The 72,089-nt window shown below is 36.9% G+C and overlaps 1 protein-coding gene across 1 annotated transcript; it reads left to right on the forward strand.

Annotated features, from left to right (window-relative positions):
* The first annotated feature begins 6,422 nt into the window (after positions 1–6,422).
* LOC117291943 lies at positions 6,423–44,121 on the forward strand. The gene is made up of 3 exons (XM_033773964.1): positions 6,423–6,840; positions 35,355–35,440; positions 43,008–44,121. Exons 1-3 carry the CDS (start codon positions 6,542–6,544, stop codon positions 43,106–43,108), a joined length of 486 nt encoding a protein of 161 aa, XP_033629855.1. The 5' UTR covers positions 6,423–6,541; the 3' UTR covers positions 43,109–44,121.
* The last annotated feature ends 27,968 nt before the right edge of the window (positions 44,122–72,089 follow it).

Below are 72,089 nucleotides of genomic sequence, written 5' to 3' on the forward strand. Positions count from 1 at the left end.
GCCATTTTGCTTTACGAACGTGACACAAGAGTGGAAATTCACATAATGTGTGGGATTCATTGACTCGCTAACTGATTCCTCGGGCGAGTAATAAAAATAGCAAAAATCATTGCTCGTTCTAAGAACTGTATTTATAGTAATAGACCAAATAGCAACAATAACATGAAACCAGGAAATAGATTTATAGCTATTGCAAACTTTTAAAAGGACATAATATGATATAAATAATAAAAATAGATAACGGACTGACGTCTCAACCCTAGCAGGGGTCTTTCTCGAAACAAGGTTAAAAATACTCTCCTATAATTAGGGCCAAAACGCCAGGCATATCTGTATGCAATAAAATTAAAATAAAACTGAGTACATGTGTTAGCATTTTCTAAAATTGGTGAATGCTGGTTCACAAGGCGAGCTCACTCAGCCCATCATACCGAAAGATATGTCCGGAGAATATCGACGTTTAAGGGTGGATAGTGTTCAACAATGTGTATAAGTGTCACTGTCAATGATAACTACTGGACATATCGACTCAGAGTTTGGCAAGGAGGTCTCGTTTTTGCCTGTAGTGCCATAGTGACATATGCTTCCCTTCCACCCTCTGTCATTCATTTCTTTATTAGTCTTTTATAATCACACAATGTCAGCTTTCTGAAGGCTTGTTATTGCTTCGCGATGCTCAAAAGAAATAGCCTTTTGAAAATGATGAGGTTTTTTTGTGATTTTGTGTCAGTTTAGACGTGATTCAAGTTGTCAAGTGTCTTCAAGTAGTCCCAATCGCTTCGATTTGAGCTTAAAGTTCGCTTCTATTGTATGAAGTGATGAAATAATATGCTGGTCTGCCTGGAGTCATTTAGAACACAGCATGGAAATAATATGGGGGGAACAAAAATCGGAACTGGCCAGTGCGTGGATTATGACTTACAGACGCACGCAATAATTATATTAGCACTGCTGCGTAATACACGTGTAGCCGCACAAATTAGTGGAACCTGTCCCTGGTTTATTCTATGGAGGACAAAATTAAGTCTCAGTTTCTGGACTAAATGTCAGCATCAGATTTACCCCTGCAGGCTAATCTATTGACCCTGCATATAGCATGCATCTCATAAGCAAGTCACTACTATAACTGCTATCAAACTATATCTTACGCTATTGACCCTGCATATGACATGCATCTCATAAGCAAGTCACTACTATTATAACTACCACAAACTATATCTTACGCTATTGACCCTGCATATAACATACATCTCATAAGCAAGTCACTACTATTATAACTAATATCAAACTATATCTTACGCTATTGACCCTGCATATAACATGCATCTCATAAGCAAGTCACTACTATTATAACTACCACAAACTATATCTTACGCTATTGACCCTGCATATAACATACATCTCATAAGCAAGTCACTACTATTATAACTACCACAAACTATATCTTACGCTATTGACCCTGCATATAACATACATCTCATAAGCAAGTCACTACTATTATAACTAATATCAAACTATATCTTACGCTATTGACCCTGCATATGACATGCATCTCATAAGCAAGTCACTACTATTATAACTACCACAAACTATATCTTACGCTATTGACCCTGCATATAACATACATCTCATAAGCAAGTCACTACTATTATAACTACCACAAACTATATCTTACGCTATTGACCCTGCATATAACATACATCTCATAAGCAAGTCACTACTATTATAACTAATATCAAACTATATCTTACGCTATTGACCCTGCATATGACATGCATCTCATAAGCAAGTCACTACTATTATAACTACCACAAACTATATCTTACGCTATTGACCCTGCATATAACATACATCTCATAAGCAAGTCACTACTATTATAACTAATATCAAACTATAACTTACGCTATTGACCCTGCATATGCACTACTATAACTGCTATCAAACTATATATTACGCTATTGACCCTACATATCACATGCATCTCATAAGCAAGTCACTATATTATAACTAATATCAAACTATATCTTACGCTATTGGCCCTGCATATGACATACATCTCATAAGCAAGTCACTACTATTATAACTACCACAAACTATATCCTACGCTATTGACCCTGCATATAACATACATCTCATAAGCAAGTCACTACTATTATAACTACCACAAACTAAATCTTACGCTATTGACCCTGCATATGACATGCATCTCATAAGCAAGTCACTTCTATTATAACTACCACAAACTATATCTTACGCTATTGACCCTGCATATAACATACATCTCATAAGCAAGTCACTACTATTATAACTAATATCAAACTATATCTTACGCTATTGACCCTGCATATGACATGCATCTCATAAGAAAGTCACTACTATAACTGCTATCAAACTATATCTTACGCTATTGACCCTACATATCTCATGCATCTCATAAGCAAGTCACTATATTATAACTACTATCAAACTAAATCTTACGCTATTGGCCCTGCATATGACATACATCTCATAAGCAAGTCACTACTATTATAACTACCACAAACTATATATTACGCTATTGACCCTGCATATAACATACATCTCATAAGCAAGTCACTACTATTATAACTAATATCAAACTATATCTTACGCTAATGACCCTGCATATAACATGCATCTCATAAGCAAGTCACTACTATTATAACTACCACAAACTATATCTTACGCTATTGACCCTGCATATAACATACATCTCATAAGCAAGTCACTACTATTATAACTACTATTAAACTATATCTTACGCTATTGACCCTGCATATAACATGCATCTCATAAGCAAGTCACTACTTTTATAACTGCTATCAAACTATATCTACGCTATTGAACCTGCATATAACATACATTTCATAAGCAAGTCACTATTATAACTATAATCAAACTATATCTTACGTTATTGACCCTGCATATAACACGCTCATGATCAGCAAGTCTCAAATATTTATGACTACTATCAAACCTTACGCTATTGACCCTGTAAGTAAGTAAGCAAGTCAATACTAATACTATAACTACTATCAAACTATATCTTACGCTATTGGCCCTGCATATGACATGCATCTCATACGCTATATTACCCTGCATATAACATGGATATCGTAAGCAATTCACTACTGTTTATATAACTACTATAACAAACTATTTCTCCCAAACAAACATGCAACATAAACTTAAATATCCTTATTATAGCTCGTATCAGTACAATTTAATTCATTAACAACTTCAGTGAGCAGTTTCTACATTATCAAATAATTTACTACAAAGGAAACTGACAGGGTTTTTGTAAAACTAACTTCTTATAAAAAAAAGTAAAAAATTGACGGGACTTAATAATGACAAAGTCATTCAATACATTGTTATGAAACAATCGTATTTAAACTGTCCAACTGGACAATATGTTTACCAAATAACCTTAAAATAGTATTATGTTAAACAAATCCAGGACAAGTTATTTGCAAGTAGCAAAGTGATATGTTTTTCCTTTTTGAAGATCACTTCACCCCCCCCCCCCCCACCCCCCATCCCTTCAACAAGCACCTCCCTGACTGAACATTCTAAATCCCCTCAAGTAGAGAAGGAGGATCTAATAACATCGACTAAACATTGCGATGATCTTTTTCAACTTCACATCTTGACGGTTATTGACGCGGTCTATCGGTTCTATTTCATTATTGTATTCACATTGAAGTCCGGAATTTTTCAATTTAAACATTTGCTTTGAAAACATTCTCATTTTGAAAAAAGGCTTACTCTCCGTGAAACATGATCGTCATCGTAACCAGAAACGAGTCGAATATAGATTCAGTTGAAATTAAGGGATAAGATTTGTCACGTCGTGTATATACCTATGTCACAAAATGAACGCCTAAATTCCGTATCCGATGAGATAGTCCAAACACTGCCGTCGTTATTGTTGTATCGGGTTCTCACTTAATAATAAGACGAACGTCTTTATATTGCCTTCACTCATAGGTGGGACAAGAATAAGCTAATATTAAAAATGGGATCAATATGTGGTCTAAGCCAGGGCATGTACACGCCAAAGCCTCCCTGTGTTTGTGAGCTATATCCCCGGTGTCTATAGTAGCCACAGCAAAGCATCTATATTGCGAGGGAAATGTGTTGACATAGCTGATTAGGCTTTTCTACTTGGATGGAATATTTATTTATAGGACGAGGATACTTTGAGCCAAGGTTTAACGTGCTCCCGTTTCAACTGATGGGATATTTTATTAATGCTGTTACTATTTGGAGCCAGATGTCTTCACGCTCATGTTTCCTTTCCCCTTTTGAAATTCCCAATTTTAAAGATTGATTTTATATGATGGTTAAGTATACGCCAACTCAAAATCACCAGTTTGCTATGTCATTTTTAGCTAAACACTAGTCTCTGCAGCCTATGGCTATGTTTAAGGCAATACAGGAAGCAATGTTCATGTTTTTTAATCAATAGTCAATTGTCATCATTTTAAAATAAAGAACCACAAAAGCAATCGATGACTTATTTGGAATGTTGTGTTTAAAGCTAAATGCTCACCGCAAGCCTTTCCTTATCAAAACTAATGGTTTGACTTCCTTGTAGACCTATTCAATCATTAGGTGTTGCAAGTAACTCCATGTGCTTATTTTGCACTTCTACATCTGCTGGATACAGACACCCGAATTACTAATTATAGTTCTAATATTGCAAGACCATCATGAACACTTACAGCAAGTTCGCAGTAATATGCGAACCAGATCTAGTTAGACTCCTCTCTCCAGTAATGTGTATTGGTAACAAGGCTTCATTCAGCAATTGCATAAAACTCCATTAGTATCCTGATTTACCCTTTTCTCACCACATCATGAGCTGTTATTGTTGATTTATCTTCATGTCATCAACATACTCATTTATAGTTGTACCCAAAAGGCACTGGACACGTTTGGCAAGTGTCAACTACCAGTATTCTCATGTTGGTGTATCTCAACATAGTATAACAACAAATCTGTGAAAGTCTGGGCTCATTTTGGTCATTGAAGTTGCAAGAAAATAATGAAAGAAAATACACCCTTGTTGCATTACTTTGTGTGCTTTCAGATGCATAATAAAATGTTTTAGTCGATTACTTCGCAGAGGGAGCCGTTTCTTACAATGTTATTTTTAATACTATCAACAGTTCTCTATAGCTCTTTACCAAGTCATTTTTTAGCTGACACATCTTTAATAATAGACCCATTGCACTAGCAGCCATCGGTTGTCAAACGTGCACGAGTGAAGGGATGTTCATTGGCTGAGAGTCGTGTGCATCCAGCGCGTTACACGCATGCACTCGTCTATTGTTTTACATCAATTTATACGGTGGCCAATGACGTCATGTGAAATTCACCCGTAATGAACACAAGCAAGGCATCTATTTATCGCAATGCACTATTGGCGTCGAAACGTCAGACCATACACTATTTGTTGCGTTTATACCATGTCATTTTTGTTGGTAAGCAGTTTGAAACAGCTTTAAAAAAAAATCAAAAAGACGTGGTGCAAAATGCAGACCTCACCTAGTTATAGCCTACTCTTATCTGCACAGTTTCAAATCATATTAAATTAATATTTCATTAAATTTGTTCAACCACGTCGACGGACTTATCTTGTTTATGTATCATTTGGTCTGTGTGTAAACAACGCTAATTTAGAAGTAGATTTCCTGCCAATGGAAACGTTTTGCAACCAACAGGAGATTTTGGCGGTCAAATAGGTCTTTACATACGTACGTAAAAGAAACTATTATACGTCCAAATGTAGATATCATCATATGATACAGGAAGTTTAGAAAATAACATTCTCAAGCGTAAAATCTATGACGTAAATCAAATTCGATTATGTAGTTAACAAAATATATTGCCATGGACTAATAGAGAACTATATCACAGCACAAACCTATACAAAAATATATTACAAATATTTGTGTAGTTCTCATGCAACAATAAGCATCACGATTTCATAAAAAGGTAAATCAGCAAGTACATCTAAATTTGTAGCTGCCACAATACAATTTCCCGGTGAACACAAGTAGGCCTACGTAAATTTGAAATCATTCATGTAAATTCGGAACAGGACGACGTCATTGCCAATCAGACAGAGTCATCTTGGTGCGATTTTAATAACTAAGCGTGGGGTATGACGGCAGATCCTTTCAACAAGGAGGATTGACTGTTGATGTATACTTAAAAAAGACGAAGAAGAAGCCAGCAGTGAGCTATGAGTCTCTAGGGAGAAAAGAAACAATTAATAAAGCCTTGGGATGGTGGGGAGACAAAATATCCACCCCTACACTTGAATTGGTTTGAGCCGCGGATTCGCTGACTGACGTGACGTATCTGGTTTGAGTGTAAGGTGGCGCGCTTCCGCCAGTAAAAGATAGTAACATCATTTCGCCGCACACTGGACGGCAGGGCTGATAGAGTTCTCAAAAAGGGGTATGAATAACCTGCATTATCGGAAACTTTCTTTCTACACAGGAGCTACAGGATGCGGACGACCACTCTTTTCGTAATACAGACAGTAGTTGTTATCGGGTACTTCACCTGTTCGTCGACGGCAGCGGCCAATGCCTGCTGCAGGGGAACGTGTCATGACATCCCACCAGGTTGCAACTGCCCGTATAAGTCTTACTTGTGCGGGGAGTTGAACGCACTTACAATGGGAAAACGAAAAGCAGACGACACTTCTTATCTCCTGACGCAAGAACAGGAGACGCAACAACAAAACCAGCAGCGAAGAACGCAACAGACCCAACCCTGGGTTGACCGGCAACCAGATGACGACCGGTAAGTTAGCACGTTTCCACTCCATTTTCCATCCACAAAGACTTCGACTCAAAAGTTACCATAATTTTCACCTTTTCAGAACAAGCTATTAAAAAGGGGACAAAGTTGCAATAATTGTAGTTAAAGAATCAGCAGTCTTAAATTCACTCTATACAGCATGATTTGTCCAATACAGCATGGACCTGTGGTCAATTTGACAAAGGTAGTCCTTACTTAGAACCAGTCCTATGACTCTTTATGAGTATGTCCTTAAGGCTATGACTCGTCCTGACTCAAGTTAGGACGAGTAACTCGTCCTAACTCGAGACAGGACTACGGTCATAACTCTTTGTGAAACCATCCCAGATCTTCTACAAATTTTGAATGATCCTTGTGGATAGCTGGTTAAGGTACCAACGTGCAGCAATAATGAAAATTCATGCTCAACAATCATCTCGTTTTGACTGAGAATGATTCAATTAGTCAATAATTACACCAGCAATTAGCAATCTGCCGTTTTATCATTAGGCCTGTCCCTGCCAAATAAGCGCGACGAAAGCTACCCGTTTACCACCTGTCGTGCCGATACTCCCATCCAATGTGTAGCGCCACCTCTGGGCTGTACGGTCAAAATGCTCAAACACTATAACTTCTTCGCTAGTTCGCGAGTCTAGCTTTGTTTCCAAATTTCGTCCTCTACGATAAAGTGTTCATTTGTGAGTATAGTCTTATGATACGAAGTGCACTCGCCGGCTACATTTAACTACTGGTTCAGTATGCAAACTTCAACAGCTTCAGTAGCAGAAGACTCTTAATACTGGGTCTTTGTAAAATACTGGTACACATTGTTATCCTCAAAAAGGAGTGTTTGTCATTTTGTTCGCAGAACTAATTTTGGAAAACTGCTGTAATGAATGCACAAAATTAATAGTTTCATTGTAAAATGACGTTTAAATTGCCATACCAAAGTATGTAAAAGTCAGTCTTTGTTATCGATAAATAAGCCGGGTGGAAAACTGACTCGATAAGATTATTTAAAATTTGGGCTGAACAAAGTCAAAACTGACTCCAACTGAACCTGCGACCTCCGGATTAAAATGCCAGCGCTCTCCCGACTATAAGACATCTGTAAAGCTTAATCCGCGGCACACCTTTGAATACCATAATTGTGACAATTAAATTTTGGATTTTGAAACTAGACGTTTGAAGCTTCATTATGGATTTATAAATTTCTGAAAACCACGCACTACTGGTCGAAACTTGAATGAAATTCCCCTTGTATTGCGTAGCTTCGTACCCTGTGTGCCCTCTTTTTTTTTTTTACAGATTTCTAATGCAAGTTAAGAGTCTTTTCTTGAAAAATAAGCCGTCGGATTTTGAATAATATGAGCTGATCTTATGTAAGCTTAGCTGGAATGTTACTCGTTTAGGTGCGCTGTTCAAGTGGTCAGAGACTTTTGCTTTGACTATTGGAAAGGTCACCTTTTGTAATAACAGACGGCAATCGGCTTTTGGTTGAAATCAAATTTCATGTGTGAATGAACCGCAGGATACAATAGTTCAGTGAAATACAAACATTCTGACAATAGTCATAATTGACAATGACACACAAACTATGCAAAGTCAAATGCCAACCGGCGTAATTGATGGAGCACTTCTGAATTGGATATTGTTCGTGAGATGTTTTTTTACGGTGAATCTTTTTGAAAATTTAATATAAAGGTAGTGTCAAATTAAGTTATTTTTTTGTCAAAGATTATCGAGTGCCTACGGCGAAAGATGGGGGAGTGGAGGTATGTCTATTGTTGAAACAGGAATTATGCATGAAAGCCATTTCAGAAAGCAAATTTTTGCTTTTTTTTTACGGCCATTGTCTATCACTCATCTGTTGTTGCATCAAATGGGTTGCTTACTGAAATGAAGTCACAAAGTTAACATTTCACATTTCAGCCCTGCCATAGTTTATCTTCTAAATCTTTGATTGTTCGATCAGCAATCACTTGAAAACATGCAGTACCGGTATGATCCCAAGAAGACAAAATATGCATTATGCAAATGAGAAGTATTATGCTCAAAACCATAAATGAAGAACTAAAAGGGGAAAACAAGCAGCATGGCATTATAGTTGTAATTGTCTTGTTTGTTACACAATCTGATACACTAAATACGATCCAACCAACTCCAACAGTCAGTGATAATAACATATAAGAGTTTTTATACACACAATTCTGTATTAAAATACTATTTCCAAAGTTCTCAAAGTGATATCTATACTAATCTAATTTATGTATTTATGTACGTCATCTCTAACGAGGGTAAACTCCAATCAGCCCAAGCACTGCTTTCCATTGAGGCACTCAGTACCAACAACTTATTAGTATAAAACATTAAAGGCATAGACACTATTGGTAATTGTCAAAGACTAGCCTTCACAGTTGGTGTATCTCAACATATGCATAAAATAACAAACCTGTGAAAATTTGAGCTCAATCGGTCATCGAACTTGCGAGATAATAATGATAAAGAAAAACACCCTTGTCCAACGAAGTTGTGTACGTTTAGATGCTTGATTTCGAGACCTCAAGTTCTAAATCTGAGGTCTCGAAATCAAATTCATGGGAAATAACTTCTTTCTCGAAAACTACGTCACTTCAGAGGGAGCCGTTTTTCACAATGTTTTATACCTATAACCTCTCCCCATAACTCGTCACCAAGAAAGGTTTTATGCCAATAATTATTTTGAGTAATTACCAATAGTGTCCACTGCCTTTAAGGTACGTATTACACCACAAAAATTGTTAAAAAGGAAAGACACCTTGGTCTCCATCCTAAATAGCAAATCGCGCCTCTGTCCATTGGGTTCACAGAATCTCATTCCTGTAGTGTCTGGTAGTGTGTACAATCAATATACATACACTTATTGCAATTAACTGCAATTTCTGATCTGAATGAAGATGATTTCATTTAAGGTTATAAAACAAGAACATCGATTCAAGAGACGCATTGTTTCAACAGCTTGATAAATACAGTACAGCCGAACTACAGACAACTGGTCGCTAAAATTATCGAGCGGTTAACACCATGAGATAAGGCATCGAGCAATCGCCAACAGCCAAACGTAATTATTTCAAAGCCCCATTTCAAAAATGTTTTTCAGATTTTAGGAGCCATGGAGTTTCGAGATTGTGGAATCATTCATATTTTAGTCAGACACGTACAGTGGTAGTACGTGGGAGATGATTTGGGATTTAAGACGGGGCGTTGAAAAATTGATTTTTAATATTTAACTTGTTTTCAACAGATAAATAGTTAAGTGTTTAAAGATTCGTTTATGGCCTTAAGCATGCCCTCAACTGGTTTGGTAATTCATCAACATGCTCATTTATCATTAAGCAAGGCCTGCAACTCAAAATAATACTATAGTTGGAAGACGAAAATATGTGAGTTGGGGCTCGGAGTAGAAGAAATCGAAATTAAAATATTGAACAGTTATCCGGATCGGAAGTTCTTAAATGGATTTGTAAAGTTAAAAACATACCATCATTTCGATTTTGCTAAAAAAGATAATGGGATGGGTAACGATCCTCGAATAAATTTATTTCTTTGTTTTGCAGCTAATTTTCATTTTGAAGATAAAACATATTTTAATGCGTCATAATGTTTTGAGGATATGAAACACATTCTCAAAGACAAAGTATATATTTTTTTTTTTTTTTTTTTTTTACCAATAAATTATGTTAAAGGATTTGGGTACCTTTTCAAAATGTCCATAGATTTACATTAAACTTACAGGGTTTGAAGATAATGATAGTGGAAAGCTTCCCTTTCAAATTTTACTTACTGAGGTGCTGTAGTTTTTGAGAAATGAGTAAAACAATGTCATGAAAATACGTTTGTAAATGATTAAAATAATGCTCGTCTCATTAGACGAAAATTATTTTCATGACATCGTTTTACTCATTTCCCAAAAACTACAACACCTCAGCACGTAATATTTTCAGGGAAGCTTTCTACTATCATTATCTTCAAACTGTGTAAGTGTAGTGTAAATATGTGGACATTGTGTTTTTTGTCCTACAAAAGTTACATAGACCCTTTAATCCAGAGCGAGTATGTCCACGCAGGAACAAAAATCCAAGTAGGAATACACAATCTAAAAAGCGTTTTTAGATTCAAATTTTGGGACAAAAAAGCTGATATCTTTTTACATTACTGAAATAGTTTACAAAACGCCTGACACCATCGAAAGCTTAGGCTTTTACTAACCCACTTTTATTTAAGAGTGATTACCAAAATATATTATACATTCCCTTAAAAAAAAACAAGATCACAGTTACGGTGGCATTAGTTCCACCTCACTGGAAACAGCACCGTCTTTCACAAGAAAACCCAACTTTGATAATTTATTTTTCACTCTTAGAACAAGCTTCATCCCCGAATAAGATATGCTTCAGAATATGTTGTGACTATTCTACACGTATTGGCCAACACCTATCACAACAGAGGACCATGTGTGATGACGTATACAGGGTGATTTCCATCCCCATTTGAAACAACAATATTTTCGACCGGATCTCTCTCGTCGAACTTTTTAAATTCATACAGGCATGAGTTGTGATGGGGATAAATAATGGCTGCATGCGCTATTACCTATTGGACACTGTGGTTGTGAGAACACACAACCTGGATATGTCCAGGAACAAAGTGTAGTGCTATTCACACGACAGCAGTTTAACTGGGGTCCCTTGCTTAATTTTAGCTTTGTTTGTCAAATGTAGCAATGGGGAACAAGATCTTGCAAGACAAAACAAGAATGGTTGTCCTTTCACACGAGGTACATTTTGTAACATTTTTACAACCAAGCTACGAGTTATCAAGGGACCCTTGCTAAATTGCGCTTGTGTGAAAGAGGTTATGTCGTCAACTACCCCTCCACCCTAACACCCCACCCACTCCAGGCATGACACGTTAAGCACTGATGCAACACTGACTTGTATCGACTGTCTTGCTACTGTTATTAGGTTAAGACCTGGATTTGACCATAGATACCCGAGGCAATGTAATGTTTTCCCGTGTATTAGTAATCATTCGGTTTGCTGTCTTTGTAAACTAAGTTTTCAGGCGAAAAGCTTTTCCTTTCTTTCTTTCTTTTGGCGGGAGAAGGGTGGTACTAGGATTAATCATGCGTTGAGTGCCGAAGAAGTGAAGGGAATGATAGAGCAGAGATGGTTTGAATTTTGGGTGATATGATACGGTATTGTAAAGACACTGCGGCTAGAAAAACTTAACTACAACACTGCATAATGATTAAGAAAGGGCATTGTGTGCAAGTTGAGTTTGATGTAATCTTCGTTGTTGTTCATTCTGATACTTTTTATAAGTGGACAAAAACAAAGGAAGATGTTATTTTCTTTAAGGCAAGTTATAATGAAGGGGTTTCTAACATGTTGATGACTTTATTGCACATTAACCGGTTCTCTTCCGAGTCTTAGTAAGTACAAAACATATGTAATTGTTCTAAATGAACGAATCTATATAAGCGGTTTACACATTAATGGTAAATCCCCAACCTACATTTGATTACAACAGTGCTAAAATACAGTACTGTTTTACCGCACACGATATCACTTTGCGGTCACACTAAACTGTGATACTGCGATAAATGATTGATGTATTTCGGTTTTAAAAAAGAGTCCCATATAAATTATTTTGTTGGACTTCAAACGCTCTAGTCCATTTGATATTGACAAGGTGTCAGTATGCTGGACATTGTTCTCCGACCCACAGCATTGTCACATCACAGGCACACTCAGACAGGTATATCTTATTTCACTTCACCGTTTGCAGACGAAACACTTTAGTGGCCCACGAGACTCCCTTTCTCAGAAGATTATGACATTGAATTCGTAATACTTCCTCTCCCACAGAGTGCCTTCGAAATTTGCCATTGGTAAATTTCATCGTGTGAAATGCCCTGTGTGCCCTTCCTAAGGTACATTTGCCGAGAAGCAGGCCGGTTCATTTGTTTTTGCTGAATGAATCCGGTCTTATTTTCACAAAGATGTTTAAAGACTCTAGACACTATTTGGTAATTGTCAAAGACCAGTCTGCTCCCCTTTGGTGTATCTCAACATATGTATGAAACAACAAACCTGTTCAAATTTGAGCTCAATTGGTCATCGAAGTTGCGAGATATTAAAGAAAGAAAAAAAAACCATGTCACACGAAGTTGTGTGCTTTTAGATGGTTGATTTCGAGACCTCCAATTCTAAATCTGAGGTCTCGATATCAAATTCGTTGAAAATTACTTCAGAGGGAGCCGTTTCTCACAAGGTTTTTGTCTATCAACCTCTCCCCATTACTCGTCACCAAGTAAGGTTTTATGCTCGTAATTATTTTGAGTAATAACCAATAGTGTCCACTGCCTTTAACATAAAGTTTTGCGTAGCAACTTCCAATGTTAAGCCAAAATTATAGGTACCAGTCACACCAATGGTAAATGTACGGTATTTTGGCTGGTAACCTATTTTTGGTATAGGCAACCATTTCTATGCTTAGCAAGCTTTTGTTCTTACATGCTCTATGCAATTGGGCCCTAGTTCTCAAGAGTTTCAAGCAAATATTAACATCTCCTGCTTTTTTGTCACGTGCAAACTACCCCAAATTTATTTCTTGATACATATTGAATTGTTAATGGTATTGATTAATGAACACACAATAATTGAGCTGCACCTGTATAAAATGATGGTCTGTTTTGTTTTGCAGGTTAACAAAAAAAAAACACCGCGTTTCAATGTCGTTCCTTTAAGACATGGTCACTTCCTTTAATGTAAACATATTGAACTGCACTGTCTTTTACTGCATGGTAACTGAACAAGCTCAACAATCTGTGATGCAGTGCGAAAAAAAGTGCCCGCTTATCCATCACGTTTCGGCTCGGTCAAGTTAAACCATGTAGAAAGCTACAGTCCAACTGCGTTATGGTAGAAAATTGATTCCCCTTCTATGCACAGAACAGTAATTGTATAAAGGATGGTAAAGAAAGAGGCAGGCAAAACACATAGAGTAACTTTCGGTTAACAAAAGGTGTGGCCTGACCTCGTACAAACAGACATTAGTCCTCGCTGTGTCTGACATCAATTTTGGATGTATATATTTATATATAGGATCAAACATCAACTACTTCTTTCTGATCTTCATTAAGATTGCTGGCTCTTCAAAACAATAGAAGGTCACGAAGTGACATTTCTGGAATTGGTATACATGGAAATAATAGCAATTCTTTGAATGAAAAGACTGGGATGGTCTCCAGTAATGACATTGCTGAATGTGAGTGAAAAACTCTAAAAGGTAAACTAAAAGCTAATTCAACGGTATAGACCGAAACATAACTACTCGTACTGCAGTATTAACTAGGTCTATGCCAATACTTTGTAATCAGAATTGTATATACGCAACAACTGTCTGACAATAATGGCCGAAAAAACTCAAAGAAAAGAAGTTCCGTGTGGTAGAGAAAGTCACACACCATGACATGAATCGTGAGTGGAATGATTTGAAAGTCAACCGTAGCACTTTTGTGGTTGTGGTAAATTCCATATTTAACCGTCATTCTATATTTAAGTATTTGATGGGGGGATTTGTAGGAAGAGCGCGGACTGACAAGACAGTTTTTGAACTGACTGATCTGGGAAAGCATGAATCTAATATGATGACACTATACCTCAACCATCAGACTTCGGCCCCTAATGCATCCCTCAATCGATAATAAAAGACATTTACTACAAAGCCTATCCCACTTGCATGGTAGATATATCGGTCAAGGGAAACAGAGTGAAGTGTACTAAGTGCCTGAATTCTAGCCTTTATATTGTTACTAGCAACATGCATGGACGGCTCCTATCGAGGTATCATCTTCACAGTTACTTAAGGAATGTCTCTTTTGTATTATGATACCTTTCCCTCCGAACATCCTAAATGCATAGGGCATAAAGACTAATCGGATGGGTTCATCGTTAGGTTTTGCTATATTCAATTAAAACAAAAGACGCAATGACTTGAGGTGAAGTTTTGAAGAAAAGAAATACGCATGACGTAGCATCGATCAATCGGTACCTCTGGGTTGCCAACGGAAAGTGATTTTGAAGTTTGACCAGAACGATAGCATGGAGCTAATGGGTTCTAACCGTGCACCCGCATAGACATTATCACTTCGTAGTATAGACAGACTGCAAAAATTCACTTAAACCCCAAACACCCACCAACATCCGTGTGTTACATTCTGATATCTCTAATAGCCACACACACACAAACCTCGGTTGACAATATATAATTGCTTATAAAGCCACTGGACACTATTGGTAATTACTCAAAATAATTTTTAGCATAAAAAAACTTACTTGGTAACGAGCAACGGAGAGCTGTTGATAGTATAAAACATTGTGAGAAACGGCACCCTCTGAAGTAACGTTGTTTTTGAGAAAGAGGTAATTTCTCACTAAAATAATTATTTGAGCTGAATAAGAAACCTCAGCTGAGGTATCGAATTCAAGGCATCTGAAAGCACACAACTTGTGTGACGAGGGTGTTTTTTCTTGCATCATTCTCTCGCAACTTAGACGAGCAATTGAGTCTAAATTTTCACAGATTTGTTATCATATGTATATGTAGGGATACACCAAGTGAAAGTACTAGCCTTTGACAGTTATTGTACGTGTCCAGTGCCTTTCAGGCCTTAAGAAGCCCCCGCTCTAATATCTAAATTTCGCTGATCCGCTGCAGCTCCGTTGAGTATTAAAAAACAGGAGTTATTTTTAAAAGACCCATAAATTAGTTTGGCCTTGACTTATCGAGGTTTTCAATATTGATTTCTGAAAAACCGACCTGGATCTGATAACTTAATTGAAACCACAAGAGAATAATATTAAAAATATACTACAATAAAATCAACGAAAAAGCTTAATATTGACTAGTATTATTTTGAGAAAATAATACAATTTTTTTTATTACAATTAAATTAAATTGCTGTTTTGCTACAAACATTCTATTTTTATACACACAAGTGCTCCATTTCTATAGTAAGATTTGCACACGAGGCACCCTGGGTTCTATTATGGGAACATGCGTCATAGCTAGGATACCAAACAACATTTCGATGATTTGAGACCTAAAATAGACGGTAATTTGCCCTTTCTTGTTTAGATTTGACATTAGCCGAAGGTAAGGAAACCTTTTCACAATTGCATCTTACTTTATTTGTATCTTATAACCGTTTAATTTTTTTTTAATCCTATGTATAATTTAGAACTAACATCGGGAAATTTCATTTCAAAAGGTGGTCGCGTTTTTGACTGATATCGTCGGAAATCCGGGGGTGGATTTCACAAAGGTAGTCCTAACTTAGGACTAGTCCTATGGCAATGCTAAGAGATAGGACTGGTCCTAAGTTAGGACCAGTAACTCATCCTAACTTAGGATTGGTCCTATCTCTTAGCATTGCCTAGGACTGGTCCTAATTTAGGACTACCTTTGTGAAATCCACCCCGGAGCGAATAAAATGTCCACATAGGAAGAATATTCCAAATACAAAATCTGGGAAGCGTTACTCACTAACGCTTGCCTTCCCAGATTTTGGGGGCAAATAGCTGTTATCCGTTAACATATCCACACTGCTTCGAAGTGAAATGTTTCTAAAAAAGCTTTATACTGTTTATTGTTTTTCAAAATGCTATTTAATGTTTCTATAAATGCTTTATACTATTGCCCGTCAACTGTAAGAGTCAGTACCTTTCCTTTAAACCATTCTTTTGTGCGCCCATCCCAATTACCGTTTATAAAAAAAATTATGTTCAGAAGAAGAATGAAAACTAACTGACTACTTTATATGATCTCAGTCTCGTTGATATCTCCTAAGAAAAAAATGATGAAGTATTTCCCCCTCGGGGCATCGAAGTTAAATTATTTACTTTGATAGCCTCATTTCAGTACATCAAACCGGGTGAGTAATGTGAAGGGAGACACTCCCGTAGCAATTTGGAGCTGACCTTCTGTGTCCTGTAACTGGTTCTTCACAGAAGCTAATCATGGTTTATATTATGTTGATATGCCAGGCATCAGTGTTGCTTAGTGTGGATCGAAGTTATTACATCTCAGCATTCGATAAAAGGCCAATTGGATGATAAGAGAATTCGAGTGTGCTCACCCGAACCTGATCAGACAATTTAAATTGCGGAGCGCGCACCACTCACAGAAGGCTGAAAGAACTGGGATACAAGATTAAGGCTTGTGTTAAATGGTAATTGTCGAAGACTAGTCTTCTCACTTAGTGTATCTCAACATTATGTATAAAATAACAAACCTGTGAAAATTTGAGCTCAATCGGTCGTCAAAGTTGCGAGATAGTAATGAAAGAAAAAAACACGCTGGTCACACGAAGTTGTGTGCGTTTAGATGGTTGATTTCGAGACCTCAAGTTCTAAATCTGAGGTCTCGAAATCAAATTCGTGGATAATTACTTCTTTCTCAAAAACTATGGCACTTCAGAGGGAGCCGTTTCTCACAATGTTTTATACCATCAACCTCTCCCCATTACTCGTCACCAAGAAAGGTTTTTTGCTAATAAATATTTTGAGTAATTACCAATAGTGTCCACTGCCTTTAACGTTAAATGTATAAACTATATCCTATTTTAAAAGCCATATTCACAACTTTCGGATGAGGATAATTAATAGCTACATTACTTCACAAGAATCTCAAAAGCTCAGACATTGAACACAAAAATATCCTTTTAACGCGGCATCGGTGTTATTATTACGTTGTTATTGGTCAAGTCAGCAAAGAAAACACCACCATCGGTATCCGGCGATAGGAATTAAGCCTACATATAATTCATTTATATTGCCACAGTTAATTAAATAATGGCGGCGAATAACAAACACAAAGTTCGGCTTCAATGATGTTAGAAATGTACAGGCTTAGTGAATAGTCTACTATATTAGAGTATTTGTCTATCGAGTCTGAAGGATACTGCAGCGATATATATTCCTATAGGAATTGATACTCAATCTGATGACAAGCATAATAATTAATGGTTTCTTTTGTGTTTCTGTTCTGTGTGTAATTCAAATAAACATCTCTGAGGACCCATTCACTTCTGAACCGTAGTCCGTTTTGCTTCCACGTGAGCTATCTGTGTTTTCACTTTTTAGTTGAAGGTGTGTGTTTTTTTTGTTGGTTTCAATGTGTCCGGGTTTAGTAATGACTACTGACGTGGAAACTTTTTCTCACGACATCGGAAAAATCTGCAGTTATTAATTATTTTTTTTTGCAACGTTTGGAGTTGCTTTTATGACCTCACTGACCGATAACAGTTGATGTGGACCCCTTGAGAAAACAGCGCTACTAATAGTGATTTGTTATTTTAAAGCAGCTTGTGTACACAGTAGAATGAATGTAACTGTATTGCGTTTTATTATTGTACAGTCTGGGGATATAAATACAATCAGTCAACTGCATCTTGGTGTTTTTCCTTCTTGTTTGGCTGCAAAATTATCACGTTTTGATGAAAATAATCATTAAGGCTCTAAAAATGTAATGAACGAATCCGTGAAGACCCTCATTTAAGTACAAGCAATACCAAAGGGCAGAAATGTTCAACCAACAACATCGTATAAGGTGACTCTCACTTGGGGTAAATTTCACGTTTACAGTTACACAAGAGATTTATATTTCAAAAGAACTTTACTTCGTGTATATATTATAAGTGTAGTAAATCCCCCCAAAATACGCTTTGGCCCCTAAAGAGAACATTTTGACACAAACTAACAAAAAATTCAAATACAAAAGTTATAAAAAGCACTTCCTGTTTTGTTATATTTACCACAACAAAAAAGATTCCCTATAGCAAACAATCAATTGTTTATCCTTCATAATATAGATATCCAGTTCTATCTCCCTCGAATAGAAGGTATTTTTGCAGTTTCATCAGAGTTTTTTGGAAATTTAGTAAATAGTGTGAAATGATTTCAATAAAGGCGTGCGTGAAACATTAACCGTTGTGTCAACAGCACGCAGTGTTGAGTTTCGCCAGGGTCCTGGACCCATCTCTTCTTCTATTCTGGTGTTTCATAACTCTATTGTCAGATCCACATCTCACGCCGCTCTCCGTGTGTTTGGTAGTTTCTCATTCAATTGGAACATAAAGAACTGCAGGGTTTAAGGTGCTCGCAGACGGAGTTGGGTATCACGATGTTTTCTTTAGGGAGTGTGGATGCAAGGATTTTGAGGTTTTTCAAGCCTTTTTAGGTGGGGTATTGAATTTGTCTCTGCCTGCCTAAAAATGGCAAAACAGTCTCACGTCTCCGGAGACGAACATTATTTTACCACGTAAAACGTACTTACGCGACTCTGTTATTTTCATCGTTTTGTTTTCCTCTAAAAAACTTGACGACAAATGAAGCTGAAACTTCCCCTTAATTATATAACATACATCTTCATTCACAATGAGTATGGATTGATGTCATTGCCTAAAACTTGCAAAGGTACAAAATGTATCAAAACCCTTTAAAAGCTTTAAAATAACAAAGAATATAGACAATACCTCCATTGGTCACAGCCCTTCTCTTCAGGACAGTCACACCCAGATAAAAGTTCGTTTAAGCATACTCTAGGCTTCTAACTCACATAGAAGCAGTTGCCCTTTTCGTGTTGTCTTCAATGAACTGTACGACTCTTTATAATTGCATTGTGGGCCCTGGTTGTTTTGTGATTGAAGCTGAGGGGCAAAATGGTATTGGGCAGACATTAATGCCTCTGGGCAAGTATGGGGGAAATAAATTACATCTTGCTGAATAAATCTGGTGTCATGTGCTATACAATCCATACGAAGGAGCCACTTAATTAGTTGGTTCAAACACAGAAAGATTGTTTTGAAGTTGATCTATCGGCTGCAAAAACTGGGTGTTAAAGCTGACACCCGGGTGTTGTCATTTGTATGGAGATACCCCCAAAATAATCAAAAGTGTGGGTGTTAAAACAACACAGATTTTAAAGTGATATTTTAACACCATATATGTGTTATTTTGGTTATCTCTGCTGTATGTATGTAACAACACCCATGTTATCGATTTTAACAACCCGGTTTTGCAGTGATGACGTCTATATACAAAGAGAGGGTGTTAGTTTTTTACTCGTTTTTTTTTCTTTTTCTTATGGGTTTGATTTCAAATTGTTCTGTCCCTTACTAATTTACAGTTTTTTGTTCTCATGGGTTTATTTCAAATAAGTCTATCCCTTTGCACGTCTCAAACTTACGGGTTTTGTTTCAAATTGGTCTACCCCTTACTTCTCACGCCATTGAGCTATCTAACCTACTGCACTATCATGACATCCTGTGACTCAGAATGTTGTTGGTTCAGTTCCAGCTGACCTTGGAAAACAAAGTTATACAAATTGTTTTAAAGTTATGACGTTTTAGTTTCCCAAAGCACCAGAGCGTGATGGGATACTTTTGTGTTCTGCCGGGTAGGCCTACGACGTTCGTTTATTGAATAAAAAGAAAGCAAGTCTCTTTTGCCTCATGGATTCGCTCCTACACAAACTCTTCAGGGAATGTGTTTAATACAATATGACACCAATGGTCCATACAAACGTCCATACGCCAGAAGCAAATGCATAAAAGTCACAATTAAATGACACGCATCTGTGAATAAAATATAATTATGCAAAACCTGGGACTGTTTAAACTTCGCCCATGGCGTCAATATCGGCAAGTTTGTGTCCCGACGTTTAGAAGTCGTTTCTTTTATTTCTTCAATAAAATGTTATGACTGTTCACACAAAAAAGTAAGTGGATATCGCAATGTAGATATTGCACACTCATTGCAACATTCTGACGGGTGCAATGAATTAGACACACTCAAACCCTCATTCAATATGTTGATTGGAGATTATTTGTTTTCATTTGAAGCTACATCACTAAACTACAGTCATCAAGACAATATTGCTATGTCTAACTGTGTAACCAGACACTTTCATGGGGAGGGGGAGGTGGCGTGGAGCAGGGGAAGACGTTTTAGGGCTATTTCAATTGCGCATTTTTTTGTCTATCTCATTTGCAGGTAAGGGAGGAGAAATTTTTAGCGAGGAAGGGTGGCTCCCCCATCTCAACCCCCCCCCCCCTCCTTCCGTAGATCATTGTGTTCCGCGTCGAGATTTTAGTGGTTTAATCGTTTGTTTGTATACAAAAACAAAATTGCACGGAATGTTTTGTCATGCAGAATTAACAAAAGAAACAGTCGGTGAAAATGAACCAATCCGAATGATTTCAATGATCCCATTGTACACATTTGTTTTCGCTGAGCCTTTTGAGTATAGGGAGGTGTCAAAAAAAAAAATCATTGAATCCTCATTATACGTAGCGTTAATGGAGACTGTCAAGATTCAGTTTGGTGTGAATCGTCACATTCAAAGTGTCTCTAATGCGACTACCATCACAATTTTAATCGCCCCATTTCCAGTCAATAACATTTATGTGTTGGCAAGACAAGTTCTCCGAAGAACATAATCTAACCTGGCAAATAGATAGACACGTGGTGCTACAAAAAAAACCAAACACATATTGATACCTCACCATGCTATGCCTCAAATCCCATTAACAACTTTGTCATCGCAGTAGTTGTCCAGAACACAGCAAACACGTCACAACAAAAGTTTGACGTCACACGTTCAATTTCTACATCCTTCTGGTAAGGTTGGCGTTATTCTATTACAAACCACACTCACAAACCCATCTCACAGAATCTCAGATGCCCAAAAGCAATGCATTGAGAAATTTGTGTTTGTTTTAAGGTAGGAATGAGAAGTTTATAGCTCAGTTATGTCAGTCTCCCTAAACTTGAAAAAAAAAAAAAACAGTTTTTCTTTCTTTAAAGGCAGTGGACACTTTTGGTAATTACTCAAAATAATTATTGGCATAAAACCTTTCTTGGTGACGAGTAATGGGGAAAGGTCGATGGTATAAAACATTGTGTGAAACGGCTCCCTCTGAAGTGACATAGTTTTCGAGAAAGAAGTAGTTTTACACAAATTTGATTTCGAGACCTCAGATTTAGAACTTGAGGTCTCGAAATCAAGCATCTGAAAGCACACATCTTCGTGTGACAAGGGTTATTTTTCTTTCACTCATATCTCGCAACTTGGACGACCAATTGAGCTAAAATTTTGACAGGTTTGTTGTTTTATGCATATGTTTAGATACACCAAGTGAGAAGACTGGTCTTTGACAATTACCAATAGTTTCCAATGCCTTTAATTCTTTCTTATTGTTGATAGTATAAAACATTGGGATAAACGGCTCCCTCTGAAGTAACGTAGTTTCTGAGAAAATTGTAATTTCACACTCAAATATTTCAATGCTTCAGGCCTGAAGCCTTCTAATATACATTTGAAAGCAGAACAATTTGTGCAACAAGGCTGTTTTATGAATTTGTTGGAATACACCAAGTGAAAATAAAGGTCTTTGACAATTACCAAAGGTGTACAGCGCGATAAAATAGTGAAAGGAGCTTGCTGCTAATGTGTTGTGTAAGTTCATTAAGCATTAAGGCGGATGCTATGCACTGTGTACGCAAATGCAACACAATGCAGCAGAGAAAAACAACAACAACTCGGAGCATCAAAGAATGACACAACATTATGGTTGATCAGTGACCGATCATGTTTTCGATCCCGTGGACACAAAAGTGTCCGCTTGTTTAACAAAATTATCGATTTTGTCAGCAGCATGGGAAGCCTGCCGGAACAGAATGATTTAAAGTTACAGTATTGCGCAAAATTACGAGAAACACATAATCTTTTTACAGGAAACACAGAAACATATAAATGAGGGGCAGTCATTCACAAGTTTTTCTTATCCCCCCCCCCCAGTCCCGCACTCGATTGAAAAAATGTACAATTTGTGAGTGTTCTTAAATTATTCTCGTGAGGCGCGTGGTATACGTGCATTCAGATGTACTGCGTCTCGCAACAAGATTGTATAATAGATTTTAAATTTGCATCGGGGATAAAGAATATTAATTTTTTGGGTTTTTACCCATATACACCGATATAACTTTGCTTTTTTTTCTTTTTTTTTCAAATGCATTCAAGCTTATGGATTGTTCTGTGTGCGATTGGGCTTTCTGTTGTCCCATCTTCATAGATCCCGTATGACGCCATTACCGGTACATGAAGTACACATAGTTAAAGGCAGTGGTCACTATTGGTAATTACTCAAAATAATTATAAGCATAAAACCTCACTTGGTAACGAGTAACGGGGAGATGTTGATAGTATAAAACATTGTGAGAAACGGCTCCCTCTGAAGTGACGTAGTTTTTGAGAAATAGGTTTTTTTTCCACGAATTTGATTTCGAGACCTCAAGTTTAGAATTTGAGGTCTCGAAATCAAGCATCTGAAAGCACACAACTTCGTGTGACAAGGGTGTTTTTTACTTTCACAGTTAACTCGCAACTGCGACGACCAATATTGAGCTCAAATTTTCACAGGTAAGTTATTTTATGCGTATGTTGAGATACACCAAGTGAGAAGACTGGTCTTTGACAATTACCAATAGTGTCCAGTGTCTTTAAGGGGGATTGAGAATCTTGGTTCTTCAATCTGAAAACATTGACATTTCACATCTTAACTGTTTCTGCTCAGGGTCATTGTGTGTATGTTTATTGAATTGATTCAATATTTTGTTTTGTATAAACACACACCCACATCCAAACACGCAAAACATGTTTAAAGCACTAGGCATATTATCTACTAAACTACACATTAACTTACAGTAAGAGAAACTATAACTTAAAGTCACCTGGAAATATAATTTTTTTTCTTTCAAACATAAGTGTATATGCTTACGAACAAAAAAACATGTTTTTTAGTAATTGTTTATCACGATTTATATGTTTTAAAAATATATAAAGTTGTTTGGGGGGCTGACTCCGCCTACCCCTTTTGTGACGTCAATCGAGGCAGACTTTGCCTGCAATGCGTATAGTAAACACACATGCAAAGTACATGTACGTCCAAGTCGTGAGTTGGTACATTTCAAAAAGTGTTTTTCTGCATTCAGCAGCAATACACCTGGTCGGCATTGCCGGAAAAAATGTACAAACTCACGACTTGGTCCGTACATGTACTTTACAATTGTGTTTACTCTACGCATTACAGGCAAAGCCTGCCTCGATTGACGTCACGAACAGCGCCCTCTCGGGAAATTTGTAAATAACATAAGAACTGATTGTTTAAAACCTTAGCTAACTGTTTATTCACATTCCACTCATCAAAACACATATATTAGTGACAAAAGCTTTATTTTGAAAAAACACCACTTCCAGGTGACTTTATTTTGTCTCAACATTCAATAGATTCCCACCCAATCGAACAGCAAACTAAAACATCTTCAAAAGTCAATCGCTTCGATAAACATGTCTTTATGTTTCTCTCACAAGGTCGGAAACTTTATAAAGCCATGCGGTAAATTTCTCGATGACAACAAGTTTTCCTTCTTTATATTTAAATTGTTGTATTTATTAACTTGTTTTAAATTTCTTTAACCAGAAGCGAATAACTGCCAACAACACGAGTAATTAAGTTGTTTTATGTACGGAAGCGATCACAATAAATTTTACTTGAAAAACGATTCACAACTATCTGAAATATTATCATCCAAATAAAACGAAAATTAAACCATTCAATCAACCATTCAGACATATATATAGTTTAACCTAAAATTGTGTGTCAAATACGTATCAATAGTAATCAAGAGAAATATGTACCTATTTGCTAAAAACATAAATTTACCAAATTGTCACAATTGAAGCAGTGAGAGCAATTACTCTAAATATTTTGACAGTCACACCACCAAAAATTAAACTCCTGTGCATGTTTTCCAGGACAACGAAGACGAAAGGATGGGTTGGTTCAACTCCAAGTGCAAAACTAAAAATTGCCGAACACAAAAAACACAAAAAGTAACACATGGACTTAAAACATCTTCAACAAATGCTTCATCAATTTAACATTAATTTGTTTAGGAAATGTGCCTTTGATTTACAAGAGCAAAATGACTGTGTAGTTTAAATTGCAGGTTTCACAACCAAAATAAAGTTTACCTATAATATATTTATAGGTCTGAGAATTGGTGTATCAGTTCTAACTGGATGTTTGTTGTCCAGCGCTTTTTGCTGGCGTTATTGGAACAGTGTCGAGCAATTCAAGTCACATTAATGCACATCAAGTATACAATGGTCATCATTCATTGATTCAACAACGTGATGGCTAACCTTGGCATGGTTTTCGTTTGGGCTTATTTTCAAGTTTAAAAATTTACTGTTTGGATTTATCTTGGCGGCACTCTGAATTGAGGATACATTTGTTTTCGTTGTCACTTTTTGTCCACTTTTTTATTAACATAGTCAGCCGTTTTCTTAGAATACACTTTTCATATCGATAGCTGCTTATAGCTTAATAAGCACAAACAAAACTCGTGAATTCTTTTCTGTATTGGAATATTTTGATTGATTTCTTTTTCCCTTGACGTTTCGACCAGAAAAAAAACTCACTCTTGAGACTAACACAACCATCGCCACCTTAGCTTCCACCCGCCCCTCATTTCCATATTGCTTTTCAAGATTCCGTTACATCAATGTCGCATCCTTTTATACCCTCGGGATATTTTGCAAATGTGTCTTGCATTTCCCCGGTGTCAGCGTAAAACTCTGCTAAGTCCGTTTTTATTATCCCTGATTGATCTGCCCTGCGGCGGTACCCGCCATTAGAATCCAACCAACCACTGATAACCGCCCTGGGGGTTTGCCTCGTTCAAATGTATGGAAGCATCCATAACATGCGGCTTAATCAACTTCGACATCGGGAAAAACAGCGATGGCAATCGCGGCTGAGGTACAATTCGAGACCAAGAAAGCAACGAAATCTGGAGGGAAATAAAGACATTGAACAAACGTACCAATCCCCATCTGAAATCTCGGGGCCTTTGTATGGAACCATTATCGAAAAAAAAATGAAAGTTAACAAAAAACATGCTTTTCAATCTGGGAAATGGTCACTTGGCGAGATTTTTTTTTTTATTCATTCAGATCCTTTTTCGTCAAAATCCAATTAATTCTTTTTCCCTGTTCCAACATTGGTAATTGAAGGAAATGTGTAAGTACGTTAAGGTACAAAGGCCTTTATCAACGGGGTCCAATGCGATGACTTTGCCCTTGAGAAGCATTCTTGCTAGGTATCTTGGGCTCTCTGAAGGACCCCAATGCTCCTTCAGAAGACATTCTACCAGTCTTGGAAAACATTGTGTTAAAGGAGTGATGTTTGAAGCTGTGCATGTCTGAAGGAAAGAATAATATAACGTAAACTTGCGGGTACAGCTATAGTTCTCTGAAAACAGCCGATTTGGTCTCGACTTTTTGAACACACTCTGTTCGTCTTTAGGTACAACATGGTTTCAGCAGCAAGTTTACTACATTTGTTGTTTCCTCAAGATTGTCTAAACAAAGAAGGGTGGTGATTGTATCTCTGTTGTGGACGTAAAAGCAAATGGAAACAAATCAATTCTTAACCAAGTAAGATTGAGCTTAAGTATAAACATCTGAAAGCAGAATATAATCACAAGGTTAAATCTTGACACAAGTTATTCTTTTTCAGTACGCGAAATTGAGTAAAAAGGGGAAACCAGATTTCAAAGAATGATATTTTCAGTGACAATGCACCAACGAAATGTATTCAATGTTTGTTTTAAGAGATCCTTATCATTTGAACACAGCTTATTATAGACATGGAAACTCGTCCAAAAACTATGAAATATCCATTCTTAACAACTTTGGGGGTAACTCCGCGCAGACACAAAACCTTACCCACCTTTGGACCTTTCCTCGATTTAGACGAACGGACAGGAATAGGAAACATCGGTAATTAAGGACAGACGCTGCTTGTGCAAAGTCAAAATATCATCCATTTCGGAAATAAAAATTAAATTGTGGGGCGTCACGGCGTTAAACACAATTTCACACAAGACAAAACAGCAATGTCCAAATAATATGTTGTTATATTACGGTGCTATAACTATCAACAGTATCTGACAGTTTTAACAATCAAGATTAATGCGTGACGGTAAAGGTTTAAAGCTTAATGGATAGTTTGAGGAAACGCTTGTGGAGTATTCTGATAATAATCAATCATCGTCGAGGTTGCTTGTAAAAGTGTTGACACAACTAGGAATATCCCGACGTTTGAGGAGAACTCGTTAGAACCGCCTGGAAGATAAATTGCGGTTAACAACGTGTACCGATAAGTGGGATTGTCTCAGGTGTGGAATGATATGGTATCAGAACGAATAACGAGAATACAATGTATCAGAGAGAATATTAAACAGTATATGAAGGGTAACGTGGTATCAGAGAGGATATTTAGGATATCACGGTATGTAAGAGAATTTTGAGGATATCATGGCATCAGCGAGAAAATTTAGGATATCACTTTATCTTAGAGAATATTGAGGATATCATGGTTTCAGAGAGAACTTTAGGGATATCATGGTATCAGAGAGAATATTTAGGATATCATGGCATCAGAAAGAGTATTAAGGATATCACTTTATCTAAGAGAATATTGAGGATATCATGGTTTCAGAGAGAACTTTTGGGATATCATGGTATCAGAGAGAATATTTAGGATATCATGGCATCAGAGAGAGTATTAAGGATATCACGGTATCTAAGAGAATATTGAGGATATCATGGTTTCAGAGAGAACTTTTGGGATATCATGGTATCAGAGAGAATATTTAGGATATCATGGCATCAGAAAGAGTATTTAGGATATCACGGTATCTAAGAGAATATTTAGGATATCATGGCATCAGAGAGAGTATTAAGGGTATCACTTTATCTAAGATAATATTGAGGATATCATGGTTTCAGAGAGAACTTTTGGGATATCATGATATCAGAGAGAATATTAAGGATATCATAGCATCGGAGACAGTATTAAGGATATCACGGTATCTAAGAGAATATTGAGGATCGATATCATGGTTTCAGAGAGAACTTTTGGGATATCATGGTATCATAGAGAATATTTAGGATATCGTGGCATCAGAGAGAGTATTAAGGGTATCACGGTATCTAAGAGAATATTGAGGGTATCGTGGTTTCAGAGAGAACTTTTGGGATATCACTTTATCTAAGAAATTATTGAGGGTGTCATGGTTTAAGAGAGAACTTTTGGGATATCAAGGTATCAGATAAAGTATTAAGGATATCATATGGCATCAGAGAGAGTATTAAGGATATCACGGTATCTAAGAGAATATTGAGGATATCATGGTTTCAGAGAGAACTTTTGGGATATCATGGTATCAGAGAGAATATTTAGGATATCATGGCACCAGAGAGAGTATTAAGGATATCGTGGTATCTGGGAGAGCATTGATGATATCATGGTATCAGATAAAACATTAGTAATAAGTTTATCATGGCATCTGACAGAATATGGACGATGATACCAGAAAGGCTACGGGAATAGCACGGTATTTGGGAGAACTATTGAGAGAATCATGGTATCTGATAGAATATTAAGGATAACACGGTATCAGGAAGAATACTAAGGATATCATGGTTTCTAAGAGAATATTGAGGATAACATGGTATCTGAGAGAATAATGAGGATATAATGGTATCTGAGAGAATATTGAGGATAGAGTGTATCTTGAAGAATACTGAGGATATCATAATGGTATCAGAGAGAATATTGAGGATCGACTGGTTTTTGAGAGAATACTTGGGATCAAATGGTATCTGAGAAAATATAGAGGATATCATGGTATCTGGAAGAACATTCAGTCTTTTGGTTTTTTTTTGGCCAACATTGTAATTCCAAGATTTGAGATGTTTACGTGCATGTAACACATTATCTGTACGGATACTCGTTCAATCAGTTAAATGTTTTTGAAAAACAACAACTCAAGCACTCTGACAACGTGTTTCACTTCGTGCCAGTATTATTCACAGTTTGAGTATCAAAATCGGCAGCTCGTCTTTTGTTTATTTTGTATAAAATTCTAAACCCATGATTTGAGTTGTCTAGGTGAATGCAACAAGTAATCTTCATGGAGAGTCATTTAGTCAATGTCAATGTATTAACAGCACAACTGTGACATCATGTAGTGTGTCAGTACTATTCACAGTTTTGGTATCAATGGACAGCTCGTCTTTTGGTTATTGTGGCCAACATTTTAAACCCAAGATTTCAGACGTTTAAATGAATGCAACATGTAATCCTCGTGGATACCTGTAGTCACGTTTGTCGTGTCGTGTTTAACTACCGTAATGTCATGATCGATAGTCGTTGTGCACATGTTGTAGAGCCCATTGGACCAGTTATTGTCTACGTCAATAATGCACGTTCTCATTCAATGCCAGTGAATTCTGGCTGTGTTATCGATTATTCGCAACAACTTTCTTTTGCTTCCGTAGGCGCGAGGTACAGTCACAATCAATTATTCAATTATTCAATTCAATTCACTTTATTATCCACGATGGGAAATTCATTTCGGCCCTTTAAACAACAATTTATACAAAATTTACGTAAGATTATTTAAAATATTTAAAATATTATATAAAACAGAACAAAAAACACTACAGGCCACAAAAATCTATAGAAATATATACATTTTACATGAAAAACTGGAAGTATAAAAGATTGATTTTACCAACATATTTTTTGCGCCTTTTATAAACCTAAGAAAGTCACAAACCAAACAATGTTGATGACACGTTCTCTACTCAAGACATAGTTGCAGTTAAGGACTCAAGCTTTATTGGGAAAGATACAACCAAATACGATATCGGCGCTATCTCGAGGAAGCCTGGTCCATACTTCCTGCGAATTCGAATACGATACGAATTTTGACGTCACAGGCGTTAGGCATAAGACGACACAACTTCATGTGACAGGGGTGTTTTTTCTTTCATTATTATCTCGCAACTCCGATGACCGATTGAGCTAAAATGTTCACAGGTTTGCCTTATATGCATATGTTGAGATACACCAAGTGAGAAGACTGGTCTTTGACAATTACCAATAGTGTCCAGTGTCTTTAAACTTCATTCTCAAGGCAAAGGACACTGAGTTAGACTAAAGGTTTAATTGTACGGTAAAGGCAGTCAAGATACCATTACAAAACATTGTGTTTATTATATTTGCACTTCAAAACGTGTTTACTGTTTGTCGGCATCGCAGTAACTACAATCCAACACAATATAACGTTTACCAAAGAAAAATGTGGTTTACTTGTGTAAAATCAATTTTAAGCGAATGGTGTTTTTAATGACTGTTAATGCACCCAAACATCAACCTACAAGCAAAACTACTGCGATTGTCCGCAGATTGAGAGCACTTCAAAAGTCATCTTATAATTTCACTCATTCCGCTAAACCCTTTTTAAGTGTTATCTTTTTATGTTTTGAGGTTTGTGTCGGTGTTGTTGTGCGCTTCATACAGGCGCCACACAGTAAAGCTTTAGTCCAGCCTCTGCGCTCTAATACGTACACAGAATTTGAAAGAGATGCTTGCTTGTGATATAAACGCAAACAAGAATGTCAGGTTATGACACCCAGACGAAATCTCCTCTATTTGAATTAAATCACATAAAGGTCAAAGTGAGATCCCCAGCTATCTGTTCGCCCTGGGCACATGGAATCTTACGACTTCTCTTTTTTTATGACATCTTTAGCAGAGTCACATCAGCTTCATAGAAGCGAAGAGAGTTATTTTGATAAGTATCGAGCTGTGTGGCCGGCCTTGTGTCTGTTGCAAAGCTCGGCTCCGGGGCGACGCTGACAAACACTGATGGCAAACATTGCAATATCTGGTGATATGTTTGGAGGGGTGGGGATGATGCAAATGGGTCACATGTCACGCCTAGGGTGACTACGTCAGGCTCTGAATGGTCGATGGGATAAGGAAATTTAGAGTAGGGTCTATTAAAATCACACTTAATACCTATAAGACGTTTATCTTCACAAGTCTGAGTATTGCCACTGCCAGAATTGATGGGGTACAATTATAGGTTCATTGAGTGTGACTTAGGAACCGCATTGTATCCCCCTTCAAAATAACATGACTCTATTGATCTTCAAAAACCTAGTTACAGTGATGTAATTTTTGTGTAATCCTCCTGGGGGATGCTTGGCAACGCGAAATGTCAGTTGATGTTTTGTTTTATTTCTTCTATGAGTGTAATTTGACACGTTCGCTTCACTTTATCTCGAACACCCTCACACAAAGAGACACAATTATTATTAGCTCGGATGAAAAAGAATGTCAAATATGCTTTAAGTTTTTTTTTAAATAATCACCTGTAGGCATATCAGGCTGGAAGCTGAAGTACAACATGATGTCCCACTCAATAAAAAAGGGTTTAGTGGTTTATATTGGATTAAGTCATGCACACCATCAATTTTCTCCACTGTAACATGTTGCACGTCGTCTTTGCTGCCCAGCAACTTTCTAGCCGCAAATGATCAAAGGGGGATTTCTGGAGTATGTTATTGCTTTTATACGTGATTGCAATTGAAATTAATTCATATTACCAGATGGTATTTTCTTTGTTCATGGTTTGAGACTGATATCAATTTAATTAGGTCCAAAATTAGGCATGATGTTTGTTGTGCTAGCTACCATTATGAAAACTGAGGGGATTGATTCTGTGAGATTTTCGATGGGGTTCCCTGTGTGTCCGAATACAGCTCAACGAGGAAACTCCGACAAAAACACAAGTTTGGCTGAATTTAAGTGCAAGACGAGCAGATTCCAATACAGCCCCTTGTCATTTAAACCAATTTTCTGAACACCTAACCCACAATTTTATCTATAAATATTATGTTGTTCTCTAATTCTGATTCTTATTTGTAGATATCCATTCTTAGTCCATTTATGTTATCCCATGCGTCTGTTATGTTTTTTGTTATCCATTCTTAGTCATTTTCTGTTATCCAATGCGTCTGTTCTGTCTTTTTCCTTTTTTATCGTTATATTTTTAACGTTTGCAAATTATCAGCGGTATGCTGCAATGACATTTTCAAACAAATAAACCATTAGCCATAAACCTCACAACTCTGTTTAGTTATTGACCATGTTACATGATTACGAAGGAAGCCTAATAAGCTTTTATTTTCTTGTTAACATAAACATCTTAAAATCCATGAGCCCCATTTTTATGTTGTTGGTGCACATTCTACTCTAATAAATCCTTTACCCTAATATCATCCTTTGTAACACTAGGCTCCATATCTATTTTAGTACCCTTAACATTCTTTCCAATAAAAAACAAAAACAAATTGAGGGTGTTTCGTTAGTCTCTTTTCATTCCACTTCATATTGACGAGTCACTTGCAAAGGAAGAACGTCAGCACATTTTGCCATTTGCGGGAAATCGTGTTTACTGGACACTTCTTATTAAACCTATGAACGGCTTAAGGGCGCTAGGTGAAGAAACCGGAAACAAAAAAGTGCGGGAAAAATGTCTAAATGAGACGGAAACCTGAGCAGCTGCGAGTATGTTTCAAACAGGATACTTGGATACGTGTTTTGTGCACTCTGCCACAAAGAAGCAGGGGAACGTTCTTTGAAGGTGTCATTCTTCAGGATGCAGCCTTTCTCTGCCGTGTATTTAACATCCTGAAAACCTAAGATATACCTTTGCTTTAAAGTCTGTTACCCAATAGGGGCTGTTTAAAAACCGTTGTTCCGTTGTAAGACTTGTCAGTGTTGTTGGTTTAGACATATCGTATTATAAAAAATGTCAGACCGGAAACGCTATTACGGATTCAACAGAGTAGGGCGTGCTATTCTCTGCTCATGATGAATGACATAGTGACAATATTACAGTCATCGAAATAAACATTCATTTCTGAGTCAGAGATGAAAGACGCTAGAGGGAGATGCATCAGTGCGCTTCGAGACCCTTTATCCAATCACGGGGGAAGGAAATCCCCTTTGGATGTAACTAAACACAACAGCTGGTCTACTGGGTAGGCCTACCCTGGAGTCACACTGCCAGATATAACCCGGATTCTTATATTATTCATCGGTAAGAGGGCAATGATTTACAAGAAAAGTTAACTCTGTCTGTAGATTCTAGAGTACAATGCTCTTCAACAATCACGTGCGCGGTGTAGGCTATTTGAATCCCGTGGATTTGGCGCGAAAGTGACTGATATAATTATAGAAGAGTAGCGCGTATACAAACTTGTACACATTCTCAAAACATACATCCTTTTGGAACAACATTTTGAGCTTTCCTTTGTCTCTGCACTTAACAGTTTCCCATAGACTTTGTACACAAAATTCCTTGTGGAGCACCCGGTCTTTAGAATTCCCCTATGGAGTTCGCTTGTTTTCCCTTTTTTGGTTGTCCTTGGTCTCCATAGGGTTTCAAGAAGGAGCACACTTTTCTAACAAAGCGTTGTTAATTTGTCATCATCAATCACTTGCCGTTTCACGATACCTCGATTTTGCAGTTAGTTTAATCCTGTCACCAGAAGCTGTCAACACATTTTGTTGTCCCCTTGTGTTTTGATGTTGAATACGGTAAATGTTTTGATAACGCCTGAATAATAAATTAGATTCACAGATTAATTGCCGCTGAACTGCTTTACCTTATTGCCGTTTTGTGGTGTAAAAAATTCTCGTTCTAAGATCACATTATAATCACACGATAGATATAAATGTGTTATATCGTGTATCGCTACTGTTGTGACACCGTTTATAAATAATTAATTAGTACCCCGTATGTGCCCTTTTAAAGAGCTAAAACACCTTAAAGTTTGCATTTAAAAAAATATAGAAACCGACAAGAATTAAATCTCCCATGAAGAGTTTATAATTTAATTGTCATTTAATCGGTTGCCCTTTCATCAGACGCATCCCATAGGAGGTTAAAAGAGTAAAGACTTCCAAATTATTCTCTGTGAATTTGCCTTAAAGCAATGTCGTCAGAAAGGAGTCGCTTGACTTTCCCTGTAATTAATTATGGGGTCATTAAATACTATCTTGGCGGTAGAAGAATCGGAATAGGATCCGCTGACGAGAAGTGATTTACCTTTAAAGCTTTAACTGTCTAATAAGTTCATGCCCGCCGGGATTTACTGCAATAAAAGCCGCGGAGATACCCTAAACTTGTCCAATTATTATCACTACTACACGCGTGCATTGTTATCATATCGCTACACTCCCGTTACAACTAAATGTTAAAAGTATAGTTTTTACCGTATCAACTGTGGAAGTTTTCCAAGAGGCTATAGAAAGCGCGTGTTGTAATTCAATTAGCTTTGTGCTAACAATTTAGGCCGGAACCGACCTAACAATTACCAATGTATCAATGTTGTGAACACAAGACGCTTCATGCCGGTAGGTAAAGGGCAAAGTGAGAAGGGAGAGGTTGAGAATGAATGGGAGATGTGAATCACATAGGGATAATTTCAATCCCATTAGACGCTCATTAATTGTACTGAAATACCTCACGGTGATTCTAAGTTCTCGGATTTCATTCCAGGCAACTCTCAATTGAAAAATATTTGTCTCCTTGATACAAAACGTTGTCAAAAACTCTGTCATTCTTGCCAAAGGAGTTTCCGCTAAGAATGGTTGGCTTTTATGTATGCATTTGGCGGGATTGAGCTTTAGGAAGAATATTCTTCTTTCGAAACAAACAGAAAGGGTTCAATCGAAATTAGGGTATAGAGATTAAATTACGCATATGCGTCATAAGGAATATCAATATTTTAATAACCTTCTTTAAATGTGTGTCAAGAACATGTTTTCTAGTATGGAGGTTTGAAAATGAACCCACGGTGGGATACAAACCCTAGACCAATACTACGCAGATAGAGCCAAGGTATCTCTACCGGACAGGTGCAGGGGTAACAATATCTTAGTAACAACTAAACCTATACTTTATGTCCCTAGAACAATGGTTTTTGTTTCAAGAAAAGAAGGAAAAAAACTCAATTTATCAAGCCTGCATTATCATCACTTGTTAAATGTAAGTTTTTAGTAATGATGCACAGTACAATGTTTGGCCTAACTTTAATACACTGAAACATTCCCAACTTCTTCCCGAAACAAAACAATGAGTTTCAATAGAGGGCGCTTCAGAATGTAAACATTACCTCACATTGTCTCTAAGGCGTGTCAGGCTTCTGATGACGATTTCTAGATCAACAGAATAATCGCGTTTACTCGTAATTGAAAATGTATAGCCCTATTTCAAAATTAATTGCTTATCGGTTGGTTTTATTGATAAGTTATTGACAGTTTTGTCGTCAGTGATGTACGCATCAGTTTGTAACTCGCGTTGAGATTGAAGGGAAGCGAGTCTGTGAAAATGTCACTTTAAAAGTATTCCTGATAACACAGTCATCACAGTTCTACTTAATAACAATTCGCCAATTTTCTTTTTTTTTGATTGCAGGATCGTAGATGTTTTGAATAATCTTTTGAAACTCTTCAAGGAAACTCATCAAGGGGATCAAGATGGTTTCGATCTCCAAGACCAGAGTAAGTCATTCGTACATTGTTTTTTTTTATTCGACACTGGGCACCTTTAAGGCGGGTTTGCCTTTGGTATAATTGCTCAACAAAAATAATTTATTGCAACTTCACTAGCTCCATTTGAGCCCAAATTTTGATAGATTAGTTATTTTATGCATTTTATGTTGGGATACAAAAGAGGTTTTACGTTATTACACTTTCCAACTAAAACGCGCAAGTTAGTGCAGTAAAAAATAGAACCTTTTCGCCTCAACTAGAGCTTGTTTCTTCAATTGACTGTCATGGTTTTTTAATAATGCTGATTCTGACAAAAGGGCCAAACAAGAACTTTTAGTGGCGACCACACTGCCCTTCACTAGATTATTGCAATTATATACCCCTTTAAAGACTGATCAAATTCCGAAAGACGGTTACCAAAAAAAGAACTGTCAATCTAATTCTTAGGTGTGACGTAATTCCACTGTAAGACACGCCCACTTCATACAAAAAAACAGGCACCCGAGCGATCGAGTTCGTGTGACGCAATGATTTGCCAACAGCAGAGATGCTTTGCATGGAATAGGGTTATGTGTTGACCAAAAACATCTTTCAGCAAACACTGATATAGATACATTTACGCAGTGTTTTGTTTTGCTGTCTGTTCCTGATTTGCTCGTAATTGTTTTTCGTTGGGTTGTTACTTAACACCAACCAATTGAGCTGCTGTGACCTGGACGTTTTGTCGTCTAAAAATCACGTTTTATCCCTTTTAAAAGGTTAAAAGGGGGGTCTGCATTTTGGTAATTACTATTATATAAGAAACAATGACCATACAAACTTACATTATAAGAAGCACTGCAGTTGTTTATAAGCTGTAACATTTTGCGAAACAATTCACTTCAAATGAATGTGGTTTTAGAGAGAAGGATTCAAAACATTTCAATCTGAGAAAGTTTCTCATATTTTGTGTCCCATTTACGGATCATTCTTCCTGCGTGGACAAACGGCTCGGGGATCTTCGGCAATAGGCAACAATGCTAACACCTTTTTAACGAAATTTTCACAGTTCAGTTTAATTGTATAATTAATCTACATTTTTTCACGTTTGATAATCGTCAACGAACAGTATTCTCACTCAGTGTATCTCAACATACGCATACAATAACAAACCTGCGAAAATTTGGGCTCAAATTATTGGTCATCGAATTTGCAAGAGAATATTGAAAGACAAAAAAATACCCTTGTTGACAGAATTTGTGGTTCTTTCAGATGCCTTAAAAGGGCTTCTGCGAAAGTCTTTTATAATTTGAGTGAAAAATTAGCTTTGTTCAAAAACTTCAGAGGAAGCCGTTTCTCACAATGTTTTATATTATCAACAGCTCTAAGTTTGTATGCTAACAAATTAAATTAATTAATTACCATTATATTATCCAGTGCCTTTAAGTGTTTTGTTGTATCAGAAAGCAGACAACAAAATGCATTTTAAGTCTTTTAGTTTGTCAACTAAATAACTGAGACAATGCATTTATTTTAATCAAAGCTTTTTCTAGGCTAAAACCTTTTTTTCTGTTTCGATTTTATTGACGCATTCCCTATTCAAGAGTCCATATCTTTCCTCCATAATGAGTATGTACCTGTGATATTTCAGTAATAAGCAGCGAAAATATACTGTTACTGAAGGTGTCTGTCGTATGCTAAAGAAAAAGCCTAATTGTATCGTGTTACGTAGTGGTACAATTCAATATATTATAATATACAAATGGCATATGCGCCTCTAACAAGAGTGCAACAAAAAAGTTCAACACAAAGTACAATTAACCTCGCATGGTTATCAAAAGTCGATGCTATGGAAACAAAACCAGAATTGGCCAGAAAAAAAGCTGACCAAAACACGTGTGACAATTGCTTGTGGGGTAAGTTCTATTTTCATCTCAAAACATGTCCTGGATTTGGGGCTATAGTTCTATCAAACCATAAACATGCACAATAATATCCAGCCTGGGTTGATTTCACGTGTTAAGCATTGCCTTCTTGGTTAGCCGGCGGGAAGGATGGTGGATGGTGGCCGCATTGCGGGTATAAAGTTAACCCCCCCCCCCCCTACGTCAACAACCAGCCCTGGCCCCTTGGTGATGTTACCAGAACATTGCAAATTACATGCTTGGCAATCATATTAATCGAAAAGTCGAAAGACCTCCAAGATGTTTGACTTTAAGAACCCTATAGCAGTTTTTACTTACGGAATTTTCTTCGAAGGTTGCTCAAAACCAAATTCACCAAGTTGGCACGGTATATAGTTCTAATAGTGTTGTGGCGTATTTGCCTTTTGATCGAGATTTTGCGCTGAAAGTGACATTCAAATACAATTCGAAGTCACAACTGTCAAGAACGAATATCACGCTATCCTACCCTAGATTATAAAATAACGCATTTTGTTGACGAGTTATATTGTCATTTTAACTCAATATCCGCGCTTATAATATACTAACTTACTTTTTTTACTCAAGGAAAGAAAAAATCTCGAAATCTTGTTTTGAAAAGCCTTTTCGCTATTACTGTTTCTGATCAAAACTCTCCACGCCGTTCGGTGTTTTTTTTTCGAGAGCCTAACGGTTGTGAAAAAATACTTTCCAAATTTTAAATGATTAACCACTTAATTAACTATACGGGGAAAATATCCCGAATTATACGTGACGAGGACGTGTTCTGCGCTAACTTGTAAACATTTTACGGAAAACTAAAGGAAATAAACACACCTTGCTGACGTCAGTGTACAAGAGAATAATTTGTCAATTTTTTAATTAAAAGTTGCATTTGTTTTCAGCTGTAAACGATTGATAACAGAGTTCTTAAGAGGGTAGAATACATTAAAAAGTAGGATTTCGAGGCATGTAAACATTACAAAAAATACCCCAGTCTACAGTAAAGAAGGTGCTACAAGTTTAAGTTATTCCAGTTTCCCTGTTATGTTTCGAAAATATATACTTCCCATTAATTATTTCCTGTTCTGTTGCGATTCTAGTTTGACCATTAATCGCCTTCAATACGTCATGAAATAATAACTATACATTCAAGAGGTTGTTTTTTTATTTATTTTTTATTGGAAACATTTCCAATTTTCAATTTTAACTCGAGCAAGCAAGAACAATGTTTTAGGTTGTTGTTTGAGAGAATGACAATGCAGCGGTAGCATTTAGTTTAAAGACAGTGGACACCATGGTAATTGTCAAAGACTTGTCTTCACAGTTGGTGTATCTCAACATATGCATAACATAACAAACCTGTGCAAATTTGAGCTCAATCGGTCATCGAAGATGCGAGGTATTAATGAAAGAAAAGAAAAAATACCTTGTCGCACAATGGTCACACGAAGTTTTGTGCTTTCAGATGCTCGATTTCGAGACCTCAAATTCTAAATCTGAGGTCTCAAAATCAAATTCGTTGAAAATTACTTCTTTCTCCAAAACAACGTCACTTCAGAGGGACCTGTTTCTCGCAATGTTTTATACTATCAACCTCTCCCCATTACTCGTTACCAAGAAAGGTTTATGATAATAATAAAAACTGTGTAATTATCAATAGTGTCCACTGCCTTTAAATTATGGGTTTTGTTTCTGTCACACAGTTTATATCACGTTCATATTATGAGTAACTCAATGTTGCCTCAGCTAGTCATCTGACTTATCATTGCGGCGTAATAACTATTTTGTAGTGCGTGAGCGACTCGACCTACTTCTTAAGCTGTAAAATATAATGTGTAGATTCAGAATAATAAATGAAGAGATTAGTTTGCTTTCATCTCTAAGTAAATTCGCTGGAAAACCGTGCTTCGAAATAGTTGGAATAAACAGGTTGAAAACGTTTATTCTTGAATTTTGTGTCGCTAACGATCCATGCCTCGTCCTTGCGCAAATATTTTCCTTCACTCCGCCCAAACAATGTAATCACCGCCTGAATTGCTTTTCGTGTTGACTCCCTTGAATTCAGACCACTGCTGAACAAGGAGCAAACACATCTTATTGTCCGACTTGACGGAAGACTATATAGCCCTGCCTAAACGACCTCTTCAAACACTTTTATTCTCCGACTTCTGCCCTTCAATTTATCTGAGCTATTTACTCCAAAAGCTTTGTATAGATGTTTTTTTTTTTTTTTTTTAAGAGTGATAACATCACTCTGAGAACGTGGTTACATCTAGACAAGCTGACTGTGGTATATAAAGCTCAATTTTAAGGGGAAATTTAAGATATGGTGTCGAGTATCAGTGTTATATCACATTGGCTTTGAAATATGGCAGTTTATGATTGTGAATCCGAGCACCTTGCATTACGTCGTTTCACTCCGTCTATTGTCATAAGACTGATATAATGATCACGGGTCTCAGTATCATAATGGATGCCTGCCTCCATGAATTGGTACAACTCCAGCTAATATAGCTAATAACTACATTCGACTTATTGACTTCAACTTATAGAAGAAAAGCGAAATGGACGTGCATTGTTTGATCGGTATACTTGTCCAAGAAGTCCACAGGCAAACTATTCGGGTGAAATCGAACCCACGACCACTCTGTGTACTACAGTACAATACAATACAATACAACTTTATTGTCCCTGCATGGGAAATTCCTTTGGCCTTATTGCTCACATAAAAATACAGACAGCAGTAAAAAGGGGATAAACCTTACCACAGAAAAATAGTGGGCCTAATAAATACAGAGTTAAAAAGTGAACCACGGACAGATAAGGGCATTATACGGAAAAGAACACTAAACAACAACATAAGTAAAAATGCACTTACAACAAAGGCGTTTAGATACAGAATGATAGAGCAACTTCAAGCTGGCCATTGTGAGAGTGTATGTCTTAAAAGGCAAAGTCTACCTTTAGTTTTTGGAACCGTTAGATTATTTCAATCACATGAAAGTTTCATTTCAATGGTGGTCGCGTTTTTCAGATAATGCCCGACAATCCGAATCTGTTGTGTCCACGCACAGGATTAATAATCCCCGTATCCAGTTTTAGAAACGTTACTGCGGTAACGCTTTTCATATTCAAAGTTTGGGGCATAAAAACTAATATTTTCTCAAATAACCACATTAGTTTGAAGTGAAATGTTCCTCAAAATACTTTAACATACCGAAAGCTTCTAATTTAGGCCTCTAACAGAAGTGTGTATTGCCATTAATTATTGTGTAATACGTTTTTCGCCATATATCGAGAACAAATCTGAAATGTATTTCCTCTGAAGTTTGTAATAAGTTACTGTCTACGCACTAATGTAGAATAGTCACATTAGAACCACCTTAGAATTGCCAACAAACTCTCACAATCTATCAAGCAGCAACTCACTGTGTACAGACATGGACGGGCATGGCTACGTGGCGTTGATCCTAAGCTGCTACCTATTTACTCAAGTAATGGACCGGTACTAACGAGTCCAAAGCAAAGTTTACCCTTCATCTTGGCTAAAAGTCTCCGTCGTAGAAATTCTGTCTTCATTGTGTATCATCAAGCATTCAAGCAATTTTTTAATACGTTAAGTCGATGTGTTGTAAATGGTGTGTGCAGATATTTTGCGTTAATCGCTCGCAAAATGTGTTGAACCTTTTGCTGTTTGTTTCGTCATAGTGACGTCATTTTTGTTCTTTAAAACCACTGTACACTGTTGGTAATTACTTGAAATTGCTATTAGCGTAAAAAATGTTCATTATAACAAGCAATGGAGAGCTGTTGGTAGTATAACTCATTGAGAGAAACGGCTCCCTCTGAAGTAACATAGTTTTTGAGAAAGAGGTAGTTTCTAACTGACTGAAAGCACGCACAATCTTGTGTGTAACAAGGGTGTTTTTCGTTCATTATTCTCTTGCAACTTCGATGACCGATTGAGTCCAAATTTTCACAGGTTTGTTATTTTATGCCCATGTTGGGATACACCAAGTGGGAATACTGGTCTTTGACAATATTACCAAAGGTGTCCAGTGCCTTCCAGGGTGCCAGCAGTTGGTGGGTGAGCACTTACCCTTCAAGTGCCGATCCAAGTGCATTTTCTCTAAGGTCATGTTCTTTTTTCTTAATCAATACAAATGTAAGTGAGAAAAAAAGGAAGACTGTACGTTTACTAGGTTAATAATATTTGCCTGGTAATATTTGCGCAGAAACCTATTGATCGGTGTTACATATGACTCCGTTTATTGAATTTAAATTATTCAGATTCCTCATCGTGGCGAGGCCTTGACAAACTGTAGACTGATTGCCGGCAACTGAGGTTGAGTTCCAAGTAAAGATCAGATCTGCCGAGCTGTTTATAATTACTCCCAATATGTTCACACTGTTGAACAATAGAGAAATTACAATGAAGGTCAAAATACCTTTTTTATTTTTATTTTATTTAATTTTTCATTATCTGAAAAGAATTATCAAAGCTTAGGATGGGTTGATTTTTTGTTTCATTCTTTTGGTAGATTTTTTGTTTCTATTTGTTCTTTCTTTTTCTTTTGTTTTCTTTTTTTTTTTAGATTGCGTTAATTACGTGCGGTGAGAATTACTTTTTTATGATACACATTTGGTGAATGTTTATAAAACGATGTTTTCAGAATCAATATTCTGTGTCGAGTAATGCCTTTCAAAATTGCCATAAAATCATCGAAATACTTCCGATATTTACATTCATTTCATAATAGCCGGTGTCGTACTTGAAGTGAGAAAAACACAAAAATATCAGTCGTCGATTTCACAAAGAGTTAGGACTCGTCTTATCTCGAGTAAGGACGAGTAACTCGTCCTAACTTAGGATTAATCTTAAGGTCTGCATGCTACAGTGCAGGGTTGGGACTCGTCCTAAGTCCTAAGATTAGTCTTAAGTTAGGAAGAGTTTTGTGAAATCGGCTTTTTATACTCAATCTGGAATATTGAAGAACAAAAGGAAAATATAGTATATTTGTCGAAACCCATATATTTTTAACCATTATATTGTAAGGTGGCAAGCTAGTTGATACACAAATGGTGTCAAGTGTTCTGTCTTATCGCGGTGGCTCATATTATTCGCTAATTACGGAAACAAAATTATGGCGTAATTGCATTATATCAGCGAATGCAACATAAAACTGCACTTTTTTCGCACCAACGGCGATATACATTACGGCGATCTACAACTCAAAAGTGCGGCGATAGATCCCAATAAAATACGGAGATATGACGCAATAGAACGGCGTTATATTGCAACAAAGTACGGAGATATGACGCAATACGGAGAGATATCGCAATAAAATGCGGCAATATATAAACGCAACTGTACAGCGATACTACGCAATAAAATAGACCAACGGCGATATAAACGTATAATCTGCATCTGTTAGCTACTGTACAAACACCTGATGTGGCTATCCCGTGGCTATAATTATAGTATAGCAAAATATCCCAGTACTTCGTCGATAATAACGCCGTGGAACACAGGTTTTCTATAGGAATTGAGTCATTGAACATATCACACCATACAACAAACATTATTAATGTGTAGACTTCTGTCCGTCCCTAAGCTACAGATAACTGTTTATCAATTGACATATTCTTCTCATGCTTTTATCTTACTACAGGTGATGACTGGGAACCAGTGACGTCAAGTCGAAAGCAACAATCCGAGAATGCGCACAACGTGTACCGCCACCAACCGCTTTTCTCAGCGGACATATTGTAGAATAGACGAGCGAAATTTAAATTTTTATTTTCTTTAATCCTGAAAACAAAACTACTTTAAAAAAATTATGCCGTACGTATTTTTGCAGTCTTTTAAGGCTTACTTTTTAAAGTTTATTTCATTGTCAGACATTCCTTCTGTCGACTTCTCCTCAATCTGAAATGCTTTTCAAAACAATTGCATAATTTCATCCATGCTTTTTGCACCACTTCAAATTTCCTGTGAACGTGACGGTTTTCATAATGTTTAAATGGCAACAATAAACTCAAAAATGATTCCGTGGTTTTTGTTTTTGTTTTTTTAATGGCGAGCCACTGCTAACACCCTTCGCCTTATAAGCACAATGACATGACGAAAGTCAACTCTATTGTCTTGATAGCGAAACAATGGTCCTTTATTCAGAACAATCGTAATGTAGAGTATTGTTCAAAACATGAAATTTCAACAATGCATATCGTCAAGGTCTCTTTACCCTTTTTGTTTAGGAATAAGTTCCTTTCAACAACGGAATATCTTACGTCTCACGAATTTTTCATATGTTTATCTTTCCAAGATAAAACATCGAATTTTTGTTTTAAAAACATGCATTTTTGTTTCATACGAGGACCGTCTAGACACAATGACAACATAATCCATCTACATGGACAGTATTTTGATTATAACTTAACCCGTACAGATCGTCATATCATTGTTCATGTCATTCGATGATACTTTTTATTGTCGTTGATCATTTCTTGGAATGTCATTAGATTAAAGCGTAGCTCATGTCCTAGTTATTATTATTATTATTAAAATTATTACTCATAGCTGTTTTTAATTAATTTTAAACAGTTTAATTTTACTGCCTGCCTTGAGGTTAAACAAAACACTGTAAAAAAGAATCCTGAAGGATTCCACAATAAATTGTTAAGTATTAATTGTGAAATACCTGTGGGAAATTAAACAGTTTTTGTTAGTGTGCATTTTGCTCAAGGAAATTACAAGTAAAGGTTTCAAGTTCTTAGAACAGTTTCGATTTGCTTAAATGATAAACTTTATTCTTTATGGCTTGTTGTCCTTCGTTCGATCTTTAGGCCTTTCCAGTCTGCGTTCTGTTTGTTTTTTGTTTTTTGTTTCGGCTTTTTGTTTATGTTACTCTCAAATTAATATCTATGATCTATAGACAACAGTTTAAAGGCAGTGGACACTATTGGTAATTACTCAAAATAATTATCTGCATAAACCCTTTCTTGATTACGAGTAATGGGGAGCGGTTGATAGTATAAAACATTGTGAGAAACAGCTCCCTCTGAATTAATGTAGTTTTCGAGAAAGAAGTAATTTTCAACGAATTTGATTTCGAGACCACAGATTTAGAATTTTAGGTCTCGAAATCAACTTTCGTGTGACCATGGTGCGACAAAGGGTGTTTTTTCTTTCATTAATATCTCGCAACTTCGACGACCGATTAAGCTCAAATTTTCACAAGTCTGTTATTTATTGCATATGTTGAGATACACCAAGTTAGAAGATTGGTTACCAATAGTGTGCACTGTCTTTAAAGTACTTGTTTTATAGTTAAGATTTGTCTGTCCACAAAGGTACTAAGTGATTAATGCATTACGTGTACACAGCTTTGTTAAAGGGTTTACACGCGATCATAGATTTAATAGTAGGGTACACTTTAATAGTTAACAAAAACAAGATGTTTTGAATGAGCGTCTTAAAGACACTGGACACCTTGGGTAATTACTCAAAATATTAGCATTCAAATGTATTTGGTAATGACAGGAGCATTGGTGATGTTTGGATGATTTGAAAATAAAGCAACTATTAAAGAACCAGAAGGGTATCAATATGGACCAAAATTAATCTCCTGTTTCATCTCTGTTTGATTTTGGGCGGGGGTAAATGCCGAGGAAAAGATTTGATGTTAAATAGTCGTTGTTATCCTCTATTTTAAAATCATGCACCAAATAAAATTGTCTTCTAAATCGAATACATCCCCCTTGACCCTTTCTGTCTTGACGATTTTCAATTTATTTGCTAGTCAGTGACTAAATAACGTGTGAATTTTTGTTTTGACCCTTGCCTATAGGGTTACCATGAACCAGCGTTTATAAGACATATTATATGTCTGATGGTATGGACTGTCCGACAACTGTCATAAGAACGCCAAAATTGCTGAATAGAAAGCACTAATGGACTCTATGGGTTTGAATTGACCCGTAATCTGAGACAACTCGACCCAAATATTTCTTGACATTCGAGCTCTTTTTGTGTACAATTTACTATCGCATTTATATTGTGAGCGGCACAGTGACTTTCCAAAAATGCAAATAAACATCTTGATAGAATAAAATATTAAAAGAAAGAAGACTGTTTCCTAATAATTATTTATTTACATATTCACGACATAAGTTAAGATGGCTGACGATGGGGCAAGTTGTTACCGTTTTGTTAGTTTGCCACCATATTATATTTGCTCGACGGTTCAGAATACTTTCTAAATTGCATATAATTATTACAAAACCCAACACGATTGGTCATCTCTAAACATTCTGCGTAATTATCTGCACTGTCGAACTTAATCGCAAGTATTGAGAAATGGGTCGTCATAATATTAAATTAGCCCACGTTTGCACTGTTCAATGGTTGCCCCCCCCCCCCCCCAGATTTTGCATGTTTACGATGTTACTTTTGGTTTTGGGGAGGGGTGGTTCGGAGACGGGCAAATTGTTTTACATTCCTTTATCTTTCATCAGAAGTCCAATCTGGGAATAGTTGCACAATGTAGCCTGTCCCTTTAAGGCAGTGAACACTATTGGTAATTACTCAAAATATTGATTAGCATAAAACCTTTCTTGAGTAATGGGGAGAGGTTGATGGTATAAAACATAGTGAGAAACGGCTCCCTCTGATGTAACGTAGTTTTTGAGAAAGAAGTAGATTTCCACGAATTTTGATTTCGAGACCTCGAGTTTAGAATTTAAGGTCTCGAAATCAAGCATCTGAAAGCACATAACTTGGTGTGACAAGGGTGTTTTTTCTCTCATAGTTATCTTGCAACTCCGACAACCAATCAAGCTCAATGTTTCACAGGTTTGTTTTTTATGCTTATGTTGAGATACACCAAGTGAAAAGACTGGTCTTTGACAATTACCAATAGTATCCAGTGTCTTTAACAAGTAATAGGGAGAGGTTGATAGTATTGTTAGAAACGGCTCCCTCTGAAGTGACGTAGTTTTCGAAAAGAAGTAATTTTCCACGAATTTTGATTATGAGACCTCATAATTAGATTTGTTTTCATTATTATCTCGCAACTTCGACGACCAATTGAGTCCAAATTTTCACAGGTTTGTTATTTTATGCATTTTATACACCAAGTGAGAAGACTTGTCTTTGACAATTACCAAAGGTCTCTTTAGTATCTTTAATTAATTTGACGAACACGATAGGCATTCTGCCCCTACCCTACGGAGGATGGCACGACCTTGGGTGAACACGTTCACTTCCATCATTAATCAAACATTTTGTTTATGAAGTGAGTTCAACACGCTAAAGAAACACATGCTGTTTCACAATCCTTACTTTAAACAGGAAGACAAAATAAACAAAATTCATGGTTGTTTAAAGAGTAATTAGTAATGTAAGATTTTCTCTTTCGAGCAATATAACTAGAAACCAAGAAAGGTTTACCCATGCATCTTGGACATCGCTATATGAGCAGATAAGTTCTAATTAAAGCCTAGATCATTATGTTAGAAATACAACAAATACTGATAGACATGGGTTAAAGTAGACTTGATTCAAGTCGTTCTCGATCGTGCGAGAGGTCCGCCGTCAAAAAATATGGCCAGTTGGTCCCGAGAAAGGGAGTTTTCTGATGTTAGGCGATGGGACTGAAAATAAAAGGACTCTCACGGGATTGGGACTTGAGTCAAGTCTAGGGTTAAAGTTAAAGGCCTGTAAATGATATCGTTTTTTAATAAGATTTAAAACATTGACGTTTGACGTGAAGTGGTATGTATTGAATGACAACTCAAGCAAACTGGCGATGGGGCTGGGTTAAAACGCGTAGGCTTAAGACAGACATTTCATTCTTGTTGTAACGTAATAAGGGCCCAATTTCATAAAGCTATTAAGCAGAAAATACTGCTCAACAAATTTCTTTACTGAGCATAAAATGAGTGTAAACTTTGTGGAGTTTTGGCTGTGTTAACATTCTGTTAAGCAAGATTTTTCTCTGCTTAGCAAATGTGTATGCTTACATGCTTCGGGCAATTGGGCCCAGTAAGTCATCGGTCTTCATGGAGACTCGATTATGTTATCATTGTGTTGAATGCCTACCCAAAGTTGTGTACAATAAAAGATTGGGATTTACTGTTAAAACCGTTTTGACCTGATTGTATGTTGAGTGATGTTGAGTGATGTATAATGATTGCGACATATTGAACGATTGCGTGTATTTAAGACAAGCATTTAGTAAAGCAGGCTTATTACAGCGCACGTATCCACCAATAAGGTAATGAAGTCGTTGGAACAAAGGGAGACACTTTTAAACACAGGTTTTAAAGACTTTACAAGGCCGATTTATAGCACTTCGTGAGCGAACTGCCATTGATGTCTATTTCTGAAACATTTCTTGTAGATTGCCTCAAAGATGTAAGTACAACTCACCTGCTTTGATATGAGTGACACAAATTATGCATTCATGGGAATATTTTGTGGAAAATATCCGGAGGGTAGCGAAGTGTAATGTTAGTTGTGGGTTTTTTTGTGCATGCATAATAAACTGGAACTAATGATTGCGCTTGCAGGCTCAATGTTTGACAGGAATTTCAAGTTCACCGCGAACTATTGATAAATCAATATTTTGTCTCAGAAATTTTACCTGCCCTTTTTTTTCCTCACACGACGAGCATCAATTCAGCAGAACAAATCTATCTTCATCACTTAAGCCGCTTTCCTGTATCTACTGGAAATTGACGTTTTCACTGACATATACCTTTATAATTGATTTAATGTCATATTTACAGACAATGGTTCCACCGCTTGGCCACATGACTTAGCCCCTGGTTTGACTTAAAGCCTTTCCGTAAAATGAGCCACTTAGTAGAAATAACTTTGACTCCATGCACCGCACACAGAATAACAAACACTACAGTCCATTTGCCAATATTCCAAAGTTAAAAATGAACGCTATGTTTTTTTTTATTCCAATTAAATTATTACAACCGTTGTCCACAACAGGCGTTTTTTTAAATTTATTAATCAAGTTATTTAAATGACTGTAGGTTTTTTGATGTGTTCTCTAAACAGCACACGCCCCTAACGATAAACGTTTCCGGGTGCAATTTTTATAAGTGGACATAATGCATCGCTTAATACTATAATAATTGCAGGTATACGCCATCAATTATCCTTCAGTGACTGTGCTTCTCTGTGGCAAAAAAAGTTGTATTTAGAACGGTGTAAGGGGAAATACACAACTACATTTTTGACATTGTCTTAAAGCCATTATACACTTTCGGTACAGATATTTTTTTACAAATAACTTACAGGGTTTACAGAAGGTAATGGTGAAAGACTTATCTTGAAATATTATTCCATGAAATGCTTTACTTTTTGAGAAAACGTTAAAACAATATCAATTCTCGATAGCGAGAATTACGGATTTATTTTAAACACATGTCATGAAACGGCGAAACGTGTGGAAACAAGGGTGGGTTTTCCCGTTATTTTCTCCAGACTCTGATGACCGATTGAGCCTAAATTTTCACAGGTTTGTTATTTTATATATAAGTTGTGGTACACGAAGTGTGGGCCTTGGACAATAATGTTTACCGAAAGTGTCAAATGGCTTTAATTGGCCCTGTTCAATAATATAATACACAATAATATCGAAGTCTTATATAGCGCACGTATCTACAGACAAGGTACTCAAGGCGCTGAGTATATACAAACTTTCAGAAAGATAGGTTATTGCAGTGATGAATTCTGAGACCCAATTAGTTAGCACCTTATAAGGGTTTACAATGAGTACAGCCACAGCCAGGAACAGCGGGGCGAACCCCTTCTCTTTTCGATAAGTCCACTGGGTTCTTTTACATGCGTTACACAACACATGGGACCATGGGACCAACGGCTTTACGACCCATCCGAAGGACGAAGACATGGTTAAGTGTCTTGCTTAAGGACACAAGTGTCACGGCTGGGGATTCGAACCCACACTCTGCTGATCAGAAACACAAGAGTTTGAATTCGGTGATTTTAACCGCTCTGCCACGACACTTCCGTCATCATCACGACAATCTTCGTTGAGCCATTATTGAAGTCAATGTCTTCGTTTGTCATACAGTGTATTGCGCATTTAAAGGGAATGTCTACGCACCATCAAGCTAAAGAAAGTACAAACCATAAAAAACCTGCAGCAGCTTTCGATAGTATAAAGCATTTTGAGAAACATTTCACTTCAAAGTGATGTGGTTTTACATACCGAAATGTCACTATGGGGACAAAGTGGAGGGGGTTGGCATATAGAGGGGGGCCTTAAAGCCTCCTCATCCATACCGCCATACCAATGGGATTCAACTCCCATCTCAGACAGACCAGAGCCTTGCACATGCATTGGGACTTGAGTCGCTATACTGATTGCGTGGGTTTTCCCTATTGGGGGTTTCACCGCCCACAGCTTAAACTGACCATTACTCACTCACTGTGTATCCTATTATTGGCGCTAATTGTGCTGTTGAGGTGCAATAATGAAATTAAACAAATAAACACCTCAGAAACATAGGAGAGCATCGGGGTACCAATTTGTAAATCAATGAAAAGAGGGCGAGGGTGTTTGGACGAGGCACACTTGAATAACCTGATCTTTTTTTAGAGGCCCGCTCTCCCCGATAACTGCGAAATGTTCCCATATCATTCCGCTTAGGAACCTCAATCCGCAAGCAAAATTTGCGGGGTCATTCACAATATTTAATTTAGTTAATAACAACACAGCCAATGTCGACAGGGATATATGGTAATGCCAATCATAATTTATAAGCTTTGACTGTATATTCATGGTATGTAGGTAAGCCACAACACAAATTGATAGCACTTTATTGTTTACTTTTAATTGTAACAAACCACGGTACACATGTCAAAAAACTCTAGAATAATTGACAAACGGCACCCCATAGGCGTCAGATAAGACCAGGGCCCAATTGCATAGAGCTGTTAAGCACAAAAATCTGCTTAGCATGAAATTTCTTCCTTGATCAAAACAGGTTTACCCGAACCAAATTTCCAAGTGATTTTCAGGATAAGCAAACAAAAGCTGAATACCAGTAACAAGCACTATGTAACAAATGGAAATTGGCTGGTAATCCTGTTTTTATCTGGGAAGAAATTTCATGCTTAGCAAATGTTTGTGCTTAGCAGCTCTACCAAATTGGTCCCAGAACTGGGATGCAGTGAATTCAGTAGATTGTGGCAAATTATCATCGAATCTTTTGCTTTCCACAAACAAAAACTGGCGCCCTCGGACAAAGATTGACAAAATAATAGGGCTAGCTAGCTCAGTAAGTATAGAGCGCTGGTATACGTTAATCCGGAGGTCGTTGGTTAGAGTCCCACCCTAGTCAGTTGTCTTTGTTCAATCCCAAATCAAAAACAAAAACAGTATAACAGGTGGCGTGGAATAGCGACGTGACGTCATAAGTAAACTACGAGCGTGTCAGTGACGTATCAATCATTGGCTGGTCAACCTCAACACCTGTTAAGATCTTCAACAACACCGTTACAAAAGGTAGCGGTCGATTTCTCAAAGATCAATTCCGTTCCCAAAAGAATATTATTAGTTTGAGCAAAGTAAAGGAACTGAATAAGCACGTCCAAATCATGTCAAACCTGGATCAACTGAACCAACTGTATTCGATCGTAAGCATTGTTGATATTGTCATAAATCTAACAGGTCAACGACAGATAATGCCAACGACGGTATATTAATGGCCAGAGTCTCGCAAATTAATACATCATAAACCGCAAGTTGTTTTCGACCCCCTCCAACTATAATCATAGATTTTAGTATTGATGTATTTTTTTTTCTTCATAATGAATATATACATGAACCAAAATGCTTCGGGTTACCATTACAGTAGATTGGTCACCATGCATTAATATTTGAGGAGAAACATGTCAATCAAAATATAGCATGTTTTTGAGCTAGCTTTCTTGGGGTGAAAGAACACGCTAAAATAACAGCAGATTGACCAAAGCCATTCATACTCATAGAAGTTATTTTAATACCAAATTATTTCAGATGTTTTTTTTCCTTTTCTTTTTCTGTTTATCGTTCTGTGGTTGTAACATATAGACAGAGTGTAGTGAATTGAACTGTATTTTACTTTGAAACGATTAGGAATGGAAACTTCTGATGGTTCATTCCTACAAAGCTCAGAGCACAATTCCATATAGCCTGTATGAGAATAAAAACTTGCTAAGCGCATACAAAAATATTGCTTCACAGAAACTGGGTACCAGCCCAAATTCTACAAAGTTTACATTGTTGCAACGGCATGGTGCCCCATTCACCTTTCAGCTTTATGAATATGGCATTGCTTCTTAAATGGATCCCTTAAATGGAAACCTATGTTGTGAAACATGTACTTTACATTTTGTAACAATTTTGTTTAGTTATATATATTTATATGAAAATGTTGAAGATAATTGAATTTCACTATTTGTCCCACGAATAATGAAAATTCATATGCCAAGAAGTGAAAACAATAATTGCATTAAAAAAAAGTACGACGGTATGAAGGGAAGCAGTTCCTTTCATACTCAAACATAGAATCATGATATCTATTATGTTGAAATTCCTGAGATGTATAATTGTTTATCAACTAAAAATAATGAACACGTTACTGAACAATAACATGCGGATTTTTTTTTCTTTTTCTTTCAGATTGTTGCTAAATTAATTTTGCAGGGAGTTCCTGGTAGCCAATTACAACGCGTAATAAATGTCGATTATACCTTGAGGTTTATATTAATAGACGGTTACTGTAAATAAAGTCGAGAGGATGGCTTTAATTGACACGATGCTTTCTAATCAAACAATTATGATTTATTCTGGCGTTATTAATCATCCATCTCTATAGTCCTTGGTTTTTCATTTATCTGTAAGTGATGAGGAGGAAGGTCGGAGAAGGCTGACTAATTTGGTCTCTGTTGAATATCATTCCTGGAACCCCATAGAAACCGCTTATTAAAGGCACCGGACACCTTGGGTAATATTATTGTCATAGACCAGTCTTTTCAATTGGTGTATTCTCAACATATGCACAAAACAACAAACCTGTGAACATTTGAACTCCATTGGTCATCGACATGGCGAGACAATAATGAAAGGAAAAACACCCTTTTCGCACGAAATTATGTGCTTTCAGATGCTTGAATTTTAGACCTCAAAATCCAATTCTGAGGTCTCGAATTCAAATATTTTAAAGAGAAATTACTTCTTTCTTGAAAACGACGTACTTAAGAGGGAGCCGTTTCTCACAATGTTTTATACTATGAACATCTCTCCATTGATCGCTAACAAGTAAGTTTTTATTCCAACAATTATTTTGAGCAATTACCAAAAGTATCCAGTTCCTTTAACCACCGGTTCTTTTCAGAACAAACACTACTCAAAAATAGATATTGGCATGGTGTTACCGCAAACCTCTCTAATAGTTAACTAACATCGATGCATTAAATTTGTGGTCATCACCCAAAGACACTGTATTGTTTGTTCATCAAAATGAATAACGCAAACAGACCAAAAACCTACCAAGTATACAAATCGCAATTCCTTGGATATCATAGCTTCCCCTCGGGGGTAAAATACATTATTATTTTAAAAAGCTTTCACTATTCATTTTCTTCATGAGTGCGTCACTAATGGCAGCGTGCAGTCATGCCAACCTAAACCGATTAATGGATGGTCATGGATACATCATTTTCAGTGGTTTGTATCATTGTTTGATTACTCATTCAACAACATTTTTGAAGCCTCATGTTTCGCTAAGATGCTTTATTTGGTGCTTGATATTTGGCGTGTAATAACCCCTCTCTCAACTCTTGTGTCTTCAGTGCACACAAATCGGCCCCAAATGACACTCAAGGCGCTTTGTAGATTAAAGATGAACAAGAAGACACCGATACATGATCATTTGAAGATAAATATGAAACAGCTGAAGGCCTAAACACAAACAGAAATTTCATCCAGCCCTTAAATGTGAATCTTGGTTTTTTTTTAAGGATTTACGATGGGTAAGGAGTACATGTATGTTGGAGCAGAGGGCTGACACATTTTGGGGTGGGGACTCCCTCTCTCAATGCCTCATCGGGCGTATGTATAATGCATGAAGAGCTCTGTCAATAACGATATTCACACGAAATTGCAAATCAATTTGATTGAATCCCATATACTTTCAAATGTATATTTGCTGTGGGTGGGTGTCATGTAGGTGGGTTTTATAGAAGTACATGGTCATCCTAGAAAATGAACAAACAAATTATTGGAATTGAAAATGTGGGTGGACAATTCTTGTAAATGCTTCAAAATAAAGACAAGACCGCAGTTCAAAAAGGTGCAGCAATAACGAAATGCGAAATTATTATAACTGCGACGCTAAAACATAAATTCGACGCACACAAAAATGGGGGAAAAGACGTCAAATTAAATTCTTGACGTTGCAAATAATATTGACGCAAATGTGGTGTTTAAGTTGTAAAATTATAACGGCTGATGTTGCAAACTCCAACATGCTTAAATTGTCACCCAATAACTCGCGGTCCGAAAATCACATGGTCTGGTACCTATGCTGATCTCTGACTAACTTGAGGCATCTAAGGGAAAATGTTTGAACCTTTAGATAAGGAAATACATTAACAAATTTTATAAAGGTGTGTACGGTTGGTGCCAGACTAAACTGCGTGTTTACATAAACAAAACACTAACGAATGACTCCGTTTGCGACTTGGGGTACCAAATTGTGAACTATATGCAACTACTCGTGTACATTGTGGAAATCTAAAGATTTCACACAAATGTACGATTTGAGGGTACGATTTGGGGTAAATATTTACGCAAAATTAGTTTAAAATTGGTGTTCGATGTCTATCAATCTATCATCTGGTATAGTTTTAACTACCAGTCTGTGTGGAAAGTTCCTTAACTTGAGCTTGATCATTATCGGTGTTGGTTAAAGAGCCCAAGCCATGTGAGTATCGCGAAGATTAACCATAATCGACACACTGCACAGACTGTGGTGTTAAAATTTACACCGCTGGTGTTATCCGATAATGACAGATACCGAAGAGAAAATAAAACTTAACACCCGGTTTGTTAAATCAACACCAATATAATTATTTTCCAGAATACAGTGTTATTTAAAGGAACACGTTGCCTTGGATCGGCCGAGTTGGTCTTCGAAAAGCGTTTGTAACCGTTTGTTATAAAATGCATATGGTTAGAAAGACAATTTAAAAGTAGAATACAATGATCCACACAAATTTGTCTCGAAATTGCGTGGTTTTCCTTTTAATTTGCGAGCTAACACGGTCGGCCATTTATGGGAGTCAAAAATTTGACTCCCATGAATGGCCGACCGTGTTATCCGACGATGTAAAAGGAAAACCGTGCAATTTTGAGGCATGTTTGTGTGGATCATTGTATTCTACTTTTACAACATCTTTCTAACCATATGCATTTTATAACAAACAGTTACTAACGCTTTTCAAAGACCAACTCGACCGATCCAAGGCAACGTGTTCCTTTAAACACCCTTTGTGTAAAGTTAGATTCTTTTTTGGTATTTGTAATAATAATATGACAGCACCCATGATGGCAATTTTAACACCCCATGTTTTGCAGTGTAGATATCGCACAATCTGAGGGTGTATATTAAATGAATACATCGGTTTGGAGAGATATCGATCTGACATCCAGATAGATATATTTTACATGCAATAAGATATACAATAATCTAACATATAGATAAGAACAGATCTTCCACAGATCACTAACCAAAATCCGAACCCCAAAAGCAAGACACAGATGAAAGCTTTCGTCGGCAATTCAAAAGTAAAAACAGGTCCTCAAAGTCTTATATAAATTATACAGAGTCGTAACTCACATCCTCTTATATTAACAACCTGTCTCATTAATAAAATCGTGTAAATATGAAACGACACAACAAGTGTTCTTGGGCGCCCTTTGGGAAAAACGTGTTGAACTCACGAAGGGAGCGTAGACGTGACCAGGCATCAACAGATGGCGGTTTTTAATGGATTTACAAATCCTACTTTATGACTGCCGGAAATCCCTTTTCCGTTGGTGTGTATGGAAACAGATTCATCAGAGAGTACAGAACCAGACGCAAGGGAAGGGAGGGTTATTCTGGGCACTTGGAGCGGCAGCATTGAACAGCCTTCACCGAAATCAAAATAACACCTTTTAAAAAAAGATAACCGTTAACGAAATCGACTAATCGAAATTGCTTTTACGGGAACATTTAAAATCTTTAAATCGAGAAACAAAACATCGTTAGTCGTTAACTGCAAAGATCTTCTGGCGCCTTGTCAAGATTATAAGAACAAATCGTACGATTCTCAAAGGTATTTCTTTGTTTTAAAACAAAGTGCAGATATTGAATAATACAGAATACTTCTTGGTGGGGAGCATTTTATTTAAGCTGTTGATGCCTGTAAAAACATACATATGCACTTGGATCGCAAGAGTCTAGACGAATAGTACAGCCACTGAAAAAAAAAAAAAAAAAGATAGGCTAAGACCCATGTACACTTCTGGACCAATTTAAATTTACACTTTTGCCAACCTAATTCGAAAACGAGAATAGTTTGCAGGATGATGTTGTGCATAACCTGCTCTCTAAGGTCCCTTGTCTCATGAGGCGACTATTGGAGGCAACCAGTGACAGTGCATGCTACACGAAAACTTTGGTAGCACATGAGTCATTCTTCAAACAATGTCTTACGATTCCCCCAACAAAATTAAGAGAACATTCAAAGTGAATGGATTCTCTTCTCTTCCTAGAACTGGTTGACTGTAAGTTGCAACGTGTGCCGTTGCCCTTGATCGACTAAAATATAGATTTATATATTTGTATTTCTGTTGGTGTCCATGTTGTATTAAATGTTTGTTGGACAATTTGAATTTCCTCTCATCATCTTTCCTCCCGTATCGGCAGAAACTTTTTTTTTTTTTTTTTTTTTTTTTTTATTATTGATTATTATTTATTCTTAATATTTTCGCCATTTACACATGACAATAATTTAAATACAGAGCAAGACTATAATCAAAATGAAAAGTGAACATACAATAGAGCCAGCAAAAGGTGGAAAGTGTTAACCTAAAAAATGTGACCTGTGGCCTGTGTTTCCTATAGGCCCTACGCTATAATGTTTCATATTGTTCATCCTCCAACACTTGGTCCGAGATGACCCCTGTAAGTCCGATACACTTTTCTACCTGGAAAGTATGAAGACAGAAGCCGCAGAATAATAATTGCAAACACGGTGTTTAGCACAAAACAAAGAAAAAAGTACAGTGTGTGGTTATATTTTCTTCGTAGTATTTGTCACAAAACCACCCACACGAGCCTCATCCCACTAAATTATTGAACAATTTAAATGCCTCCAGTTGTTGACAGAACCCATCGATCACAGGGCGTCACATATTAATGACGTCATTGACTGCGCTGACAGTGACCTTCCAATGGAGGTGCAAAGTCAGTCGTTCAATTTAGGAAGTCATGCTTTAATTTGATCTAATCCGTGGGGGTAATTAGTGCATGCGCTCAGAAAAGACTTTTCTGGGGGAAAGGAATTCTTCTGGTGTCCAAAGAGATTGCTTTTTCCCTTCATCATTATTCTATAATGTCATGGCTTCAAAGTAATTTTTTCGGAAGGCCGTACCTTATTATTGTCTGCCTAGAACCATATAAGGTCCTTTAGTGCAATTTGTATGGATTTCAAAACTGCCTTTACATGTTTTTTGGAGCTCCTGGTACATTAGGCTTATTGGTCAAGACATAGTCTTCAAAGTATTTGTTTGGCAGAAAGAAACAACCAAAAATTCTTAGTAAAACCTCTTCCTTTTTTTCAAATCTATGCTTTTTATTTTATTTATTGACCTTTTGATCTTTACGTATATGAAACTACTATTCATAAATACCTAAGACAGTTTATCCATTCTGATTGGTCGAGAGGGTATCACGAGGGGTTGTTTGAAGGGATGATATAAAACCAGTAAAAAGTGTTGAAACATGGGCGTGACACCCGAGCTTGCACCTGTGCTTATAAGACAGTTTCTTCATTCCTATTGGTCGTGAGCAACGGCTGGAACAGTGTGCCACATCACGCGATACGCGCGACGCGCACAGCAATCTCCTTATTATGAGTTGTTTACCCGAGGGCCTATACCATTTCATAGCTGGAGGGGTGTTTTGTTGAAAGAAATCATTGAACAATTATAATGTTTGCATTGATGTTTTTTGACCGGAAAGGTATTTATGAATGGGAATCAAAGTGTGTTGAATCGGTTTTCAACTATAGTGGTTTAAACCCGCCGAGGCCTGGCTCTTGATAATATTTACCTCGACTTCGTCTCGGTAAAATTATCGAGAACCAGGTCTCGGCGGGTTTAAACCACTCGTCGAGGTAAATTATCAAGAACCAGGCCTCGTTGGGATAAAACGACTAGTTGAAAACCTCTTCACCACACATTGATTCCCTTATTTTTTTTTTTCTTGAGATCAATGGCCCTTGATAATTGATCTTTACTTCTGAGCAGACCAATGTAGGTCCCATACCATGACCCTATACACCAGTCATCGCAACTCTTCTGACTATGTTATAAGAAGATCGGTTCTGTTCGCAATCTTCGTGAGCTCGACACGACACTGGAAGAAATTACTCAAGTTAGTAAATAAGTTGTATTTATGCAATTTATCTGATCATAAAATAGTGTTATTTGAATGCAGGGTATATGCTTTAGGTAATTACGCCGTAAGTTAACGACTATAAAAAGTGACAGGGTAAAGAACAGCAGCACCGGGGAGCTGTTGATATTAATCAACAACAAAAAGTTATGTTGTTTTATAGAGAAAGAGGAAAATTATTTATACAAAAAAAAGAATCTGGGAAAGGCTTCATGCTTGAATGTTTCCCATGCTGTTAGAAAGCACACTCTCAATTCTATGCAACAAGAGTGTTTGCTTGTTTCATTATTTGTCTTGCAATTTCTAAGTCCAATTGAGGCCAAATTCTCGCAGGTGTGTTATTTTATGCATATGTTGAGTTACACCAAGTGAGAATATTGGTCGTTTACAAAAAGTATACCCTTCCTTTTAAGCCAATCCATTTGTCTTTTCTTGTGCATCAACCTTCAATTGATTATGATCGATCACGGGCCAGTAATGACTTTAATGTTGTTGTGTTTGACTCTCTCCATCTGGCCATTGATCTCCAAAAAAAACAAAAAACATCCCCTCATTGAATATCGTGCATGAAATTTCAAAATTAAATGAAACTGTCAAAAAAGACGGACAATGATAGCATTTTGAACAAACCGGGGAAGTTTACTATGATGGTTTATATTATTAGCAACAGTTAATAAAAAAACTTGAATGTTATAGTATACTCTGAATGGTTATCAAATAATATGTAGAAGATACCTTTGCACAAAGGTTTATCATGCAGTCACGTATTTTTTTTTAAGGGGAATCACTCTTAGAGTGGTATTACAAAACTTTGGTTAGAAGTCCACAGGAGCTTTCGATAATATACAGCACTTTTAGAATCATTTCACTTCGAAGTGGTTATGTCAAAATTAGTTTATATCAGATTTTATGCCCCAAAACTCGAATGTGAGAAGCGTTAGTGCGATAACGCTTCTCACATTGTGTATTCCTATCTAATGGGATTATTCTTCAGTCGCTCCAGATTTCGCGAAATTTTAAAAATGTAAACACCTTCTCTGAAATAGAATTTCAAAAAGTTAGTCTGATTGTAAACAGTCATTAACATTTTATAGGATTAAAGGCACTGTACACGAATTGTCAAAAACCAGTGTTCTCACTTGGTGTATCCCATCAATTGGTCATCAAAGTTGCGAGAAAATTATGAAAGAAAAACACCTTTGTTGAACGAATTTGTGTGCTTTCAGATAGGAATAAAAGACTTCTAGCTAGAAGTCTTTTATTATTTTAGTGAGAAATTACCTCTTTGTCAAAAACTACTTAACTTCAGAGGGAGCCGTTTCTCACAATGTTTTATACTATCAACAGCTCTCCAATGCTGGTTACCAAGTCAGTTTTTAAGTTAATATTTTTTTTGAGTAATTACCAAAGGTGTACCTTCTCTTTAAACTAAAGGAACGGCTCCACAAACCAACGGCACATACTTTGTCTTTAACGAAACTGTATTTATCTGTAAATGACCGTTTATAAAGATAGACAAAAAAAACGCAAATATGTCGCCTCTCCCAAATGAAATTCACTCATCATCTTGACCAATATAGTTTCATCCGACTCAATAAGACTTCACCCCTTACATCGAAAGCTGTCTTCTTAAAGGAGATAAATCGACTTGAGAAGATGACGCGTCTTCAAGAACCGTTTTCAGTGATAAATTACCCCGAGTCAGTGACAAATTGGCGTCTTGCTCACGTATACTTTGTTTGGTTTTGCCTTTTCTACTAACTATAGGCTATATCCGTTTGTTTGATGTTTGTTTGTTAAATTAGAAATACTCATTGCCCATCGGCAATAAAGCGATGACCTGACAGAAAATGTGCTTACGTGCTTTTATCAGCACCTCTTCTCAGAGATGTGACAACTTAAATGTTTAATTAGTAGGCCTATCTCTCATTTTTAAACTAAGTATTCCATTGGTTTTTGGAACCGTTCGGTTGTTCTTATCCTATAATATAGGTTTTCTCAGTCAAATTCGGCAAATGAGCAGTCAAATTCATTTTCATGCGTTCGAATTAAAGCTGTTTTGCCTATCCAGTTGTTACTGCGTTTCAAATGCAGAATTCGGCCATTCAATTTCGTTTAGAGTCGAGTCAAATTCCTTTAGCACTCTGTTCAATTTAGTGTATTGCATTTTTTTTTCGTGACACACCCGTATCAAGAAGCGTCTGGGGGCGAATTTGAATGCTGCTTTGATGAAAACCTTATTTCAAAGGGTGGTTGTGTTTTTTAGATATCGCCGAAAATCCGGAGCAAATTATATGTCCATGCAGGAAGAACGATCTATTATAATAGCAATACACAATCTGGAAGGGGCCATAAAAAGTGATATGTTTTATATAAACACATTTATTACTAAGTGAAACTTTTCTCAAATGTTTTCTTTCTGATGAAGGCTGATGTTTTTATTTGTTATTGCCGTTAATTTTAAGAGTGGTTACTAAATTCCATCATAATTTCAGGTTAAAGGTTCTTCTGTTTTCCTTCTTCTTATGGTTCCTTTGAGTTTTGTTGTAGTTTCATTGTTTTTTTTGTTTTTTAAGAGGTTCAGGAATTCCTGTTTGTGCTCAGTTGTTTTATACATTTCGGTATGTTTATTGACTGCTTGTTTTACTTAATATCTTAATAATACTGTGAAGCGCATTGAGCTTGTTTTTAGGCAAATTTTTGTGCTACATGCATGTTGTTATTGTTATTTATTATTATATAATGCAACGTTAACAAGTCAATATCTTCATGATTCAAATTGGTCAATAGAAGGAAGGGAAGAATCGATATAGCTGCACTTCCAAATATGTATCACAGTTTCAGTTCGATCGAGCCTCACTCTTTAAGGTTAAACCCGTCCTATATTGATTCATATATCAATTAATATTACGCCTATATCAGACGTGAATATTGATTACAGAGTCAAACACCACGGCCAAGGTAGCCTGTACATCCGACGTCGTACTTTGTGGCTCATTACGCCTGCAGAGAGTGGCCTCAAACCATGGCCAATCCCCGTCCATCTTCACCTTTCACCTATAGTTTCATATGCAGACGCCCGAAAGGGCAGCTGCCAAATGTTACATCGGACCAATCAAAACACAGTACTAGAAAGCTTACGTCACTCCACATTCATCCAATGAAATCTATGGATCCAATGAAATCACTGGTTCTGAAAAGCAACTTTGCGGATATTAAAAAAAGAGGGTACCAGTCTATGATCAAGGTAACACAGGTTATTCACTGTTCGTTCGACGATTGCCTCAAAGGGACATCACCATTAGACGCATCAGTGAGAAACTCGCCACTGCTGTGTCATAATATACTGTTTTCCATATTTATTACGTGATAACATCTTCATTCGTCAGGAGTTTCTTTCCACCTGATCATTGACTGATCGTTTTTTTCAACTACTGCAAGAATCGTTATTCCAGGGCTCGATTTCATGACAGATCTTACTAAACATTTTTAACATGATCTCAGCTAGGATAGTACAATTCGGCTACCCACCACTTAAAACTGTACGCGCACAATAAGACTACATCTAAACATTTCATTAAAGGTGGTCGCGTTTTTGAAATCCGGAACGAATAATGACCACGTAGGAAGAATAACCCCTTAATAAGAATGTTCGATCTAAGAACGCTTCTCAGATTCATATTTTAAGGCATACCAACTTTTATGTTTTTACAAAAACACTACCTCAAGGTGAAATGTTTCTCGAAACATTTTGGGGCATAAAAACTTTTATCTTTGGACATAAACACATACTTCGAAGTGAAATGTTTCTCAAAATGCTTCCTAATATATATAACTATCTAAAACATTGTGAACTTTCATATCCTAAGATACTACGTATCTGTAAACTACTCATAATTTGAAAATAATTATCAAACTTGGTAAAAATTAATGTGTAAGGGTGTACATGTAGGGCAGCAATGAAATAAATGTGTGTGCAAATACCCGTTAAATATTGACGTACACTGTGCGTGTACACAATGTATGCAAGCACATAGCAAACGCCGTTGAATGCTTATAACCAAATGTGTTTATTGCCATTAATTTTAAGCATCGACCTTTCAGCGTTGACCGTGCCACAATCTTTGAAAGAGCAAACCGCAGAGGGAATCACAATGACTTGGGGGCGCCCTTGCTTGACTAATGTTATCATTAGTGTAATCAATGCCTACATGTATCCATTGTGACATACATAATCCGAATGTAACATCTATACTATGGCCTTTTACTAGTTTTACAACCTGTCGTCTATTGGCAGCTCAATCATTGCTAAGACTCTCGTGTGTCGTCTTTAAAGGCAGTGGACACTATTGGTAACTGTCAAAGACTAGCCTTCACAGTTGGGGTATCTCAACATATGCATAAAATAACAAACCTGTAAAAATTTGAGCTCAATCGGCCGTCGAACTTGCGAGATAATAATGAAAGAAAAAACACCCCTGTCACACGAACTTGTATGCAATTAGATGGTTGATTTCGAGACCTTAAGTTCTAAATCTGAGGTCTCGAAATCAAATTCGTGGAAAATTACTTCTTTCTCGAAAACTATGGCATTTCAGAGGGAGCCGTTTCTCACAATGTTTTATACCATCAATCGTTCCCATTACTCGTCACCAAGTAAGGTTTTATGTTAAGAATTATTTTAAGTAATAACCAATAGTGTACACTGCCTTTAAGAAGGGATATAAATTACCCCAGTGCCGAAGTGACACATTTTTCTATCCATAAATATAGATTTGCAATTATTATATATATTACAGATTAATATTAAATTGGGTACTCAGGAAATTTATCTTGTCGCTGTCTGAAGAGAATTAGTTCCACTATTTCACCAAGGTGCAATGGCTTTAAAACAAGGGTACAAATTGTGGTAAATGGAGGTCGATAGCCAGTTAATCTCACATCATACAGTTTTTGCAGTGAAAGAATGGACACCATGACGAGGTGAATGGGTAAAAAGGTAGGATACCAAAGGGCTGTGTATGCTGTTATGAGGTTACAATTTGGTATAATTTGTTTTCCTTAAAACTAATTCAATACAGTCGCACTGTCATCCATCATAAAAACAGATTCAGTGAGATTGTCAGCTAAGCAAGATTTACGAAAGTTGTTTTTCTTTTCGCATAATATGCCTGCGTAATAGGAATTATGACCTTCAATATTTTTTTAACAACATCTTTTTTGAACTAAAAAAAACGTAATTGAAACATCAGTAAAATGATTATTCTTTGTAATAAAAACACGCACTTGTTTGTTACCAACAACATTATACAGTCACAGTATTCTTATAGAACATGCACGTACACCTCAGATGAATTGACGACCATAATCTGGCACGAAAAGGTTTTAGACCTTTTTTCCCGTTGGGTGCAGTACGCTCAGTTAAAAAAGTTCTTTCAAAATAAGTACAAAACTAAACCTCAATAAACGAAAAACTAGAGTCAATGATGATGCTAAACAGCAATTGTATTTAAACAGAGTCAATTCTTTGTTCAACCCCCAAAAATCGTTTACAAATTTACCCAGTCAGTTTCCCTTGTGGTTTATATTGACAAATAAAACAAAGAGGAAAATAATACATTTTATATTGTAGAAAAGGTCTCCCCAACTTCTGACATGTTTTGTCACTCAGATAGAAATTTCTTTTGTGTTAACCCCCTTTTAATCTATGGGCGGCCAAAAGGGCCAAAACTAGTAAATATTTTCGGAAAACTCTATTCTCAAAAAACTAACTCTATTTTGGGGAAACTATCTATATTTTCGAGAAACTAACTCTATTTTTGGAAAACTAACTCTATTTTCAGGAAACTAACTCTATTCTCGAGAAACTAACTCTATTTTCGGAAAACTAACTCTATTTTCGAGAAACTAACTCTATCGCGGGAATAACTCTGTTTTAAACTAACTCTATTTTCGGGAAACTAACTCTATTTTGAAAATTTTGGAGATGTCCCAAAATATCTTTGCAAAGAGTTTTGAAAAAAATATTTGCGATGGCCCTTCAGGGCCACCTTACTTTTTTTCGGGAAACTAACTCTATTTTCGGGAAACTAACTCTATTTTCGAGAAACTAAAGACTGAGTAAAACTCAACGTTGGTGGCGTGTGTACAGTTGTGATTGTTACTCGGCCGCATGTCCCGTACCTCCCGTGCGTACATAGTATACATATTGTTCGCATTCTAGTCAATGGACGCCTACGTAGTCGTAAACTATATTTCGTAGGACGTCCTGTTTTCAAGGTGTCCCTAAAGTCGTGGCAAATCTGTGACCTCTCTGTGCGCGATGTAAACAGTCGTAGATAAAATATTTGTGGTTTGACGTGCCAAGCAAAGAGTCTCCCCTAGTCCCTTGACCAAAACTAAGGAACACGAAAGGCTCCACTGGTTAGTTGCACTTGTAAATGCAAAGTTTTGTATTTTAGGCATTTCTACAAGGTACAAAAATGTATCATAATGTTGAGGCTATATAAACAAATTTGCGCACCGGATAAGTTTCATCAAACACTATTTCAATTCACAATTCATGATGATCAAATCATGGGACTGAACATTCTGCTGAGCATTCTGGAAAAAAATACAAAGGTTTATGAAGCCGTAATTGTGCCTATAATTTTCTAAAATATTTGGCGAGTTAATTTGTTTCAACCCCATATCAATATTATTAGGGATATTTAAAGTTAAACATCGGCTTGGTGATTCAATTATCACTGTTTATTGATACGCTTTATAAATGTTAAGAAGAAAAAAAGTACAAAAAAAACTTAATAAAAATCAGATTTGAAAACCAATAATTATTCACACTTTTTATTTAACTATTATTATTATTATTAGTATATATATATATATATTTTTTTTTTTTGCAAATTACCATGGTTACTTTTAAAATGTCATACAAAATATTTTGAATAAATTGAAAACAACTGCTGGCTATAGAGTCATACACAAAGTCTCACAGAACACTTGTAGTCACTGCAGATGTTTCTTCCACGTATGGCTTCACCGGGAAACCATACTTTCTCGTTTGCCTCGAAAACAGGAAAAACTCAGAACAAATGGGACCAGTTGAAGTCATCGAAGATCGGTGTGTGGTGTTAAAATTTCATTTTCCATCAAGTTTTAATAGACGTTTGCATACTGTAGGATACTGTGTAGGATACATGTACTGTGTAGGATACACAGATATTGAAAATTGCGATATAATGTTCGGATAATATTCAGTACAGCCTTCATAATTTCTGCAGGGATTATTTTTAGAGAATAGAATTACTTTCTCGAAAATCAAGTTAGTTTCCCGAAAACAGAGCTAGTTTCCCGAATATATAGATAGTTTTTCGAAAATAGTGTTAGTTGTTGCAGTTTGTCTATTGCTTAAGATATTTATTAGTTTTGGCCCTTTTAGCCGCCCATATTAATCTTGCATTGCGGGCAGGTATTAAAGAGATGATCATGATTGTGCCTCTAGACTTATAGTCTCATCTTCATTTTGTGGGGAGAAAAGTAGACTACAATGCTGACTCACAGACAAATCACGAGACGATATCATAAGATGATTCACAGACATTGAGGGAGGGAGGGGGGGGGGTCTTCTGAGGGTTATCTGAGGTTAGGATGAACAATCCCTTCGAGGTACTTGAAAGACGAGGATGACGTCAGACGCCGCCACTGAAACTCCAGCATTTCAAACTGTTGACAGAATCAGTTTTACGAAAGGTCAACCAATCAATATGCGAGATCCGTAATTGACTCAGTGACTCCGCTACGGGTTGAAGTCATGTACCAATTAAGGGGTCCCTACCTTCCCCCAACAAATTCTCCCTTCCACTCACGTCCACATCGTTACCATGAATTTTACTTATTAATCTTAAATTGCTTAATTGCGGTAGTTAGGGGAAGGGAATATGCACCAAAATGGACCCGCCAAATTTACCATCATGATCCCCCGGATGAAAGATGGGAAGCCGTGTTATTAGTTATAGGGCGGATATGTAAATAATTGAACTCTAATACGACTGGTGATACATGTTTGACATTCTCTTATCGGTGAATCGATGGATGGGGGGTGATGAGTAGATGCTTTAATCCATAATTTATGAAATTAAACCGCTATGATTGATGTCTGCTGCATCTGAAAAGTGCCTTGTGTAATTTAGTCGTCGTCACGTTTACGGTATTATCCACATTCCGTGCAACAGTGTTAGAAGCTATATACCCTGTATAATGCCTACATATAATAATGGAGTCCCTAGGGTATACCAATTATAATGGTATAATGACATCCTGTGAGGGAATGGCCAAACAATATGTAATTTATCATGAGTTGATGGACCGTAACGATACTGTATGTCTTCATTATATTTATTTTATTTTATTTGTTTCAAAACAATAAAACAAGCACAGGTCCTCCAGGGAAGGGCGAAATAAAAATAAATACAAAACTTTCATCAAAAAAGATGATAAATAGTTCACATCAATTTTATATGCTATACATTAAACACTCTGAAATTGCAGTAAAATTAAAACTAAGCTCCGTTGACACTTACTTATGGATGTGTCTTTCTATTTTTTCTTTCAACGATCTCCAAAGACTAAAACAAGATTGAAGCTATCAACTCTGGAACATTCTCAAGGATACCAAAAGGTCCGTCCTTCAACCTTTTGCCCAACGGTAGAAAAAAGACGCGCATTTCTTGAAGTTAGTGTATGTGCCTCGACTTGCCTATGGGAGAAGCAAGTTAAATGTTCAAATAATTCTTTAAATGGTGTAAAAGCCTTAACTTATGTGAGACAACACGTTTGATGTGTACAGACCTTTTTATGTTGCTTTCGGGGATGAATGAATGTTCAATGTACAAATACTTAAACTGCGCATGTGCCTTAAAGGCGCTGGACACTATTGGTACTTACTCAAAATAATTATTAGAATAAACCCTTACTTTGTAACAAGTAATGGGGAGAGGTTGAAAGTATAAAACATTGTGAGAAACGGCTCCCTCTGAAGAAAATTAGTTTTCGAGAAGGAATAAATTTTCCACGAAATTGATTTCGAGAACTCAGAATTAGATTTGGAGGTCTCGAAATCAAGCATCTGAAAGCACACAACTTCGTGTGACAGGGGTGTTTGTTCTTTCATTATTTTTTTCGCAGCTTCGACGACCAATTGAGCTCAAATTTTCACAGGTTGTTATGTTATGCATGTTCAGATACACCAAGTGAGAGGACTGGGTCTTTGACAATATTACCAATAGTGTCCAGTATCTTTAACTTGCCTGTAAGAGGTTCAATATACCTAATACTGATGTATTGGTCTTAACTTTGCCTATGGGAGACAAAACGTTAAATATAGACCTCAACTTGCTTTCGGGAGATGAATGAATGTTCAACGTGCATATAGATTGGGTATAATAGGCCTAAAAGAGGTCCAATGTGCCTAATATGTTGCACTGGCATTAACTTGCCAATGGGAGATAAATGTTCAGCGTGCGTATAATAATATTGGCCTTAACTTACAACATAGTAAGTTTGGCAAGATACATTTTGTACTTCTACTTCCCTTATAAGTGCTTCAAGTCCGGACTGAAGACATATTTGTTCAAACGTTCTTACTAAATAAATGTATAGCTTTCTGTTAAATGTTACTTAAATTTTCTCTTTGTGCGCCTTGCGGTGTCTTTATTGGGACAGATATTTGCGCGGTATAAGATATAACTACTATTAATTATTATAGGAGTTGAATGTCCATACTTAAATGGTGTAATTGCCTTAACTTGCCTGTAGTGAAATGAAATACTCTCAAAATGCATTATACTTATCGAAAGCTGTTGTACTTACCACGTACGTTTTTAAAACCATTAATGTTCAGAGTCATTACCAAAGATATACAGACCCTTGCCTATATAGGATATGAATGTTCAATGTACGTAACATTATACAATGGTCATGAATATATGAATATTTAGGCTGCCTCGACTCGTTGGGTGAAAGCCATCATGGCATCTCCTGTAAACAAGTAAACAATGTTTCTGCATGAAGAATGAAATTATTGTTTTCATTCACTAAAAGCTCACGCACTGTTTGTATTTCACCCAACACAAACCCACTCACACTTTCGGAACATCGAACTCCTGCTTATATTTTGGTAAACATGTTTAGTATAAAAGTCGAGAGTGGAGCAAAATCATCATCAAGACTCAATGACGCAGCCAGAACTTCAATGAGGGTGTGGTCAGAAGGGACTAGACGGGGGAGTACATTAACAGAATAGAACAACTTGGTTTAGATCGGGAAGCTTGCGTGCCGAATCCAATAGCGTTTCGTGAAATCGCCTGCTGCATCCCTTAAGTCGTCTCTTATATTGTGACACACTAGTTTCTTATAATCAAGCAAATCTTCAAATCTTACTGGTGGAACAATGTTAACTTGTTCTGTACAACCAACATTGAATATCTGTGTTGTCTTGGGTTTTTTGCACAGTTTTTAATTAAGCTTAAATGTATATAGATAAATTGAGTGCGCATTTTTCCCCTTTTCTTGAACACCCACTCTCAATGTTCCCTCAATAATTTCCTGTTTTGATGAGATAGACACGCAGGATTGATCTTCGGTCAGGAGTCAAAGCAAGTATATACACCTTTATGTTGTTGTGGCATTTGTGGACTAGCACTCTGAGAGTATCGGACTAACAAGCTCTGTGTTTTTGATCAGCAGAGTGTAGGTTTGAGTCTCGGTCTAAACACTTGAGCTAGGTATTTCACCTTCACCTTTCGAAAGGACATTAACTTATATAGGGTGCGTTCGTTTAGCTTCCCTGGGTCGACCCCGGTCTGCCCCGGTACGTTCGAATAGTTTTGACGTCATTCCAGGGGCTCACCCGGGTGTGGCGGTTTCAACTTTCCGCCGTGATCAGTTTTCCGAAAGACCAAATACGGTCACATTACGTCATGCGATGCCTGCGCACAGCAAGCGAAAGTGGTCCATTTTTAGTGCCGTACTGAGTCATCCGTGTTACTCTCCGGTACCTGTCACGGCGGCGTCCACGGGTACAACGAGCGGCGAACGCGTGGATCGTATGAGAGACAAACCTTTATATAATTTTAAAATGAGAAATGGGGTTTGTTTTTTATACAAGCAGTGTGACCTGCTTAAAGTTGTACGCATTAATACGTGTAAAGATGGGGCAAGGGAATGTGACTAAACAGAAAAGAATCGTAATAGGAACAACTTGGGGTCACTGAGAGAACTACAGTACTCGCCAGGGTACTCGCGACGGTATTTTTGTCTGACTATGTCAACCGGAAAACTGAACACGCCGGAAAGCTAAACCCGTTCAAACAACGTGCTGAAATGTCCGGCTAAGTCACCCGGAAAACTGAACACGGCGGGAGACTGAAACCGCCACACCGGGATCAACCCCCAGTGCCCTGCTGCTTGTGGAATGGGTCATTTTGGGGCTGGCCCCTAGGTGCATGACGTCACTACGAGAGCGGTGAGTGGTCGTTCGTTTAATTCTTGTCAGGGGCTCACAGTGAGGACAGCGGGGTAGACCCAGGGATCGTTAAAGAACACAGAACATTTGTCGTAGAAGAGGAGGGGTTAACCCCGGTGTTTCTGGTTCCCATGCAAGCCCGCTTGTTTACAGGATTCTTCAGGCGTGCGAGCTACAACAGTCACTAAAAGCTCACAGATAGATTTCACAATCGTATATTACGGAGAAATGTCAGGCAGGATAAACTAATAAACAAATCAAAATATGCCTAAAATTAATCACATAATTGAATCAAACCCGAGTAGGTCTATCGGGTGATTTTGATCAGACTTTTTTTGATCATCGTTCAACAACTCGGAAACAATAATAGCCTGTTTGAAATGCCTATGCATTTTACATGGGGGAGAACGCGAGATTGTTTTTCCCCGTAAGCTACACACAGCCTATACGCTAACTATTGTTTATCAATTTCCTCCAAGCTTTTTGACATTCATTGGACAGCTACATAGGGACCACTGCTGCCGGTAGGTCTAATGGAACCGATTGTTGTCATTGTTTTGTGTTACAATGGATGGGTAATGCAATTATAACTTTTACAACATGACAATTTCACAACAGACAGTGGAACCGCGGGAGATTACAAACAACAATTCCCTCAGCGAAACAAACTGCGATGCGGGATCATCAGTTCAAGCCTATAGAAGACGATAAAAGTTTACGTATACCATGCACACCACGCATTCAAGACATGTTTTAAAAAGGAAAGGAAAACATTAATGTGCATTTCCCAATACCTTTTACAAGAAATTAACATGCCCGCAGCTATGTATTGAGCCCCTTATTATCTATTATTATTTGTTTGGTTAAATAAATAATAAATAAAAAGTAATCAATTCTTATTAAGTGAAACCTAAGAGAAAACATTTTATAAAGTGTACACTGTAAAACCAAACGTTTAATATCTAAACGCTTTCATAAACGCCAAATTGTAACGATTTATAAACGTTTTGACGCGTTTACTTATAAACTGTGTTTAGACTCTAAACATGTTTAATACTGGGTCTTAAACGTTGATTGTAAACACAGTTATGTTTATGTGTTAAACATGTACACAGTTCCTTTTTCGGGAAAAATTTAAAAAGTTCACTATAGCCCTATATTGTTCTTTCTCTCCAAATTAGATACACTTGGGTGACATGTGTCTTCTTCTTTTTTTCTAAGCCCACACAGTTTGATGGAATTGGGGTGGGTGTGTTGAAAAACACATACACTCTCTGCCATAAACCTGTTGCATGCAAAGGGATCATGAGGTTTGGATCTTTTGTTTTTGACACGAGATACTAATTATGTTCCGCAATTCAGTTTTTTTTTTTTTTTACTGCAGTGTCTTTTTAAAATGTTGTTGAATAAATAAACCATTATTATAATGAATGTTCCTAAGTACGTGAGTGCAAATAGTTCTCTGCCCCTGAAAAAAAAATCTCTAAAACCTGACCTTATTTGGAACTGCCCAGTTTAGGGTGTCAATCAATATAACCCCTATGGTCATTGCACTTTGAATACATGGCTTAATTAGTCATTAGGGGATTTCCTATTTTACATTATTTTAATAGATCTTCAATAGGGATTATAATGCCACTAGTTATAACCCGTGCCCATTGTGCTTTAAGACTTTTACAACAGTCGCTTTTCCATTGTTTTTTGTACGTATCTTTTTTCTCAATATTTAAAAATGTGTAGGCCCCTACGGCTAAATCTTTTGCATTGTAGTTTTTAAGCAATTTTAAAGCAATAACTGACTTTAACGTATTGAACGAAGCAAATTTTCTTAAGATTGCGTGTCGTTGACATTGTAATAAAAACACCGACGCAAGCCTTTGAGCATGAAGCAAGGAGCAATGGTTACTTTTTAAGAGTTCTTATTTCACATTAATATATCTACAATGGGCTTATTTAATTATCAAGTGACTTATCGTCGAACGAAGCAAATTTTCTTAAGAGTGCGTGTCGTTGACGTTGTAATAAAAAAAACGACGCAAGCCATTGAGCATGGAGCAAGTTGAGTATCAGACTTTCCCTCAATTCTTGACTCCAGGGGAAACTAAAAAAATCGTTGGGTAGCCATTGGCACTACACAGATCAAGCAAGGATCACGTCAAGCGTGTGGATATTAGGCTAACCAAGGCTAAGAAGTTGAATTAACGTCAAAGATCGATCGGCTGTACAGAGACTGTTAATGATAACATTGCCTTAAACCATTGTGGCTAACCAGCCGCAAATCCTCCGCAAAGAAACGAGGAATACTTATTGAATTTTTTTTTCACGCATCTTTTGTATAATAAAGGGTTGAAATAATACTCAGTGATGGATCTGTAGTTTTCAATTCATGTGATTCATTTTGTCAACATCGTTCGTAGTACCACATGGTTAGAGTGCACGACTTGCAATTACAGGTTTGTGGTTCGAATCTTTCAAACTA

This window comes from Asterias rubens, chromosome 6 (genome assembly GCF_902459465.1).
Source record: "Asterias rubens chromosome 6, eAstRub1.3, whole genome shotgun sequence".
NCBI lineage: Eukaryota > Metazoa > Echinodermata > Asteroidea > Forcipulatida > Asteriidae > Asterias > Asterias rubens.

Coding starts and splice junctions, on each gene's coding strand:
- LOC117291943 (XM_033773964.1), top strand. CDS start 6,542: ATGCGGACGACCACTCTTTTCGTAATACAGACAGTAGTTGTTATCGGG. Junction 6,841..35,354: donor CGGCAACCAGATGACGACCG/GTAAGTTAGCAC, acceptor TTTTGATTGCAG/GATCGTAGATGTTTTGAATA. Junction 35,441..43,007: donor TTTCGATCTCCAAGACCAGA/GTAAGTCATTCG, acceptor ATCTTACTACAG/GTGATGACTGGGAACCAGTG.